Here is a 62,358-nt window from a genome sequence, read left to right as displayed (position 1 = left end):
CTTTAAACATGAAAGAATGAATCATATTTTAGGTATGATATGAGCAAATTACACAATATTTCGGCTAATATTTCAAAACACTATGACTAAATTTCACAAAATTAATTTATATAAACCTTGATTTCTTTCCACTGTCACACAGTGTTGCCTCCATGAGGCATGTGGTTCATTTTATGCAAGAAAAGTGGGTCTGACAACAAATGTCAGCTTATATATATATATATATTTAGTGACAGTGAAGAAATACAGAACGGACAAGAAATAGAAACAATGAATCTTTTCTTTGAGAGCGTAGTTGTCTTTTTCTCCGCTCATCCCTGTCTAAACTCTTCCGCATGAGTGCTTCTACGCTGACAGCCCATCACCACATGGAGAAAGAGATGGAAAAATGGAAATAAAGAAACTGAAAGGTGAAAGAATAAGACATTCAAGAGTGTTTCTCTGAGAAAAAGGTCATTTTGCTTGTCATTGGGCCTTTTGTCAACTCAGGGTGGCATCTTACAACCTCAGTGTATGACTCAAAGAGCAAAGAGAGACCTGGGCATGAGGTTCTTCTGACCCCCTACCGTGACCCACCAAAACCTGTTTAGTTTCATGTGAAGGTGAGCAATAAATAGAATTGACCCGGGTCTCGCAGCAGAACTACAAATGAGTCACTCAGTTCAGGTGATTAACACAAAGAAGAATCCAGATCTTCAGCATTCTTGAGTGACTATGACAGATTCATTCAGATTATCAGAAACTAACGCACCTGTTAAAGCAGTCAGATGAGGTTCTTTAGGGAGGCTGAATGTGAAACAGTGCATCCCATGGGAGTCATTCACTCTCCCAGTTCATCCTATATTACTGGAACTGGAAGCTTGAGAAACGTGGTTGACATACTAAATGCCTCCTGTACATTATTAATGTGTCCATATGCTGATTAGAGCAACAGTCGGCAGCTCATGTGAAAATATAACAGCTTTAACTGGTGCATAGATAGATATAGGCTATACATACAGGTCTGGAACGGCATAAGAGTGAACTATCACTATCTACCTTATTTTTAAAGCAAGATTGGGCACGGCCATTTCAACTTGAATGTGCAAGCCTTCCACTTCCAGTTACTGTACCTGTACAAAATCAGCCCGTTATGGCTATTTTAAAATTATCATAATCCTACACACACAGTTTTACAGTTCACTGCACTTTGTTATTCTTCTGTAATGCACATTCACACAAAATAGCTTATTTCCACGTTGAAAATAATGTGGTTGTGGCATCTTTAAGTAAAAATTGAACAGAGGAGCCCATTACTGTGAAAGTGTGTCCTTGTGTCAAGAGTTTTTACGTGCACATCATGCCAGTTATGCACTGAAGAAAGATCGAGTGTGCAACTGTGAGCCTGTCTGCATGCTTATAAAAAGAGATGTGTTTAATATGAATGCTCTGGTTATTTATTCATGTACGTAATAACCTCTTATGAATGAGAGATGAAGGCATCACACTAAGCACTCAGAGAATCTGTCGGCACGAGATGCTGCAATAGATTACAAACTAGCAACTGTTACCTCCAAAAACGTGTGTATATATATATCTCAATATATATATATATAGTAGCTTTAAATATATATATATATATATATATATATATTTTTTATTTTTTTTAGGGTAGGTAAACAAAAAAAGGAGTTTTAACTATATAGCTTTAAATACGTTTATATATAACAGTTGCTTTTTTTTGTAAATATCTAGTTGCATACATCTCGTGGAGAAGAGTTGCTGAGTTTGTAGTGTGATGCCTTCATCTCTCGTGCCGAATTCATTCATCTCTGATGCTTATATATGATGCCTATCATATATCATATCATTATATATATATATAATATATATTTATCAGACTCCTTTTGCAGACAAATATGTCACTGGATTATTACAATTAATGGCTAAATGAATGTTTGTAAACCTGATATTTCCTACTGTACACACTACAGCAAAAGACAAATAACTGGCTTAAATGTTTTGTTGTTGAAACTACTAAAGGCCTTTGACTTTTGCATAGTACTGTATATAAATTAGAAAAAGAGGCTAGGTTTTTGTGTTAATTTTGCAGAAGCTGGTGTGATGTTAAAGTGTTTCTGATTAGATCATAATCAAAAGCTCGCATAATTGCCAGTTATATTCTTAAGTCTAATTGGATGAAAAATGCCTGTTTGTACCATTTAAAATTAACATTAAACATTTGGAAATAACATATAAAAGCAAAAATGAGATCTAAAAGCATAATGTTTATTTTTTGTCTATATATCACTGACATGTTGATATGTACTCCTGGCATTTCTGTCAATGAAAATCTGTCCAGAGAAATCAGATAAACAAATACTGTGTACCTACTCTTAGGGGAAATGTATGGTTTCATTGTTATTCTTCCTCATAAATTAAGCCTTTGCTCAACCCAAAATAAACCATAATTATATGGTTAATTCGGTTTTATCATTTGCATTTAGCAATGTTTTTCCTTGCTGTCAAAGCACTGTATTGTGACCCATCTATAATTTTGCACGCAAGCATTTAGAAACCACAACAATCAATGGACAAATCACAAACGAAGTTTAAATGCCAGAAAAAAAAAAAAAAAAAAAAAAGGTTTTATTACTTGAAACCTCACAGAGACCTCACAGAGAGTGCAGCCATGGTCTGGCCGAAAAACAGACAGAAAGCTAGAAGTGACAGCGGGCAAAGAAAACAAAACAACTGTGTCTCCCCCCCCACCATTTAAACCACTTGGACTTTGCAAACTTTCCCACTACCTCCATCACATCATAGTTTTAAAAAACACAGACACCAAAAACAACAACCATCTCGGAGCACTACAATACCACATAGGACTGATTCTGGCTAAACCCCGCCCCCCCCCACCCGCCCATCCATCATTCACCAATGGAATATTAACACAGTAACCATCTCCCCTTCTGAAATTAACCGCCCCGGAACTCGTTTGAAGGAACGGACTTTCTCTGGCTGGCAAAATCTATTAGCTTAAACACAAATCTGAGGGTTTTTCCAAAAAGTGGGTCGGCTCAGGACGTTCTCCCTTTAACCCGGTAATACTTCATGCTTAGCAGACATCTCGATCTGTATTCATTTACACAGCGAGTGTGATGATGGTCAGATGAAAACCTTTCCAAGGGTCTAACGGGTTTAAAGTAGCAACACTTTCTGAACACAACGGCGCCATCAAGTGGCACAACCAAGTATTTCTCAAAAAACAAGACACAAACTATGTATAATAATAGCAATAATACTCTCCTCTAGCTTCTGATCATTGGACCAGCCAGTAACCGGATGGATCTGAAACACTTCTTTTTAACAAATTTACAGTTTTAGTTGGCACTGGACTACACTAGCTTCTGTCTGATACTGAAACATGGTCAATACAATACAATAAAGAAAACAAGGAGAGGAAAGTATCCTGTGTTTTCATACTTAGATATTCCCTTGCGAGCTCGTCAACAGTGCAATAGTGCAACGCCGGATAAATAAATAATAATGTAAACAAATGACCGAATTCACAAGCACGGACCAAAACAGGAGCAGAGTCGTCACGCCAATGGGCTGGTGATCCATTTGCCGTATGTGACCAAAAAGGAAGTGGTTGAGGCATGACGTGGTGAAGGGAGGGAAGAGATCTTTCGGTTCCACCAATGAGGTCCCATACGAAGGCACTGATTATCTGTAACTGGTGAATTACACTGCTGGACTGTGTTTGTGGTGCAGTTTGTTTTTTTGTACCAGGAGGAAGAACAGCAATCCACAGGTGAAGCTTCGGTCCATCAAACGAGTCCTTAAAGATCGGGAGTCATCCGATCCTGACATACTGATCCAAGTGAGATAATTTTATCGCATTGTTTCTGGGACGCTTTGTGTTTTTTGGGTTACATTCTTGTCATCTTAGATGGTGACATTCTTGAGTAAAAATCTTCTGATATGGGGTAGAGCACCTGGGACAACGGATCTCACACTTGCCCTGCTTTTCATCCCCCCGAGAGAAAAAAAAAAAAAAAAAAAAAAAACCAACAACAGTAAAATAATCAAGGCCAAAATCCAAAGAATAGGAACAAGAATGGATGCGATCTCTGAATGTACTGAGGAAAGATACTCACTAACTTCTGTGAGGTTTCTAGACAATTACAAGAGAAAAGAAACAGCAGTTTCCTACTCAACGTGTGACGTCCCTTAAAAGTCCTCTTTTTTTGTCTTTTGTTTTTTTTACTACAACAAATACAGTCACACAATACAACATCCTTCTGACCAGGCAAGCTGTAGAAATAGGAGACGAAAAAACAAAAAAGCAATCTGAGCCACAGACATGCCAAAAATGAATCTGGGCCTATGGAGGAAAAAAAAAACAAGCAGAGAAGACCTCGTGTATGTGTATGTGTGTGTGTGTGTGTGTGTGTGTGTGTGTGTGTGTGTGCGCGTGTGTGTGTGCGTGTGTGTGTGTGTGTGCGTGTGTGTGTGTGTGTGTGTGTGTGTGTGTGTGTGTATGAGACAATGAGTGTAGGTCTGTTGTGGTGGGAAACAAGCATTCATTTTTTCAGGGGCTGGTAAACAGATGCGTTGGGGTCCAGTCCTGACGGACTGGTGTCCATGAACTTGGAGGAGTAATGGGGCGTGACTGGGGTCATGCTGCCTGTATCTGCAGAATACACCATGCTGGGCATGACGGCCATGACCTCTGCTATCTTCTGCTTCAGGTCTTTAATCTCCTGGTCTTTCTGCAGAATTTGACCTAAAAAAAAATATCAAGACAGAAACAAGTAAGTGTTTTTCCACATTTAGGGATGTTTTCAGTAAAGACACAAACTACCGTTTAAAATTTTGTGGTTGATTTTAACAGTTTAAAAGTAGTCTCTTCTGCTCAAAAAACAATAATATTATAGAATTTTATTAGTATTTAAAATAACTATTTTCTATTTGAATACATTTTCAAATGTAATTTATTCCTGTGATGGTAAAGCTGAATTTTCAGCATCATTACTCCAGTCTTCAGTGTCACATGATCCTTCAGAATCATTCTAATATACTGATTTACTGCTCAAGAAACATTTCTTGTTATTATCAATGTTAGAAACATTAGTGCAGCTTCATATTTTTGGAAACAGCCATTTTTTTTTCTTCTTTGAGGATTCTTTGATTAATAGAATGTTCAAATAAATGTTGTTATTGTCACTTTTGATCAATTTAATGTCTGCTGAATAAAAGTATTAATTTTATTTTTATTTTAATATTAAGTAAAAAAACATACAAAATTAAAAAACAATTAAGAGACCCTAAATTTTTGAGTTTGGTCTTCTGTAATGTAGTTAAAATTCTTTCAAGCAATTCCAGAAAAAAGTTAGATCTAAATGACAGTGAGTAAATGATGACAGCATTTTTATTTGAACTGTTTTTCAGATACTAAAGAAGTGTGGGTAATCTGGACAAAAGAGTGTGATGGAAGACCTTGTGCGATCTCCAGCTGTCTCTTAGCATCTCCGAGGGCAGAGAAGAGGTCCAGCTTGATTCGGGTCTCAGCGCTGAGGCTGTTTTCCAGGTGCTGGGTTTTATCCTGCATCGCTGACAGCGCTGACATCAGAACCTCTGTGTCCTTCTCATTTTCCTTATATTTATGCAGCTCCTAGAAAAACATGACAGAAGGAGTAGTCAATTGTTATGCTTTTTCTCCATTTACAGAAGAATCAGAAGATTTTGAAAGAGATTCAGAGCTTATATGGCATATGAACGTCTCCTCACTTGAACTTTGAGTTCCAGCTCTCTGATTTGATCTTCTTTCACCTTGATGTCAAGTGTGAGTTTCTTACACTCCGTCTCCAGCTCAGAAATCCTCCTCCTCAGAGACTCTGTGCACTCACCTCTGACAAACACAAATGTCACATGTTAGTTCACTAGGGCTGGTCAGAATACTTTTTTTTGAGCTTCGAAGCTTCAGTAGTAATCAACACTGAAGATGCTTCGGAGGGAGGGACTGAACATATTCTTCTCTCAACACCATGTCTACACTGGATGCCATGCTGCGACAAAATACAATAGAACCTATTATGTTGTCTACACTGGATACGGCACGGCATGGCGCGACAAATTCCCAACAGTTAACTGCCGCTGCGTTCTATTTAGGACGTACTGACACAAATTCTCTGTCGTGTCCAGTGTAGACAGACTTTAGCTCTGGCTGCGTGGCGCGACACGACAACTATCGCATCTGATGTAGACACGGTGTAATAAAGGCAGGAATCTCTGTGTGTCTGTTTGCATTTTTAATTACGAATTAATAAACTTTTAATAAATTACAGAACACACGCTCCTAATTAACAAACTACCAAAAAAATACAAAACTCACATGTGGGTGCAATATGGACACGCAAAACGTTCGGAATTAATAAACTTTTAATAAACTACAGAAAAGCGCGAGCCGGAAGCAAGACGTCTCACGGGGGCAGGGTACTAGTGATACAAAACACAGGTATGTTAAGAGCAATACCTTTAATATAGACAAATTATTATTAGGCTGGGCTACTGTACGTTTTTTTTTTTTTTATGACTGCCGTATTCGCAAGTATTTTCCAAGCAAATGTTTCCTAAGTGCACATTTTTGTTATGTGTAAAATTACTGATTAACATGGCAGATAAAAGCAGTTCATTTTTTTTTTTTTTTTTTTTTAACACCAGCAATATACTATAGGTGTACTACTTACAGAACTCAGTGATTTTTCAAACTTGATGTGCTGTTGTGGTAGGCCAGTTTCAAATCGCATATTTGGCTCACTGCCTTTGTCTTGTCCTCACTCAATTTAAAGTGCTCCCACACAGCTGAGGTCTTCGGCATTTTTGTCTTCTCTTCCAGATGAAATTAATCATGACGTTCATGACTTTCACTCATGGGCGATTCATATTCAAGCGCAAATGAGAACCATTTCATGGGGGATGCCAGGTGTTCGAGAAAAAAAAATATTTGAATCCTAAAATTGAAAATCGAATGCCAACCAACTGAACGAATATTCTAATAAACAAATATTCTGGTCCAGCCCTATAGTTCACATATAAAAAGTGTTACATATCCTGCAGTTGTATGGAAAGAAAACAGACTGAAACAGATCTCATGAAAGGGAAGATATAACTGAGAAGGGAAACAAAGAATCATGTAAGAAACAGACAGAATGGATGATGAAGGCAAAGCTATAAAAAAGCAGCCATAAAAGAAAATTAAAAAGATATTACAAAATAGTATGGCATGCATGTTATGTATGCTTCTGTTCAAAAGTTCAAAACAGTTTTTTTTTCCTACAAGCAATTACTTTTATGTAGCAAGGACACATTAAATTAATTTAAAGTTACAATAAAGACATTTATAAAGTTATAAAAGATTCCATTTCAAATAAATGCTGTTCTTTCAAACTTTATAATCAAAGACTGGAGTATTGGCTGCTGAAAACTGAAAATAAAACCGTTATTTCAATAATATTTCACAATATTACTGTTTTTACTGCATTTTTAATCAAAATGAGTCTTGGTGGGCATGAAAGACCTCTTCCGAAAACACTGAAAAATCTCACTGATCTCAAATGTTTGATCAGTAGTGTGTATTTTGTATATCGTTCCATTTTACCAGGATTCTTTAATAAACAGGCATTTTTGAAGAACAGCGTTTATTTAAAATATATATTTTTTTTGTAATAATGAAAGTCTACACTGTAACTTTTGATCAATTTATGAATCCATGCTGAATGAAAAAGTATTAATTTTTTTTGGGAAAAAAAAACCTTTCAATGGCATAATGAAATGGAAAGGAAGAGAATGGAATGAACAACATGTAATGGAATGGATGTTAGGAAATGAAATGCAATGGAATGATGGGAAGGTGTGTCATTAGCACCTGGTTGCCGCAGCGAGGGCAACTGCACGTGCTGCTGTGGCCTCCTCCAGCTTCTTGCGTTTCTTTTCCTCTGCTAACAGTTTCTCTGCTGCAGCACGAGCCTCCTGTTCTGCCTTCAGACGCTTCTCCAGCTGCCCCACTGTCTGCTTGTCCTTCTGCTTCGCTTGAACGGCGTTATGAAGTCTGAACACACAAACAAGACTTTGCATTACTACAAGTACAGTCCCCTGTCTGCTCTGCGCTGAAGGTGGGATGTCTCACTTGTTTTGCAGTAGTTCGTTCTCCTGCCGCAGCTGTCCGAGCTCAGAGCGTATGCTGCGTTCAGAGCTGCCTAGTGAGCCCAGCTGACTGCGCAGATCCTGTTCGGTCTGTCTGCTAGCCTGCAGGTCTGCCTTCAGCTTCTTAACATCCTGCTCCAGCCTAAAACATGCAAACATTCACTTCAGGTCATAATGAGTCATGATAAACGTGAATCACAGAAAAGTACCTATCTAGACAGCATTTCTGGGGGCATCTAAACTTGCTCAAGGCATGATATAACACCAATTCTGCACAAAAATGCTGTCCAAGCAGAAAGTAGATGATATATATTTTGAGGTAATTGGTGGTTTCTCCCAGATTTGAGGTATTTGGCGGTCTGCAACTTCTGTTTTACAATTGTTATGTTAATGTTTTGAGTAACACTATATTTTAATAATATAATTTAATGTATAGGTGTCTAAAGAAGAACTAACCCCATATCTGAACAGGTCTATTTCCTACTATATAGTAGTGAAAAATAGTATACCAGAAGGGAAGTAAGTCTAAATACAGTTTTTGAAAAACAGTAGAACCTGGAAGACCTAATTTCTCTATGAAGATTTCAAAGTGTACATCTGATGGGCACTTTACTATCCCATGAGCCAACAGGGGGAGGAGTTGTGAATGGTGGGAAAGTGCCTCATGGTCATGACAACATAGATAATATGCCCAGATTGCATCCATACTACACAAATATACACAGACCTTTTTAAGTTCTTCATAATATGTAATATTCTGGCAATTTTACAAAATTTCAGATGCAGCTTTCTGCTGGTCAATGCAACAAATTCACACGACCAACTTGAACCTGATGCGAAATCCATGTGGTGGAAATCTTAAAGGGTTAGTTCAGCCAAAAATTGAAATTATGTCATTAATGACTCACCCTCATGTCGTTCCAAACCCGTAAGACCTCTGTTTCATCTTCGGAACACAGTTTAAGATATTTTAGATTTAGTCCGAGAGCTTCGTCCCTCCATTGAAAATGTATGTACGGTATACTGTCCACGTCCAGAAAGTAATAAAAACATCATCAAAGTAGGCCATGTGACATCAGAGGGTCCGTTAGAATTTATTGAAGCATCGAAAATAAATTTTGTTCCAAAAATAACAAAAATTACGACTTTATTCAGGATTGTCTTCTCTTCCGGGTCTGTTGTGAACGCGACCTGCTGTGACTGTTGACGTACGACGCTGCTGACGTGTTCTCTGTGCGCCCAATAACAAAGAAAAACATCACATCAGCAGCGTCGTACGTCAGCGGGGCGTCACTACAGTGTTGTGAACTCGCTCACAACAGACCCGGAAGAGAAGAAAAAGCGGAATAAAGTCGTAATTTTTTTTATTTTTGGACCAAAATGTATTTTCGATGCTTCTATAAATTCCAACTGACCCTCTTATGTCACATGGACTACTTTGATGATGTTTTTATTACCTTTCTGGATGTGGACAGTATACCATACATACATTTTCAATGGAGGGACTGAAAGCTCTCGGACTAAATCTAAAATATCTTAAACTGTGTTCCGAAGATGAACGGAGGTTTTACAGGTTTGGAACGACATGAGGGTGCGTCATTAATGACATAATTTAAATTTTTGGCTGAACTAACCCTTTAAGCTGTCAAGCGAAAATTCCAGATTGCATGGATTTCAATTAAAATGACTTTCGACCATGAAAATTCGCAGAACAACAGCAAATGGACAACAATTTAAATAAAAAATGCCATTTAAAGCTCAGAGTCAGTGTGAACTCAACAAGAACAGATTTCTTTTTTAATACTAAAAAAGTCAAAGTGTGTTTCTTAATGCTTAATGCTTTCTATTGACAGAAAAAAAAAACAAAAAAAAAAAAATTATCTTATATCTTATAAGTGTATTGCATACATACACCCTTTTGAACACTAGAGCTGTGGTTTTAACATGAAGCCCAGAGAATGATGATGCGTGTGAGTCTAACCTGACGAGGGCTTCGGGTTTGCTCAGCTGATTGTTGGGAATGCAGTTTTCCACAGGGTCTCTGTTTGACGCTGAGTTCTTCCCTCCTCCACACTTCTGTTTCCTGTCCCCCTTACCCGAGGAAGAGGTGGACGATGAAGGCCCGGAGGAAGACGGCAAGCTGCCATTGGCCGTTCCGTTCCCCCGGGGCGAGGAGCTCCCTCCCCCTCCTCCTCCGCTGGCATTTTTGTAATTTTTATTAGAGTTGGAGGAGGATGAAGAGTGTTCCTCTTTCAGCAGGTTCTCAGTGCTGCCCAGCAGGTCTGAGCTGCTCAGTCTCTTACTGTTCACATGGTTCTCCATGTACTCCAACTCCTGAGCTTTACTGTCCGCTGATGGTAAGATGCTGCTGCTGGTGCTGCTGTGATGGTTCTGGTTGTGGTTGTGTTGCTTTTTGGACTCGTTCTTGCCTCGTTCTTTCTCTCTGTATTCCAGCTCTGGTAATGTGTTGGATGAGGGCTTTTTACCGCCCGCCGAACCGTTCTGTGCCACAACTGGAGAGTCTACATCTTGAATGCCTTTAGACGCTGCTGCTGCTGCTGCTGTTTATGAAAGAAAAAGAGAGACTTAAAAAGAATAGTTTATACAAAACAGAAAATATTTGCTCAGCCTCATGTCACATCTGCTATGAACAATTTTTGAAGTATCTTCATGCAGCTCTGTATATACAATGTCGGTTCAAAGCGGCCATGCCCCAAAAAGGACAAAAACACTTTAAAAAAAGCATTTGAAGTAGTCCATCTAACTCGTGCACTATGTTCCAAGTCATACAGAACACACTTAAATGTAGGTTGTGTTTCCCTCCTTTTTGGAGCTTGACAGCTGTGGTCAATAAAGAGCTGTGTAGAAACCAAACACCAGCATATGGTTGAGTGAACTATTCTGTTAGGAGGCACTGTCCAAAGTCCTTACCCTCCTCAGCTTCTCTCTCTTGTCTCTGTATGAGCTGTTGTTCTGGAGGTAGCGCCTGCTGCAGCAGCTGCATGTAAAATTCGTTCTCTTTCTGTACTTCCTTCTGTTTCCGCAAACGCATCTTATAACTTACATAACTCTTAAAACCAAAGCCCAGTGTCACCACCGGGTACCCGATACTGTGAACACAAAAAGAAACCAGACGTCATATGATTAACAATGTTGGAGGAAAAAGCAACACTTATTGTTTTCTGCACAAATGTTGTGGATTATTCCTGTGTACTGCTATACGACTGAACACTTACTAGTAAACATGATAGTTTTGGGTTTGATGGTATTTAGTCTTCTGACTAGTGATGCACCAAAATTTATATTTGATCAAAACTATTAATTTCATTTAGCCCAAAAACTAAAGTTTTTATATTTATAGTTATATTTGGGTTATTAGTTAACTGAACTCTGTATGCTCTTTAGGGTGTCATGTTCAAAGGCAACTGCAATTAGCCGCCTCTTATGGAAATTGTGCATGTTTTACACAATTTTCCATTGTTTTAAATAATTTCTGGTCACAATGAAGTGTCTCCACACTGTTGACATTTTTACCTGTTGTAGTTTATCCACAATGTGTGCAAGAAATACATACAGTAAAAATGCACCGTGAGAGAAGTGCCAACTAATATTTTATCACTACTGCTGATCGTAACAAACACACAGTGCCTGGACAATTACTGATGTAACCTCAGCTCCCAGACGATATGCTTACCTGAAGCAGGTCACATATCGTCATCTACAGTACTAAAAGCATGACTAATGCTCTCTGAAATGGTTTAGACGAAAGCGGACAGATCAAGCTGAAACTTGCTCACAATCAGTGCCAGTGTTTGACTCATCAATGTGAGCGAGGATTGTGAAAAATAACATACCAGTGCGCTGCAAATGGACGACACAAGTCCACGTGGAAGTGTTTCAAATCTTTAAATCTGATAGCTGCCTCGATATAAACAAAAAGTATCCATAACGACACAGTGGGGAGGCAGACCCCTCGTTCTGTGGAGAGACGTGAGAAGAGAACAGTCAGTTCAACATGTGCTTAAAATACATCACCTGACAACAGTGAGGGAATGTCATAATCACAACAGTAACAGCCCAAATGAATCTTAACAAACTCACAACGATTTAAGCGCACACTCTATGGGTGGATCTGAATTAAGCATCAGCGCTAAACAAAGCGAGTGAGTCATTTGAAGCAAATCCTATTGTTGACATCAAAATCCAGAGCTGCTCAGTCACACCGGCAGAAATAACCAAGGTCACAGTGTGTGTATGTTATAAAGAGAGAGTAAAATATGTGATGACAACAAAAGCTCACAGTAGCATGGGAATGATCCTCTCATGCTGGAGTTCCAAGGTGTCAGTTGTACACACACTTTCAAAATATATTTTTAATCCATCATCTTTATACAGAGAATTCGAAGAATGGCGTCACAAGTGCATTAGACCAAACCAGACTGACACTGGGACTGACAAACATATCAGTTTGGGGTTATCTAAACTAGAAAGTGTCAAAGCTGCAAGTCATGAATGTTCAGAATCTACTGACCAATCAGCTGTAAGCTTGAGGTTAGACTTTAGAAATGGTAAAACAAAGAAAACTAGATCAATGATGGAGAATGATGGAGAGGATACGTGGCTCTTACCTGTGTGCCAGACGTACTGTACCCACACATATGTGCTGGCTGCAAAGAAAAGCCACTGCACTGGGATGAACAGCAGACATATAATATCTGATGTGAACGCCACACACACAAAAAACACTGAGAAAGCCTGCAACACACAGAGAGACACATCAGATCACCACATGTGCAAATGGCATGACACTCGTTTCACGCTCCTCAGTTAAATATAACTTCAGCGTCCGGCTGTGAAACATCATATAAAACAACCCTAAACAGTATTTTTATGCCGTTTTCATGATTATTTAAGAGACATAACAGGAGCAGTTCATATAAGAGCAAATAATACTTCAATACTGACGACTGACCTTCTGACCATGAAGAAATCTCTTAATCTCAGATAAGACTAGATAAGAGTATAAACTGCAGTTTAGGTCCCTCACAGGATTATTGATAACATCAAACTATAAATTCATCATACAGTATAAGAGCTACCACATTTTAATGCTTTTGTAAGAAGCCTCTTATAGGCTTGCCAAGGCTGCATTTATTTGCTAGAAAATATAGTAAAAATTGTAATATTGTGAAATATTATTACAATTCAAAATAACTGTTTTCTATTTGAATATATTTTAAAATGTAATTTATTCCTGTGATGGCAAACCTGAACTTCCATCAGACATTACACTAGGCATTTACAATATATAGTATATAAAAATATATATATTATAAAAAGGCAATGTGATTAAAATATATGTAGCAGCTCATTTTAAGAATCAGTTCATCTGAAAATTACGATTCTGACTTCTAGTGTTTTTTGTCTGCTTTGGAGCTTATAAGAAGTATAAATCACAATGCAGTTTTGTTGTATGGAAAACAGAAGCTCAGGCATTTTGATAAAGATTTAATTTTTTGCTGGGATGACATAAGTGTCAGCAATCAATTTCTTTAATTATTAAGTACCATTATCCGGATGAAAAGCTTGTCTCACACACACACACACACTCACCAGGCCCTGGTATCTGAAGGAGTCGTAAACACTGCGAATGAAGAGCCAGAAAGGCCAGAGGTACTCGAAGCGGAACTCCAGCACAAAGTCTGCCAGCAGCACCAGAGCCCAGACCACCAGAAACTTCAGGTACAGGAACGTACTGAGACAAAGAGAAAGAGATGTTAATCTTACCCTACCATTCAATCATCCATTCAAGATTTCATCTCTTTGAATAACATTCCATGTGGCCTTGAGCCAATGAACATTTAGCGACACATACAAGCAACTCCATCATGATATCCAGCATTAAATCCAAACCAATGAAGCATGGGTAGGTGGGGGAGGACGTAATCACTGTTTGACTTTCTCCAATGCTGTGTACTGAATGAAGTGAATTATGCTTTATGTAGGGATAAGAAGAGGCCAAGAGCACATGAGTAGTATGTATTTCCAGATGTACAGTAGCAATGCAGATAAGGTGTACTCAATCCACCAGATAAAAGAAATATTCTTTAATTAGACTATAATTACACCTCTGGGTGATATTAAATATTTTTCATATATTATGCTGTCAATGTGAAATTAAGCAACATTGTGATTATCATTATTTTAATGTTGTTGTTTTTTTTTTGCCATTAAATGGCCCTAAAGACTGTGTCACAGACCGATTTTGTGATCATTCTTTGTTTCACAAAAATAGGAGGTGTAAGACAGCTAACAATAAATTACTTAAAAAAAATTATTTACATACATTTCCATACACATCTTAAAGTGTTTAAAAAAATCACAAAAAACAAAAAAAAGAAAAAAAAAAAAAAAAATAAAAAAACATAAAAAAAAACAAAAAAACAAAAAATAAAACATACAACAGATAAAATAAAAAATAATAATAATAATTATAATAATAATTATTATAATAATAACAACATTTAAAGTATAAAAAATAATAAAAACAAGAAAAAGACATATTTTAACAGAGTTGGTGTTGATAAAATCAATTAATTTCCAGGAATTTTGTCATAAAAGAAAACGCCATTTGGAAGAGAGGTGTAAAAGCATACACTTCAAAACTAACTACTTCCTATTTTGTTGAAATAAGTACAATATTGCTGTTCTTCTGTCTTTAATGATTATCTAATAGCATCTTCTACATAGTTCTCCGCTGCTCATACAGGTGCTGAAGACACTATTAATAGTGTTCTGATGACAGAAATGATTGTGTTAACACAAGGTAAAAAACAAAACAAAAAAAAGGCAGTCACTGGACCGGTAGGTCTGGGCTGATGACATACTTGCTCAGTTCCACCTCACTGAGGAAAGCAATATAACAAATCAGATAACAGGTGTTACAGATGCATCTTCACAGATTATATCATCAAAGTTTACAGTAAATGGATGGATGCATCTAAAACAAAAACCCCATATGCAAAACATATTGCACATGAAAACAGAAGTTAAAATACTCTGATGTAAGATCTGAGAAATGTTTCTTTTGGAACAAAACCAAAAGCATGTAAATAGATTCATATCTGATTTTAAATAAAAGCACTGATCTTCACATAAACATTTGCTTCATATTTGAGTATCACAAGTTTGGACCAAATCTATTACTTAAGACCTCTAAATGAAATCTGCTTTAACAATTTTAGAGTTATTTCCCAGATGCAGACTTGAAATCACATGCAACATTATGTCAACATCTGACATGACTGGATGTAAGCTCTAGAGCCACTACATTAGAGAGTCAAACATGCTGAACATCAAGCAGAATAGCAAATGACTGATAATGGGTGAAGTCTGGCAACCCTCTTTGATAGCAGAAACAAGTTGCCAGTTATTTACCCACTGTGAGCAAATCGTAGTGTTTAACTGTGTCATCCATCTATGATGATAATAACACTTTAAAAGCAGATTTACTAACAAATGCAAGCAGCGGTGTGCAAAATATTGAATATTCATCATGATATAACTGCAATTATTGACCCGGGAATTTGCATTAAAGGTGCTGTATGTAGGATTGACACCGAGTGGTTGAACTAGGTATTGCAGTCCAATTTAAAAATATTGGAGAGGGTTTTTTCACCCGGCCCCTCCTCCTCTGACTTGACGCAGGTTGCCAGATTGACGACACCAACAGGAACGAGCGCACTTGATGATGAATGAAATTAAACACACTGTGTTTTCCTCTAACTGGCAACCCGGGGTGCCGAAATACAATTGGGTAAACTGGCAGTGAGCGGGTTTCACAAACCAAAACAGAGACCGATATTCAGGCCCGGAACGCACATTTTCAAAGGAGAATAACTGACTGTAGCATTGTTTTTCAGATAAACAAGTATGTTAACTTAACATGTTTCTTAAATATCTGCAAATATATTATGGTATTTTTATGCTTTAGTAGCATCAAAAACTTACATACAGCACCTTTAAGATGAGCACATAGTTTCTAAGTTTGATTCACTTTTGTTAATCAGTTCAAACTGTCAATGAATCAATGAAAAACTCAATTCAACAATTTTGTGCAAGTATAAAAATGGTATGTTAGATGTAGGTAAATATTGCTGTTTATTAATGCATTTTTGTGTATTGTACATAGTGCATTATATAAAATATAATTATTATTTGTGCTTGTTTACACAAGGCATTATTTATTTAGTTGTTTATAATTATGTCCTTGTTAGGAAAACATATTTTGATTATTTCTATCTAGCTTGTTACTGTATTTTACTACTTGCATTATGAATTAGCTTGACCTTAATGACTGCTCGGTTGAAATTATGATTTCTCTGACTGAAGAAAATCACTATTTTTGACCATTTCTGTGAAAATATTCACAACGTAAATACCTATAAATTGGTACCATCTATAGGCATCTTTATACAGCTGCTGATTTAAGGCTGCTCTTACGTAATGCAGCATAAAAGCCTGACTAAACTCTGCATCAAAGTATATGGTTATCATTGTTGTATAAATGCATTGATGCCATTTCTGAGTAGCATTAAACAGTCTGTGTAAAGACACCTAAAAGCCACTTCAGGAGCACCTTTGTGCCACCTTTGCAGTGTAAATTTGGTATAGCACACTTCATTGGAATCTTGCTTTAAACATTTGAAATTAAGTCTGTATATGACCACCAGTAAACGTACTATATATACCAAACAATGAACATACCCAAACACTGGCACTCAGACAACAGGTCAGCAATATGACTGGCATCCCAAGTATAGAGCGTAATGCTATTATACGAGAGGTTATACCATCTGCTAAGATATGAAATATGCAATACTGCTGCATAAAACCCCTTCACAACATCACTTTTGATTGATGGGTTAGATGCTCCATGACAAAGCTTACAATACAAAACAAAAACACTGAGACTAAAAAACTACAGCTCTCAATGAAAGAATGAATTGTGCAACAAAAAAAAAGATCCTATACATGAAATACGTAGGTGTAATTAAGAATATTACCCTTCTTTCTTCCGTGAAACACAAAAGGAGATGTTAGTCACTCAGAATGACAGTTTCAGTCATTTGCTTCCATTTTATGCAAAAAAGCAACGAAAGTGAATGGTTACTGATGTTAGAATCTTTTGTGTTTCACATACAAAAAAGTCAGATGGGTTTAGAACAGCTTTTAACAATATTTCAAATAACGATCGTTTTAACCTAAACATTATTCCTGGCAGCAAACAAACAAATACTTACTTACATAGATACACTGTCAATTCTGGCACATTTAAATGCGTCTTACACCATATTTGTAATAGTTCGTGAGTTCTCAAGGAAAACGTAAATAAAAAAAAATATACAACAGCTCTCGGTCTCGCCAACTTGTGAGGAAAAACACAACCAACTTTAGTTATTTGGCGTCTCGGGCATTTAAAACCCACCAGCTGTCTCTTAGAAATCTGTATTTGAATAAACTTAAAGCTAATTAAATTACGGTTATTCTCCTTACGGTCTTGTAAGATGAAATCACAATCGGTCCATCTCTTCGGTGCGGCTTCTGACAGACTAACGGTCCCGTCACGTCAATCATCCTGATGATTGACAGGCACCGACTCTAACCGTCGGGTCTCGAGCCCACAGCGGTGGGTTTCGCGGGTTTCTTTCTTTTAAAGCGCATCGCTGTAATGAGGCCTACGGCAGCTTATTCATTTCTGCGGAGACGACTGTCTACCTTCAGCCAGCTTTGTTGACGGTAGCTTAGCTCGGCTAGATGATTTACAGTCTCTCTATGAGATCTCAGATCATAATAAAAACGAATTCTGGGTCTCTCTTAAAGCTCGTGAATGATAACGGTTCATTCGGAAGGTCTGGATCGTACCTGCCGTAGATCCCCTCGGTGATTCGGTTCCGTTTTAAGGGCCGTCGAAGCTTGCTGCAGTCCGCATTGCGCCGCTTCATCCTCGCCCCCTTAAATCGGGCTTTTTAATACGTACGGCAGTATGGTCCAGGGTTCTCTCTTATTCGGCGGTCCCGCAAAGGAATATACCGCTGTGCTTGTTTTTGTTTTTTTCTCCTGGAAACAAAGAAATAAATAAAAAGACTGAGTGGAAGACCCTCCTCCTTTTTGCGGCGCAGACGCACAGACACGGGCCTAGACAGGTGTGACTGACAGACCGCTAAGCCAATAGGAATCGCGCTTGTCGGTTGTCATTTTGAATGACAAGACAAACAGCCAATAAGATGCGGTCTGTTTTGTCGCGGTACCAAAGAAAGGGAAATGGGGCGGCTGACAGGTTTTCTTCGTCCTACCAATCGCTGTCTTTGTGGACAAATCAGGTAGTGCTCCATGACCAATGGGCTTGATTTGGGCGGGACTCCCTATACGTTTTTTGCGTACGTTGTATGAGAGATGCGTATTCAACATAAACGTAATTTTTGTTGGGACGTTGCGCGTTTCATTGCTAAGCACAAGTTTTTTTACATTGTGTGACTGTCAAACGCTAAAATGGCATAAACAAGTCCCACCAAATAAGGTATAATGTATTATTAATTTAATGATCAATAGCTTAATTGTACTATTAGCGAAATTTAATTCCCCCACATATTTTTAATATACCGGATAAAAATAAAAAAAAAACATTAAAAAAAAAAAAAATTAAATTGCCATGAAAAGCAAGTTGGGATAGTCTAACCAGTTAATTAACCTCATTTCATTTCAATTAAGTTAACAGAAATTAATTTAAAACAATTTCACTACTTTAGTCTTAGGTGGGGAAACAATATAGAATTCAAACGGTGCTGCAGGACAGCAATAAAAACAAACTTAACCACAATTAACACAATTCTTCTTGCACCATTTTCTTTTGACAATGTACCTATTATACAAATAAACTTCATCCAAGATATTACACAAAGGCCATATTGGTTAATTGCACACTTAGGTGGCATTTTTGGGAAACACCTCCTCCATGCCTCTTACATGCACGTGATCCTACATATTTCTCATCTCTGGCGGGTGTAGATTGCAGACATTTAGAGTTTGTCACTTAATAATGGCTCCTCAGTACGCCCCCAGTCTCCGCTCAAGACTTCCTCTCGTGGCCTTCCTGCTGGAAACCATCTTTCTCATACTGTTTGTCTTTTTTGTGAAAATAGAGCAGCAGCATGAGCAGTCTGGCAGAGAGTCTGACAGTAAGCTTTTCATCAGCTCATATGCAGGTTAGTAAGTCTGATTATACTTTAAGGCTGTGTTATGAATTTTTAAGGGCTCAAACTTGCATTCCCTGTTAAACTTATGGTTATTTATGAACAGCATCAAATCACATCATCTTTTTGTAAACCTGCTATGTTCACTTCACATGTTGATATTAATAAATGCAACAAAAGATTGGGTGTCAATCGTATATTCTGCTAAGAAACTAATACCTGGGCTTTTTTTAAGCAACTGTAACATATCAAACCAGCCCCATACAATTACAACAAAAAATGTATATTTTCAAATATATATATTTTCAAATATATGTTGTTGTTTTTTTTTTTTTTTTTTTTTTTTTTTTAAAGGACAAAAATATATATGCTAAAATGTTTCAATATATTCTCGTAAATATATTTTCAATCAATATATATATATGACATTTATGCAGTTTATGTAAAAAGTTGTTAAATAATTCTAAATCTAGTTTTGATCTCTAGTAGGCTATTCCTCCACAGTTTGAAATATATTTTAGTGCATGTAGGTTGAAACTAAATATATTGTCCATTTCAAAAAATATATATTGTTGAGTTTAACTGTTTACAACATCTATAAAATATATGATTTATTTATTTATTTTGGATATGGATAAAGAGTCATGACTCAAAACTCAAATGAGCATGCTGCATACCCAAAATGATTATGACTTTACCGTGGCCATGTTGCTGTTGGGGTGTGGAGACACAACATCTCTGGTTTGGATGATAAGAAGCATTTCTCTACCACACGCAGTATTGAAGACTGACCACCGAGTGTATTGCCAAATGTTTCAAGTTTGTACATGTTATTATAAATGTACACATTGCCAATATTATAAATGTAATCCTTTTTACAGAATTCCAAGATGTTCATGTGATGATATTCATGGGGTTTGGTTTCCTGGCCACGTTCCTTGTACGATATGGTTTCAGTGGATCAGGGTTTAACGTGCTGTTGGCAGCCATGGCCATCCAGTGGGCCGTCTTGATAAATGGCTTCCTGCTGCCACAACGACACCACAGAAGAGAGATCCACATCAGTATGAAGAGGTGAATGCATTACAGCTCTTAGCAGACATGCCTTAACATGTTGATGGCAAAACCAGAATAGGCGATTTTCAGTGACAGATGGAAAACTATTAAAAGAATTGTTCACCCAAAAATGAAATACATCCAAGATGTAGATCAGTTTGTTTCTTCATCAGATGTGGATTAATATAGCATTACACCACTTGCTCACCAATGGATCCTCTGCAGTGAATGGGTGCATCTTTCCACTTCAGAAGACGTTAATTGATGGACTGGAGTGATGTTGATGTTTTTATCAGCTGTTTGGACTCTCATTCTGACAGCACCCATTCACTGCAGAGGATCCATTGCTGAGCAAGTGATGGAATGCTACATTTCTCCAAATCTGTTCCAATGGAGAACAATCTCATCTACATCTTGGATGGCCTGAGGGTGTGTAAATTTTAAACAATTTTTCATTTTTGGGTGAATTATTCTTTTTTTAAGAGGTTTTACAGCATCAGATGATATCAAATGTTATTTGTGCTCCTCATGTAGTGTGATTGAGGCAGAGCTCTGTGCAGCATCCGCTCTGGTTGCCATGGGAGCGGTCCATGGGAAGACAAATCCTGTCCAGCTTTTACTGATGGCTCTGGTTGAGGTCACTGGATTTGTGGTCACTCAGTGGATCCTGCGAACTCTGCTCAATGTAAGAAGCATTACTTTCCCAGATAAGAATGATCATTTTTATCCTATGATCCTCATCTCAAATAAAAAGAATTTCAATGAAGAATGATTCATTCAGTTGAATTAATAATTTAAAGATTCAGCTATAAAGATAGTTATTTGTTTTGTTCCTAAAATCAGTGAGCCCTGCAAACTCTGCTCTGTGTAAGAAAAGTATTAATTTCCAAAATATATAAATCAATTTTCAAAATTTCCCATATTTTCATCTCTAGGTACACTGCAGGCCAGTTTCAGTAGTTTTTTTTTTCCCCATACATTTTTCTGCTTTATCTGGCAAATACAGATGGTAGAAACATTTCCAGACAAACAGCTTTTTCAGTCTTTGATGTTTTTTATTGTAAAACACTAAAAATGTATTATAATACTGTTATACTGTTTAAAGTATCAATGTCAAAAATAGTTCAATTTAATATAATAATAATATTTGCATACATTTTGTATAAGTAGTATATACTTTTTAAATATCAGGAAACTTTCAAAGTAATGAGAATTAAGGCAAAACAATTCTAATATTTCTATAGTTAACAAATGTTGTTCTGTTCTAGTCTAAAATATTTAATTTTCCAGTTGTAATATTTTATATAATTTTGTCATATATAATTCTGAACAGTAAAATCATGTTTGTGAGTTACTATCTGAATACTTGCAAGACATTCCACTTAGTACTGCAAAAACTTAAATAAAACTCAGACAGACTGACACTGTACTAAAGCAGAGCTGATGTATCAGGCAGATCCAGTGTACAGCATCATGCTGCTGCATGTCTTCGGAGCTCTGTTTGGTGTGATGGTGTCATGGGTGCTGCACAGAGAGGGGATCAAACCAGAACATGAGAAAGAGAAAACTGACCGCAGGACTGGCTTATTCGCAATGTTTGGTGAGTACATTAACTAGTTATCTCTCAGACTCAAAAAATACCTCAATACCCCAAACCAGTTCTTTCGTTTCAGACCATATCCATAACGGCATGTCAGAAGATTTCGAAAAAGTCAAGTGAGCTGTATAACCAGTTATATATTTAATCGCACCTCATATTTCATACATTTAAAATATACAGCTTATTTACCTGATTTAAATAACTTAAATCATGCCATTTTAATTTTTTTAATTTAGCAAAAAGCACTGTGAATTTTATAGCGCAATACCACATGAGCAAGAGTGTGTTATGAACGCAGATTATTTATAATGATTGAACTGATGTTTCATAGCCCCAACTGGATAAAATTTTACAATAACAGTACATGAGTAATCATGTAACTAATAAGCTCAACTAAACATAAATCATGTGAATTAAGGTGTGTAAACGTACCCCAAAGTTTTAATTAGTACATAAACTAACACACATGAAGTCAAAGTGGTTGTTATTCACACATGAAAGAATTCACATGACTCATGTAGCTAAGGCTAGTTCATGATTAATGAATGCCTTGACACATCATTAGTTCATATTAAAGTAATAGGATTTAATTCAAGTATTAGTATGATTATTCATGTACCAATATTGTGTTACCCTGTGAGCACAACCACTTAATGAACGTTTTTGAATGAATAGCTTGAAAAATATTTCAGTTACTCATTCATAAAGACAGTAACCAATTTCATTCCTAAATTAATTCATTCATGCAGCATTTTCAACGACTCGGCTGAATGAATCATTCAATAATCCAATCATAAATAGTTATTTGTTCTTGTTCCTGAATAAATTAGCATTTTACATTAATCAGTTGAATAAAAGATTCAGTTATTTACTCATAAAGACAGTTACTTGTTTAGTTTTTGAATTAATCAGCATTTTAAAACAAATCGGTTGAATGAATCATTCAAAGATTCAGTACTAAGTGTTTTTCAACGAATCGTTTGAATGAAAGATTCAGTGATTCACTCAGTTGCTAGTTGCTAAATGAAATGAATCAGCACTTTGAATGAATCAATTCAGTGATCCGGTGACTCACCCAATAAAGGCAGTCACTTCCCGCTACCCACCGGTGAATTGATGTAACCTGCAGAAAGATTCACTGAAAAAATCCCATCACAAACTGAACAAACACATACAACCGAGAAAAAAAAACAAAACAAAAACAAAAACAGGGATATCATCACTCTTGGATTGATGCTTGTCCAGTGAGATTCAAGGACTGAAGTGTAATTATTTTGTGTCTATATTAAGCACAGGAACATCCTCCCTATCTCTCTTCCTCACAGGAACGCTATTCCTGTGGATGTTCTGGCCCAGTTTTAACTCGGCACTGGTGAGAGATCACAAGAGGGAGAGAGGACTAAAGCTTACTGTCATTTATGGGACGTATCTGTCGCTGGCTGTCAGTGTTGTCATGGCGATGTCTGTCTCTATGCTCACTAGCTCTAAAGGAAAGATGAACATGGTGAGCGGCTGTAGGAACAAAATTCTAGCAACTCCCTCACATAGTAGAAAACTATAATGTAATACAATACTTTGTAACATTGTTAAAGTAAAACAGGTTGTGAACACCATTTCATGTTGACTTAGTTGGGATCTAGGAATGTTGAGCAGATGTTCAGATAATGGGCATCATGAGAGGAGTATGTCTGCACAGGTTCACGTCCAGAGCTCTGCTCTGTCTGGTGGTGTTGCCATTGGAGTTGCAATGACAGCAGTCCACCAGCCGTGGATTGCCATGACGATTGGATTCTGTGCTGCTCTCTTATCAGCCTTGGGATACCGGTACATGAAGGTAAAGCCACATCAATCTCTAAATTCTTTTTTTTTTCTAAATTCAAATTCCCGCAGTCTCATCTACTGTGTAGTCGAATTAAGTACTAAGAGCATTAAAGTGTAATATTTATCTTGTTTCGGTCAGAGTTATTATCTTAAACTAAAACTAAAACCATAAAAAAAGTTTATTCATTACTTGAAATAAAGCAAACATTAACCATTAACTGCAATTTCTATAAATAAAATTTCTATAATTTATTTTTCAACTAATTGCCAAGGTACCATTTCTAATTTTTAAGTTCCTTTTTAATCAAATATATAAATAATCAATATAAACCATATATATTAATGCTGTCAAACGATTAATCGCATCCAAAATAAACATTTTTGTTTACATAATATATATATGTGTAATGTGTACACTCATATAATTAAGTAAACAAAAACTTTTATTTTGGATGTGATTAATCGCGATTAATCTATATATAGCGATAATATATATATATATATATATATATAGATATATATATATATATATATATATATAAAGTATAATAAACTAAAATAACTAAAACCTATATAGACATAAAACAAAAATAAAAAATTACTAAAACATTAAAATTACTAAAATTTGAAATGAAAGCAAAAACAGAAAATATTTTTAAAAATATAATTAAAATTATTATTAATAACTAGAATAGTATAGACCTTATGTAGCCACGCCCCTTTTTAGCACTCGTTGTCTTCTGTCTTCCGATTTGTATTTCCACAGCATGAAGCTAAGAGCTTAAAAATTTATGAATGAACCTCTTGTTTTAAAATCTTCCCGGTCTACTGATATTCATGACATCTGCTTCAAACATTACAATGCACATGATAACTTTCATTAACTCTACAATAAATCCACTTCACCAGTGATGCCATAGAAATATACAGTGCTAAAGATGGCTGCGTGCTTGTTTCTCTGGTGAGTAAGATCTATATCAAACACTGGTTTGGCTGTCAAGACGGATTTTGTGTTGGAGCCTCTGGTAAGGTTAAATTGTTTTGAATAACATAAAAAAATCAGTGTTTCAGCGAAAATCAAAACCCAAGAGGCCAAAGGAGAAAGCCTTTCTCCCTTTATAATAATAAACAAAACTCAACTTAACTTTCAAACCACACTCTTAAAGTATAGTCTCTCAATAGTGACAATCATTCCATTAACATTATTTACCTTCACTATTTCCACTGAAAGCTAAATACTTAGTGCTTTTAAAGGCTCTCAGTAACAGGTATTACCTGATTTCACTAATTAGCCAAACCCAAATCAATTAGCTAATTTCAAACAGAACTAGACAAGGTTGTCAGAGAGAAAAGAGTGCTTTAAAAAATAAAACATAAACCCATGCTGCTCAAGCTGACATGATAAATGTTTAATGCTTTAATTTTTATTTTTTTTCAAAGGTTTAAATCTCAGGTTTTTATTGTGTGAGATGTGTATACTTTATATTACAGAAACTGTCAGGAATGATTTTCAGTTTTTTTTTTTTCGTTCATTCAGAATCACATGCTGTTTGCTTTCGAGTGTCATGACACCTGCGGCGTCCTCAGTGTGCATGCCATACCGGGAATTCTGGGATGGTTTGCTCATTTATTTCTACGGCTGGCCAGCAGTGAGAGCACAATGTAAAATATTTTTCCATAAAATGGCACTAAAGCATATGGTCCTTTTATGTTGACTGTGTTGTATCGGTGTTCTCAGAGCGGTGCAGTTCGCTGTCTATCACATCTGTGTTCTCCTCATAACGGCGTGCATGAGTCTGGTGATGGGCACAGCTACAGGTACACCACCACCAATGCATTCACACTAAAGATCATGAGAACAGACCATTTGCTTGTGCTTCTCATGTTTTGAATAAACCATCAAAAGATCAGCATTTCACACTGTAAAAAAAAAAATAAAAAATCAAGATTGTAAATAAAAAAGGTTGCTGGAGTAAATTTTAGTTAAAAAAAGGATCAAATTTGCAGGACTTTTTCTTAAATGGAGTATCTGGAGACCCCAGCAGGACAGGAAGTGCTTTGATGACCAGGCATTCTGGGAGGTGAACGGATTTGTTCATTTGCATCAGTTCAAATAGATCATTCCTTAATCTCAACGTTTGCATTTATCTTTATCATTTAAAAGTAGAATTAATTGCATTAAACCTAATTAAATATTAAATCTGATAGGGTTTCAAGCATGTTTATGATTGCTAATTATGTATTTGTTTGTCTTGTAGTTTCCAAATTTGGTGGTACACAAATGAAGAACTTGTGGACACATTAATAAGAGGACTCCAGTTTTGCATGAATGTATTTGTGTGTGTGTGTGTTTGAGAGGTTAGACATTGCTTAAGTAAACAATTTACAAGATAAAATGTCCTTGAATGGAAAGCATTGTGCTTTCTAAGAGACAGATCATACAAAACAACCTAACCAAAGAAATTTCCAATCCCCTGGAAATTAAGGCCGGATTAAATTACTTTCATGGAAGCAAGAAAAACAGAGAAGAGTTTGTTCAGTCTGACAATGACAAACTGATACACCACACCACCACCTAATGCAATATATAAAAATAACCTTATAGTGACTTTAATCTACAATCCCATGTTATTCATCTGCTTTTGAATGTAATAAAAGATTGCACTTTCTAAAAGAATAAAAAAAAAACACTGGCTCTGTACATATTTACAATAATTTTATTCATTTAAACCCACAGTTGAATGAAGTTCAGCTACTTTTTGTCAGAAAGAGAGACATGGATTACATTAAAATGTTACATTCTTTTAGCATGTAGAAATCAGAAGAATCTCTAACTTGTTAGTTGACAGACGAGTCAAATTATGACTCGCATCTCATCTTATTCTCCCATAACCACTGAAATTATAAGAAATTGTGCTTTTTAAAAACATTAACATTTCTATACATCTCCCACATACCCAAATATACACAGAGTGAACCTAAAGCTACAAAACCTACAAAATATATAACCAGGCTTCCCACAGTCAAGAAAAACTCAAAGAAATAGGCTGTTTGGTTTTACTAGTTGCACAGAAATAAAAATATTGACAATGAATATACATATTTCTAGTTATGCTCAGCAATAAAAAACTGCTTGTGCTCAGTGCAATCGGTTTAATAGTTTCAAATTAAACAACTGAATGACTGGGAAAAGCGTGGGAACCCATATAAAGCAATATAAAAAATCTTACAAAAGTAAGCCGTAAAATAAAGCGCTTGCTGTAGTGATATCAGCTTACTGAAGCTTGAGCCGTGAGCATGACAGGAGTATGTTCTCAAATCTGCACATTGCACAAAATTTCAAAAGATTATAAATGAAAGTTTTCTGAAAGATACAATTTCGGTAGCTATCGCAAAAAAGAAAATACTTTTTTTTTTTTTTTAAATGATGAAACATTAAAAACAGAAACACAGTGAGGCTGAAAAGCCAGTCACACTCATTTTGGTTATTGAAGATTCGTCTCAAAAACTCCCTGCTGCCGTTGCACAATAAACACGTAACTATTTTGTGAATCAATAATGTTTCTGATAGACCGAATTTGATTTGCATTTCTCTCACTGTGGCCACACAGGAAACGAGACAAAGAAAGGAAGAAGGAACATATTTAAGAACGGGAGTCAGCTGAGGAGTTGAAAAGGGGAGGGAAAGAAATAGAGAGTGCAAATAAGCAGCAATAAGTACAGAGGGTTTGTGTGTTGATGGACTGTGGGATTTGATTGAAGGAAAGGGATCTTTACTGCCAGAGGTCCTCGGTTCGGCCAAACTTGAACACCAGACCACTGCAACAGAGAAGGAGAATTTGCCAAGTTATTTATTATAAATGACATGAATACTCAAAATCTCAGACCACTAATGCAGATAATTAGAGACTGGGCAATAGTTGTATATCCATGATACATTCAAAATACATTTTAATAAGCTTTCTGAAAAGTATTTTGATGGTCATTCAAAGTCTCATCAGTGGAAGTGGTTTGATAGCATCAGTAGCAAACATTAAGTAAAAAATGGAAGCAAAACTTCAGCAAACATACACAGAGAATGAACTTAAAGCTACAACATATACAACCAGGTTTCCCACAGTCAAGAAAAACTCATTTGGTTTTACTAGTTGCACAGAAATGAAAAATATTGACAGTGTATATACATGTTTCTAGTTATGATCAGCTATAAGAAACTGCTTGTGCTCGGTGCAATCTGTGTAAAATAATTTTACACAGACAAAAATAGTCTCTTTTTCATTTGTCCATTCATTTTGATTTAAATGACTTCTTTTTAAACAAATTGTTCATTTCGGATTTTTAAAGAAACAAAAATTTTGTCTAGCAAGGGCACATTAAATTGATTAAAGGTGACAGCAAAGACATTTATAACGTTACAAATAAATATTTCAAACAAAGAAAAAAAATGTATTACAGTTTAACAAAACTATGAAGCAGCTCAACTGTTTTCAACATTAATAATAAGCAGAAATGTTTCTTGAGCTGAAAATCAGAATATTAGAATGATTTCTGAAGATCATGTGAGACTGAAGACTGGAGTAATGATGCTGAAAATTCAGCTTTTCATCTCAGGAATAAATTACATTTTAGAATAAGTAGAAAACACTTCTTTTAAATTGTAATAATATTTCACAATATTACTGTTTTTCCTGTATTTACAAACTTACCCAAAGAAGATGAAAGCATTTTGAAAGAAAACCGCAATACCAGGATACACTGACAAATCCTTGTGGTCTGTTCAATCATAAAGAAAAAAAATGGAAAAACATAATCAGCAACTGTAAACAAATAGAAACCTGAATCATCTTATTCTATAAGGGCCAAATCAGTCTTATTCTCTCACCAGTCACAACAAAACCACCAAACAGGATCCACATAGAGGCGATGAGAGACCCGAACGCCAACATGAACCCGATGAAGAGCCAAACTCTGGCACCTACACACATTCAAAGCACATTTCAGTCATGTAGTATTTCGATATCTACAAGAAATGCATGAAGTTGATGCTGTCTCTTTGTGTATGCAGGACGTACCTGTCTGTCCCATGCAGCCCTCGCTGTAGCTGTCGCCCCTCACCTGGCCATTTGACACCGCATTGATCCTGCACACATAGTCATCATATTAAACAAAAAAAAATAAACAAAAACAAATCAACTCAAATCAATAAACTTTTTATTATTATTCCTTTTCACATTAAAAATTTAACTGAACAAAGCCACAATAATAGTTTCATTGTTTTGAGCTTAATGAACTTGCTTCTTTTAAATCAGATGCACTTAAGATTTAACTGAACCTGGCTGCAATTTCTATTTCCCAGCATGCTTTGCCATGGCATTCGAAAGGTAGAGTAAAAACTAAAGTGTTACATTGTTTTTTTTTTGTTTTGGTTTTTGCTAGATTAATGTAAAATAATTGGGAGGATTAGTATTGTTTTGCTATGCTAATTTAGGCTACGTTTACATGACGACAATGCAGTCAAAAACTGAAACGTTTTTCCCTTGCGTTTTTAAGGAGTTCCACATATACAAAACAACGTTTTCAAAACGATTCGTGTTTACACATATCCACGAAAACAGCCAAAAACACTGTATTACGTATGCCAGGCCAGTAGTTGGCACTGTCACCTTGTTAGTAAACAGTACCTGTAGGGAAGTGACGATTATATGTTGTATATGATGCATCTCTGCTGTTGGTTGGAATATTGGTGAAGTAAATCCACACTTTGCTGAAGAAGTGTTAGCAAACTCTTGAGCAGCAACAACACTACCATGTACTCCACCATTGTTGTGTATGTTTAAAATCGCCACATACTGCACATGTCTACATACCTAACACGTACTACACACGTACATGACGTCACCATTTTCAAAGATTGACGTTTTGAGTGCCATTTTCAAAAACTTGCACTTTGAAACCGTTTTCAGAAATATGCATTTTCAGTCCCCAAAACACTGTTGTTGTGCAAATGAACAGGCAAAATGCATAAAAAGTTTCCCATTTTTGGCTGAAAACATTGTCATGTAAACGGCCCCTTAGGAGAGTTTTGTGTTATGTTGGGTTTCTCATTGTGACGAGTGGAGCATGAGCTTGGTTTCAGAACAGAATATGTGAAATGTTCCCTACCGCCTTCCTCATTCAGCAATTACTATGCTTATCAAAGCACTGTGTTGTCAATTAGCAAGTTAGCATTTACTGAATTAGCTAGCATGATAATTTTAAGTTAGCTTACTCAAATATTTCAAATTAGGAGAAATTACATGATAATTTTAAGTTAGCTTACTCAAATATTTCAAATTAGGAGAAATTCAAATAAAATAAAATTGGCCTGTTCTGCTTGCTTAAACTTTGAATTTCCTAACTTAAACCTTTTTATGTAAATTAAGTAAAGAAATTTGAAACTTAGGTTTTTTTTTTTTTTTAGTTTTCCGCCAACTTTGTTATTTTTTAAACTATTTTTGTTTCTTTTAATTTTTATTTTTAATTTTTTATTTAAATTTTTATTTTTGTTGTGTTTTTGTAACTTTTATTATTTCTTTTTAATAGTATTTATACATTTTTATTTCAATTTTAGTTCTTTTAATACATCAAATTAAACTAAATGATAAATGTAGCAAAACATACTTTGTAATAAGTTGTAAGTTACGGTTAGATATAAGTTATGGTTTAGTTTTACTTAACTATAATATCCCTGATTCACATCCATAGATAGAGAAACTCCACAGGCGGTTTATCAATGCAGTCATTGTACAGTAGTCACGGCACAACCCTGTAGTTAAATCAGTGCTTAGCAACAGGAAGTGAGATCTGGGACAGATCAAATGATGTCACAGCATTAGTCTGGCCAGACACATTGAGAACAAAGACTTAGTTCTCTTCATTAGAGGGAGTGCCAGCGAGCATCTGTACAGGTGTAACTCACATGAGGAAGGCTATAGTTGCTATAACCCCACAGGTATGATATGCGTGGTGGAACTGTTCCTCTTTAGGGTACATTATCGCAGCATCGATGATGATCCACCAGCCTGTGAAAAACTGCACGTGTGTACAGTGCAAGAAGAAAGACGGTTAGTTTGGGAATCACTGGATATTTTAAAGAACACAGGATTTATTGACGTACCAGAACTCCGGCTGCGATGGAGGCGATGGTGTTTCTCTTCTCACCCCAGTCCACATTACACTCGCAATCGCCACATCTGATCCCGTCCAGAAACCCTGACATGCTTCTGTTCTGACCTGACCCCAGAGAAATATGTTACTCTTGAGATGTTCTGCTGGTTTCCAGAATAAAAAAGACTTATTCACATTGCGTGATGATGTGAATTATCATACAGTGACAAATCTGGGCAGAGAAATGGATATTTCATTTCAAACATTTAATTTAAAAACACCTTCCCCATCTATCTATCTATCTATCTATCTATCTGTGCTGTCAAACAATTAATCACGATTAATCACATCCAAAATAAAAGTTTTCGTTTACATAATGTGTGTGTAATGTGTATATTTATATACAAATACACACATACAATATGCATTTTGAAAATATTTACATATATTTACATGTATATATATTATATATAAATATATTTAATATATTAACATATTTTCTTAAATATATGCATGCATGTATGTGTACTTAAATATGCTTAATAATATACACAACACACACACACACACACATATATATATATTCTGTAAATAAAAACTTATTTTGGATGTTTTTTAATCGTCTGACAGCACTATCTATCTATCTATCTATATAACTTATCTATCTATGCATTAAATTGATCAAAAGTGTCAGTAAAGTCACTTATAATGTTACAGAATAGTTCTATTTCGAATGAATGCTGTTCTTTTTTTAATTTTTGTCATTAAAGAATCTTGAAAAAGTGACGTGGAAAAATGAGTGTTCGTCAACTCGTTTTAGTTTTTATTTAGAAGGTATTAAATCCAACTGTTCCTGCGCAGGAGCGGCGCATCCTCACTGACTGCGCACACGCAGCGGACACATGATCATCCTGAACCAAACACAAATAACACACAAAGGATTTCCTTCTGTCATGTTTGCGACCAATATCTGAATATTAACATACGCGATCTTTAACATCATAGTTCAAAACTACGTTTCCGCGCAATATCGGGCGAAACCGTCGAGTGTTAATGCTGTAAACATGTTTGATCTCTCATGTCCGAATGATTTCTAAACCAATTTTGCTACATCACTGTTTCTATAAAGCATGACGGATAAATAAAAGCACAATAACGGTGAATATCTAATGAATGATTGCTACGAATCTTTATAGCACAGTGAATTCTTACCTGCACTTTTCTTGAGTTTTTCTTGTGGCGCGATACACTCCGCAGTCTTCCGTCTCAAACAGTGCTCTGAGTCGCACATGCGCAGTGCGCTCTGCATCACTCCATTGCCTGAGCACATCCTAGCAACCAAAATGTGCACTTATTAAAGGTTTAACACATAAATAAATTTAACAGCACGTATGCTGTATGGTAAAATTACTATTTACGATAGTAATTAGTGCTACTAAGGTGGTTTACGCAGCATAAACATAAAAGTACATCTAAAAAGCAAGCAAACCAAAAATATAGAACAGTAGACCTTGATATTTCATGCTTTTACTACAAATGAAACCAAACTATAGTTACTATAGTTAAGCCATGTTAACTACAAATTAACCATAGGTTTGCTACACTAGCCATAGTTTAACCATGACATTTTTTAGTAAAACTGTGGTTATACAAAAGGTAATCAATACAACAAAACTAACAAAACAAAAAAAAAGTTATTAAACTTTTACTATAATAAAACCATCGTTAATTTTAGTAAGGGATGTCTCAGTCTAGCACATAGGCACACATATTTTGCAATGTCTTGAGACAATGTTAAGATAACATAGAAGCTTCTGTACAGGCTACTGTATTTTGTCATTCCTATAAAGAAATAATTTTCAAACCTGGAAAAACTGAACTCCTAAAACTGCTAAGTCTATATGGTCTTAAAAAGACTATAAAGATGCCTAGGCTTTTCAAACTAAAGTAAATGCTTTATAATAGTTTCAGTTTATTAGTGGTATTTGCGATAATATTTATCATACTTAGTGTTTTGATGAAACCCCTAAATATTAAACTTGTCAACATAGCTTGTACCACACTGCTTGATGTATGAAATCCGAATGCTATTCTATTCCACCAGACTTTCTCAGATGTTTATCTAAAACAAAAAAAAAACTCAATACAGGTTTGGAATAACATGAATAAATAAATTAAGACAAAATTTGAATTTTTGTGTAAACTATCTCATTAAGGAAAGACCCATATTGAAAGATAAGAATTTCAGTGTAACCCCACAACACCATAGCATCATAATAATGCCCCAAGGTCGGTTTATAAATGATTTAACACTCCAGTTGTCCTAAAGCCCTGCCATATGCCCTTTTAAAATATTATCTGGGAGATCAGAATCATGTAATTAAAGACCTTTAATCTCCTTTAAAGGCATGACAGTGATTTCAGAAATGACTAAAATGAGTATAACTTATGCAGGACTACAATATTTTCTTGCAGTTTGAAGCACTCGGCACCCACACATGGTTTGATTGAATCTTACACAGACATTTTATTATTCATTTGTCTGAATTTAATGAAATAACATAGGGTGACTACATCCTAATCAGATCAGCACAGTATCTGAAATGCTGCCGGTCACAATTTTGCACCTGAAGTGCTCAGTACAGAAGATGGTCCTCAAACAGAAATGACACTAGCTTGACTTAAACCTAGGTCATCTGAACATAAACACTACTCTGCAATGATTATATGGTCACCCTAATTGAAATGGAAGGAAAGCTGTGTAAAGAATGTGTATAAAAGCCTAACAAGTCAGTTAGATTTGATGAAATAGTTCATAAAAGCTTCCGGATGGAGCACTGTAATTAAAACAAGAGAGTAAAAAAGTGAAAAAATAATCACTGACAACTACATTAAGTGCCGAGTATTGGTTTTAAGTGGTATTTTCGCAGTGGTGTTTCCATAAAAGCACTCAAAGCAGTTTGAGAGCAACAGAGATGGAAAGCAGAATGACTCCAAACAGTTTGATATATCCATATGCACCACACAGGTTCTAAAACGACAACTTTAACAGTATCTTGAAAATGTGTACGGCATTTAAAAAAAAAAAATGCATAAATATACTTTGTTTTGAAAGCACACAATATAATCCACAAACATACATGTGTCATTTAAATCTATAATTATATGCAAAATAAATGCAATCCTTTTTGCATTTGCACTCTTATTCAGAAATAGATGTGAATGTGCTTTTGCATCTGAGAACAATCTAAAAATTGCTACAGGTTTCTCTATGTGCATTTTTAAGACTTACCACCAGTGTAGTAACCCCAGGCATATAACTTGCTCATAACCCAGATGACTCCTAATACAGAGGCAGCAATCCGATATTGGAAATAAAAAATGCAAGATAAACAAAGGTGGACTGGGTGAAAGTACATATGGTTGAAGGAGAGCACATGAAAAGATAATGAATTAACATATTTAACAAGAGATTTATAGAACACGCATTATAAGGAAACATCCCTCTGCTAAATGATCAAGGTCAACCAATTTGATCAAAGGAATAATGATTTAATTTAATATGAACCGTTGTAAACAACATTACTGTTACTGGCCCAACACTTCAGTGTGATAATTGCTTGTGTCACATTTCTAAATATATTAGAAATTTCTAGTTGTCACTAAATATGATGGAAGATGGTACAAATTAAGGTACAGCAATGCACAGGAGAGGTTATATAAGGAGGGGGTGAAGCTTGGCAGAACTGGCTCCATTTCAAATCATAAGCTGCAATTGCCTACGTCCACATTAAACTGGAATTTGAATTGGAACAGCAGGTAGAAGAGTTTGCTGAATTGCATTTAAAATACATTTTATAAACTCACAAACACAAATCTTTCTACAAAACATGATTGGTTTACACCAAGTCTTGACAAAATGCTGACCACAATATTTTGAGTATTCCAGGGCATTCTATATTCCATTTACAGCAGTTACATGAGTTCTCACTATTCCAGAATTGAAGGCAAGTATTAAAGAAATAACTTTTTTACTGTTTACTGTTGAGATGTTAGCTGTCTTACAGTGGGTAGAACAAAATAAAATTGTCAAGGTTGTGATATGACCATATACATAAAAAACAATAAAAAAACAAAAGTCATAATCATCTTGTAACAGACCCGATATTGTTTATGAAATATATGAAACTTTGTTCAGACAACATCATATAAAAATAGAAGTCAGATTTATGTGGGTTCCAGCTCCTAGGAGGACCGAGGGGAATGAAGCTGCAGACACGTTGGCTAAGCAAGCTTTGAAAACATGAATTATGGAAGCAACATTTAGTAAAGCTGGAAAATAAGGAATAATATTATGAAGGCTTGGCAGAAACAATGGGATGAAGGGAATAGAGGATGTCATTTATACAATTTTAAACAAGAAGTATAGGGAGAATGAAATCAACAGGAAGAGATACAAGAGAAAATGATTATTTCAAGGTTGAGGTTATACTGGGTTAAATAAAAGCATCCATCAGGTATGTGTGAGTGTGGACTGGAAGAAGAATCAGCGGAACATGTGATTATTCAATGTGTCAAATACGAAATTCAAAGGATAAAATTAAAAGATGAATTAAAGAAATATGGAGTGAACATAATAAATCTTAAAAATCTATTTAAAGTTGGAGATCGGATAAATAAAGCTTTGACACAAACATAAAACACAAACAGAATACAAAGAAAAATATGCATACAAAATTTGTTCTAAGCACAAAGAAAGAGTGGGGTCAGTGTTATCAATTATAAATCTAGTCAAATCTTTTCAAAATATTTTAATATAATAGCAATGCCTCATATTACAAAAACAACAATTCAAATTAGACAAATTCAAAGAAAATTATTTACTGGGTAATACCTATGTATAATTTTAAAAGGTACTTCCTTGACTTTGTTTACCAATAGGTATTTGTTTGGCAAGGTCCAGATGGCCTTTAACTAATATGTTCCAATAAATTACACAGTTTGGAGAAGAAACAATATCTTTCTGAAGTAAGGAACGAACAGTTTTGTTAACATTCATATTTCTATAAGTAACATTTCTATGAGTAACATGCCTTCTTGATTTAATAATTCACTAACTCTTATCATGCCTGCTGCAAACCAATTTAAAAAAAAAAAACGACCTATTTTTATATAATATATTGTAATTGTTCCAAAATAAGGTACCTATGGGGAGAAAAGTTATGTTTATCTAATAGAAACCAAGCCAGCAACATTTGTTTATGAAAGCAGGATAAGCGTAAAGGAATTTTGTAACTGCAAATCAAGAGAAATCTAAGACCACCTAATCTGGAAAAAAACAAAATTAGGTATAAAATTCCATAAAGAATTTGGAATTTAGAGTGAAATGTCTGATCCAGTTAAGAATTTTCTAGAACCCGCCCTCCCCCACCGGGTGACGTCATTGGGTTTCGGTTCAGTAGAAAAACAAGCTGCACACGAGCCACTTCACGCTGAAGAATCCAACCGCTCGCGAGAAAACGACGACGTTTGCAGTAGATAGGCGCTGATTGCTCACAAAAAGGTTTTGTTTCGATAATTTGCCCTCAATTTTGACGTTATTTTGGAACAAACATACATTTGTTCGACAGTTGTTGAATTTCAGACAGTTTCTGTTTTGAATTCGCTCGAGGAGTATCGAGTGATACAACGCGGTTTCCTCAGAGTCGGTTATCTGGTGGATCAAGTCCATTTTGACGGTAAGTTACAGTTAAATGCTGTTTATAGCTAATGTTTATATATTCAATGTTGTTTTAAGTAAGCATTTTAACGTTGTTATATAAGTTACTTACAATCCTCGCTAGATTAGCAACATTAATCTAACGTTAATTAGCGATACTAACAAAATACAGGAAGGCGAACAACACTTCCATTAGTCATACAGACAGAATAGATTTATTACTCTGTGGACGGTGACATTAGGATTTTGTTACAGTGATGTTATGGTAACGATGGTTATTTATTGTAGTGTTTCCTGCGGAATGTTCTAGATCCGAGTCTGTTGTGTAATTTCGACAGGAGGGGCGGGCCTTTGTTACAAAACGTCACCTGACCTACTTTTGGTTCCAGAACGTTCTCCTTTATTGTCGCCCATTACTGCCATCTTTAGTGTTGTTATTGTAATTTTTCATTTAAAATACGTCTCCTATTATTAATTTAAAAGAAAGTAAATCTTCAAACAATAAATTAATGTCCATATAAAAAAAATAAAAAATAAACTTTCACAAATATATCAACATACTCGGTGTATTCATCATTCATCAGTACCTTAAGACAATTGTTTTGTAATACAAATTATCTCAAATGTTGATTAAATACACAAATATTTATATAAAAAATGTACAAAGTTGAATAAATTTCCAAAACCGAAATCTGAACTTTGGTTAAAGCCAGTATCAAAAATCTGACATGTTTAGAATTTTGTTTTAATTTTTTATTTTTTTATATATATAACTCCATTAAGCAGGAATTAGTCAACAGCCAAGAAAAAAAATGACAGTGGTTTTAGGAATAAAAATGTTTTATATATATATATATATATATATATATATATATATATATATATATATATATATATATATATATATATGTGTATATGTATATATACACACAAGACCTGCAGTATATAGATATTAAATAATCAAATCTCTTGATTGATTAAACTGTTAGTTCACAAGTAATGTCGGATGCTTTGTGCTTGAAGGTTTGATCATGAAGAAGGAGGCCAGCCCTGGGCATCTCAGTGAGGGTGTGAAGCTCATCTTTGATCAGAAGGCTCCATCCGGTCGCAGGTCCTCTCGCTCCAGCAGCAGCAGCAGCAGTGACAGCTCGTTCTCCAGCAGCAGGGGGAGCCGCTCCTCCCGCAGGTCACGGAGCTCATCACGGAGCTCATCCTCCGACAGCAGCTCTTCCTCAAGCTCTCGCTCACGTTCCCGCTCCCATCCACGCTGCTCAGGCCGCTCACGCTGCCGTCACAGGCACCATTCTCCACCTCGCCGCTACCGGGCTCGCTCCCGCTCTTACAGCCCTTCTCCTGAGCGTTCCTCCCACCGCAGGCGCTACTATCGCCGCAGTCGCTCTCCATCCCCCTACAGCTACTCTAGACGCTACAGGCGTTCTCCATCCCGATCCCGCTCTCGCAGTCGCTCCCCGGTCTACTGGAGGGGAAGCAGGTTTGTGGGGAGGTACCGGTGCCGTTTCTCCCGCTCACCCAGGAGCTCCAGAGATTACAGAAGCCGGTCTCGCAGCCGTGAACGCTCTGCGGTCCGCCTCAGCCTTGAGGGTAAGATCAGTTTCACTTTAATTATGCTACATGAAAGACAAAAGGAGATGTGTGTGTATATATATATATATATATAAATATATATGTTAATGGTGACCACATCCCCCAAAAAAAACAAAATCATTACCACACACGCAAATAATCACAACATCCCCCACACATATGTTAATGGTGACCACAGCTGTTAATAATCACAATTTCAGTTTGTTCCACGCATCTCAGGGTATCATTTAGCTATAGAAGATTTTTAATAAACTGCATGAGTAGTATGGATTACTTTTTATGGATTGATGCTTTATTTCTGTCATCTTTGCACTTCTTGTGTTCTGTGCAAAAAAATAACAGAAATACATTTTTTCTCACTAGATTTTATGATTGTAAGTTACAAAAAAAACCTCTTCTTTCTCAGATTTTGATGCTTGTAAGTAAAAAAGTTATTTGCAGGAGTTGTAATAAGAAAATTTGATAAACTACAAAAAAAGGAAAGTTTAAAAGAATTTAAATGTAATTTTACAAATAGATTTATATTATTTAACAATGTAATTATTTAAAATATTTAGTGCATGCAACTTAAATTACAACAATATGAATTATCTTTATTTTTAACCAATACATAATTGTTGTAATTATATATTTATCTATTAATATATTTTCTAATAAAATAAGATGCATATTGTAGTTCTTCTGAATGCTTTCTAAATGACTTAAATACTTTTTTTTTTTTATTGTTATTAATATTATTGGGTGACTAGTTGATAATGCTGACTATGAAGGTAAATGACAGAATTTTAATCTAAACTTTGAAATCTTCCACAGAGAAGAAGTATCTGTTAAATGTGGCCAAAGCAAATGCTGCCAGGATTCTGGGAGTGCAGAACTTAGAGCTGCCAGCTAGCCTGAAGGAGCAGGAGGAGGAGGAGAAGAGGAGATCTTCATCAGATAAAGAGGAAAGGGTGAGCGCAGAACGGGGACCACAGAAGACACCAGCACAGGTGAGCCTCACACACATGCATACAGACGTGCCACTAACACACACGCAGTATTAGATTGACTTCTGTAATGTTGCATGAACGTCCTGAGTGTTTGACATTTGACAATTATATCTGTGATCTCGGGACATTGACTAATCCGTTGAAACACGTCTATTTAAAATGTGATTGCGCGCTGTACTTACCCAACCTGGGTCACCATGTAATCTGTCTCCTCAGACGTGAATGATTTTACCTGATGGATTTAATGGAATGATGAACAGCACTTGTCCGGATTAGGTAATGGTACATGTTATGTGTGTAGTAGAAATAACTGTATCAAGGAGTGTCATTTAGCGTGTGTGTGTGTGTGTGAGAGAGAATGAGCACATGGCTATTATTCCTCTCACTGTATTGAGGAGTGGCATTTAGCTTCAATTGCTTTGTTTTTTTTTTTTGTATCATTTCTGTTCCTGTAGAGCTGAAACTCCTCCACCCTTTGGACAAAGAGGGAGAGAGGGGGAGGTCACATGACTTGAATGACACCAGCTTTAAGTCTTATGTGCACAACTGGGAAGGTTAAGTAATTGTGTACGATGTCAGTGGTAGCCTTGTGTCGAACAAAAACAGATCACATGCATTTGTGTGATTCACATCACACTCAACACTGAGCCACCACACAACAGCACATATGCGGAAAAGTTTGGGGTCAGTAGAATTTCAGGGTTTTTTTAAAAAAAAAAATTACAAAATCAATACTTTCAGCAAGCATGCATTGAAAATAACTATTGTAACTATAAAAGTTATTATTAATAATAAAAATAAATGCTGTTGTTTTGAACTCTCTATTTAAATAATCCTAAAAAAAAAATCACGGTTTCCACAAAAATATTAAGCAGCACACTGTTTTCAAAACTGATCAGAAATGTTTCTTGAGCAGCAAATCAGCACACTAGAATGATTTCTGAAGGATCCTGTGACACTGAAGACTGGAGTAATGATGCATAAATAAATTAAAATGTAAAATTTAACTAGAAATTGTCATCGTTTTTATTTTTAATTTATTTATCAAATAAACAAAAAAATTAAACTATAATATACTATTCAAAAACTTTATAAAAAATAAAAATATAATAAACAAAAAAAATAAAATCATACATAAAACCGACCATTAAATTATAACAGGCAGTGTCTCTTTACATCTGTTAGAACTACAAAAATGACTTCTGTTTGCTGATGGTTGAACTGGGTTGCATTGTCATTTACCAGAGTCTTCCTCTATTCATCGTGTGTGAAGACCAGAGAGAGCTCGCTCTACAGTGACTGATGGGGTTTGGAAAAAATATAGTCTCATCAATTAGTCTTTGTTTGTTTGTTTGCTTTTTGGGGGGCTTTGTTCATACAAGCAGCAAATCTTTTTTTTTTTTTTTTTTGCATTTAATTATTTTGGGCCATTTCAGAGCTGTTTAGTATGGAAGCCTGTTTCTGCCGCATAATTAAAAGTAAATAAAGGTAATTTTGACTTGTTCACAATTGTTTTTACCTGACAATTCAAAATTACAAGATGCAAACGAACAATATTGATATCTTGCAAAATCACATTACTTTGAAATCTAGTTAAAATGTAATTTTTTTTTTTTAGACACTGCATTTCCATTTATTTTTTTATTTTTTTTTTTTTTGGGTTCTCATTTGGATTCATTCATATAAAGTGTAAACCATTGCAGACACTGCATATGCATAAATTTGTAAATAGCAACACCTCAGGAGTTGATTTAAAAAAAAGACTAGACATTTGAAAAACAAATTGGAAATATGTTACAGTGTGAACAAAGCCTTTTTAATTTTTGCTTGTAAAAGAACTGCTTTTTGTACTATCAGTAGTAAATGAGTATAACCCAAATGGTGTTTTTGATGTCAGACTGATTCAAAGAGCAGCACTGGCATTACACAGGTCAGAGTCCCTTCAATTCGCCTCTTTTGCATTTCTTAAACACTGAACTGAGGGCATCCTCACTTAGAAATGAAAATCATGTGGTACTGAAGTTTCTAGGTTTACATCAAACAAACAGCGATTTCATTATCCTATTCCCCTTTTCTCTGTCTTTAGGTAAACGTTGTTGCCAATGATGATGGTGAGGCAGGGGCTTCTCCGACGTCTCCCAAGAGAAATCCAATTAACTTCAGCATTAACGTAAGTTCATTAAAGCTTATTCACATATAATGACTGTACCAGTATATTGAAATATTAAAGTTGATTTTACCCTTTTATATTGACAGAATACCATCGTCAGACCATCAAACAGCCCAACCGTCCATGACAGTAAGGTAACATCAAGAGCCGACAGCGTAGCAGACAGGAAGCCATATGGACAGTGGGTCCCCATCAGCAGATCTTCTTCTAAAAAATAAACACTGAGATTCAACAGTGACGTAAAAAGAGTGTATATAGTGTAAATAGTTTGTGTAGTGATCACTTAGGGTAGGGTGGGTGGTTAGGGGACACCTGAATTCATCATAAATGTTTTCTTTCAGATATAAAGTGGGTTTTGTGGAAGAAGGCAAGAGGATGTCAGACAGGTGGGAAATGTAGTGTACATTGTGTTTTTTTTGTGTGTGTTGTACAGTGTATGTTTCTAAATAAAAATGCAAAAAAAAAAAAAAAAATCCGGTGTACTTTTTTTTTTTTTTTTTTTTTTTTTTTTTTTTTTTCCAGAAATTGTACAATTTTAAATTCTTAAGGTGATGATCTTTAGTTGAAACTTTAAAAAAAACTAACCGGAATCCTCCTGAAGTTTACAGTGATGAAGATGCATTTCACCAGAAAATAAACCAGTAGATTAATATCACCTACAGAATTTGTAGAATTACTTTTTTCCTTTTGCATAAAGTTGTTTGATAATTAGTTAAAATCTTTTATGGTAAGCAATAAGGCTATGTGAGTTAATGGCACAAAACTTGCCAAGAACGTGTCAGAGCCATATTTACACCCACACATGTACACAATTTATAAAGACATGGAGGATGTATATACATTTGATTCTGGGATGAAATGTGACCTGTACACGTTTTTAGTGAAATTAAATCTAAAGCTATTCAGCTATTTCTCTGAATTAAAGAAAAATATTTAATTTGATCATTTTAAACAAGTATTTTTTATTAAAAACATAATGTTTGCAGAATGACGAGGGGGTTTGCTGGACGAGAATCCATGAGAACACCCTGCTCTTCATGTTCAGGACTCTGGGTGGCGCTGTTGCACTGTGCACAGTAGTTGTTGAGTCTGGCGCATATCAAAACACAAGCTTTCCAAGGAAAATATTTTACAGTAGTTATTACAAACCCGATTAACCTTCCATAATCGCTGTTGATATCAGAGTAACTGATCGGTAGCCAATAATGATAGCTACACATGCATAACAGAAGGACTATTCTCTCTCAAATAGTTAACCCTGGTCAAACACAGGTAATTGGTTTACGTTTCAAAATTTTACTGTTGTTCTTAAAAAAAAAAAAAAAAAAAAACATTAAGTAGACAAAAACTTTATAAAACAGTTTTGAAAGTCGTGATATAGCACCTTTATACACAGTGCCATTCTAAAGACTACATCAATTCCCCACAGCCTCATTTTCAACGGTGTTAAATCCAATATGGCGTCTAACCTGATTAATTTCTATTAGCATCATTCCACACTGCACTTTTGGCACTGCAGTGGAGTGTCAACGCTGTAAAGATGCAGGTGCTAATCCTGCATTTAAATTGCATGTGTGAAAATGCACCTTTACCTGGGGGCAAAGCAGGGTTTAGACTGATGATAACCTGGAGTGAACAGTCCTCTAGAGTTGTACATCCCAACACAACAGCAACTTTTGACAAAATGAAAACAGTCACCGCTTGGTGACACTAGTAGCACAGAAAACAGTGGCCTCTTGTTTTTATTCTTAAACTGACAAATCAAGTCATTCAATCAAAATGTCATTCACTGGCACGAATGGAGCAGCATTTGATGTGCGCCGACATGTTGTCTCGAGACTGAGCAATAGTCCTTCTCTACATAATGAGCTGGAATCTTTTCTCGCTTATTCCCACCCGCACGATTCCCTCAGGTGATTGGTGGTTTTAATTAATGATTTTAGTCTGATAAATGATTGTGTAATAAGACTTCTGTACATGATCCACTAGTTGTATTCAGCATGAAGGCTGGTTTGGCACGGGCGCAAGTCAAAGTTTGTTTCTCCCCCGCCGTCTCTCTATGTGTGTTTTAAGCCTATATTTGAAGAACTTGTGCCAAAACGCCTGTGTTGTGCTGCTCTTTTCAACATGTTCGCTCTTGACTCCACCTGGCACAGAAGAGCTGATGATTTTTGTGCAATTGTCATAGCTTGGAAGAAAAATGGAGAATTGGAAATATCACACCTTTTATCTAGTGCCTAAAGAGAAGCATCAACAATGTGTTGATGATAGAGGTTACACATTAGCCCACCTACAAGTCTCTTCTGTAGCTGTGACCAGTTTATATGATCATGACTGTTTACTCTCCACCCTTAATGAAGAGAATCTAAAATATTTCATAAACTCGCTGCCGGGGATTATGTGACATTTGTTTGTGCACGAATAAAGCGAAATCAGTGTTGTGCAACTCACCGCAGAATCTGATGAAGCTTGTTGTGGAGAACAGGAAGAGACATTATCGTTCTGAAGAATCTGTGTCTTTTGTTTTTGCTGCTTGTTGATAAGATCGGAATGAAGCATCTCTCAGACATTCACTATTACACGGCGTTCCACAGGTGTCTAGCCTATATATATGCAAATAACAGAAAACAGACCGCTTGGGAATAGTTGAATCTTTGCAAGAAGATTTAGGGCCATTTGGGAACCATTTAGAGTCAACATAAAAGTGCATTTAACTTTTTAAATGCATTTCACCAAACACAATTAACCAAAACAACTTATCCTCAACTAAACATTACATCTCTCTCAATCAACCACCTGAATTCATTCTGATGAATAAAATACCTTACCTAAACAATCAAATCCCAATCATTTCAGTCATTTCATTTTTTTTTCTTCAAACGCCGTTTCGCTGGAAAACACATTGTAGCACAGATGTAAAGTGTTTTGTGAACTCATTTCAGACTGAATACATTAGTTTTAAACTAAAATAGGCCTAAAATTTAGAGATGCACATATATCTTTTTCTTTGGCCAATATTAGAAATTGTTTTGAATTCATTGTACTGGTTTGTACTGGATATATAATTGAACGTGCACTATTTTAACATTTAGATTATCTTCTAAATATCATCTAACACAGTTTGTGGTCGGTAAGATTTTTTATTTTTGTCGGTAAGATTTTGTTTTGTTTTGTGTCTTATGCTCACCAAGAGCTGCATTTGTTCAATAATACAGTAACGACAGTAATATTATAAAATATTATTACAATTTAAAATAACTATTGTCTATTAAAAATTTGACGCAAAGCTGAATTTTCAGCATCATTACTCCAGTATTCAGAATCATATGATCCTTTAGAAATCAATATGCTGATTTGCTGCTCAATAAGCATTTGATATTGAAAATAGTTGCTAAAATCTTTCTGTGGAAACATTTTTAGGATTCTTTGATGAATGGAGATAAAAAACAACATTTATTTAAAATCAAAACCTTTTGTAAGATTATAAATGTCTGTTCAGTCACTTTTCATCAGTTGAATGCATCCTTACTGGATAAAAATATTAATTTCTTTACTGACCCCAAACATCTGAACATGTGTTATAAATCCATATATAGGCTAATAGTGAATTTAAAAACACTTCAATAACACTCTTAAAATGATATTGTCATATCCATAAGGTTTTTGTCTTTTATGAGTAATTTTATTTTTTAGTATTTTATTTTTAATTATTGTGACATAATACAATTTCAGTATCAGCCGTTTATTGGTTATTCAGCCATAACTTGAAATTAAGTGTCGCTGGATATCGGTATTGCTAGGTTGACAACTATTTAGTTAGTGCTAACTACAGTGCTTACTGCATTTACATTTATGCATTTAACAAACACTTTTATCCAAAGTGACTTACAGTGCATTCAGGCTATACATTTTTTTTTTTTTTTTTAACAGTATGTGTGTTCCCTGGGAATTTAACCCACAACCTTTTGTGCTGCTAACACAATGCTTCGAAGGCATTATAGGAAGACCTTTATGACATTTTATAGTGTGATGTATTTCTTCTATGTATTACAATCCCCAATATGATGTGTTTCTGAGTGATAAGGTATGGAGGGTGAGAACTGATTGAATCAGGAATTGATTGGCTTATGCAAAGTGTCTCTTGTCAATGAGGTCTGCAGTACCTTACGATCAAACAGACTGATCAGTGTGTTGATAGCACCACAGTGTTTGTGGGAATCACATCTACAGTCTACAAATGGCTTATTTATAGCTGTCAATGTATATTAGACTGTCATAGAAGAAAGTATTTTAACATCAAACCAATTACACACTTTAACATCAAACTTAATCAGATTTTCAAAGCAGAATTGGCATTTGCCAGATGATGTAATCTAGGATAAGGTTTATTCACCTCAGTACTGTCAGCTGTGCCGATGATCCTACAGCTGTTCCTGATCACAGATCAGATGTCCCGGCCTCAGGGATGGATACGGTCATTTTGGATATGGATCACTTTATAAGAGATGCACTAATATCAAAGGTGCGCGTGCACGCACGCACACACACACACACACTTTCAGATCAAGGTCTGTATCTCTTTTCTATTCACACATGTTCTGCTATTCCTCACTTCATGCTGATGTGCACTTGCAGTTTGCCAAAGGGAAACACCACAGGCCTCTGGAAGTCTGGAAAGCCCTGGCAAAGCCACAGAGGAATCCTGATGAACACAGAGAAATAAAGTTGGGGGAAAAAAGTGTATAAAGATGCAGATAAAGAAAGCCATTGTTCGCCACACACAAGATGCCTTTGAGTTTGAGAAAATGGTACATGTTAGCCCTCACAGGCAAACGGTATTTGATGTTTAATTCGCTTTCTGTGATGCCACAGATGCCAGGCGGTTATTTGTCCTCATCACATGAGTGTAATCTCACGGTGCCTATGCCCGGATTCTCTCTCAAAACATCTATCTCTATCACAGAAGTCTGCATATGAAACTCATTCAATAGGCTATCCATTGAGCACAGACAGGTCTGAAAACTACTGAAATAATTGCATCTGTCTCATCTGCATTTCGCTTAAAAGAATCATTTGATTTATGCTTTTATGAAACTGGAATGGCACTATAAAAGAAGTGCAACCAAGAAGGACTATGCAGTCTATAATACCTGGAGAATTACAGAGCGGGAATTTGTGAACCAATCACGTGAGCTGTAAAGGTAATATGACTAGTAGTCTCAAACCTACAGAGAATAGTCTCAAACCTACAGAGCCCGCAATACTTATGTTAGACATTGCAAAGTTTATTGGGAGAATGCAATACGTTTGAGAGAAAAGCAATACTTTCGTGAGAAAATGCAAAGTTTCCCAGGAGATCGCAATACTTTTGTGAGAGAATGCAAAGCTTTTTGATAGAATGCAGTACTTTTGCAAAAGAATGCAAAGTTTCACTGGAGAATGCAACAGCTTACTTTTGCAAGAGAATGCAAAGTTTATTTGGAGAATGCAATACTTTTCTGAAAGAATGGAAAGTTTCCCAGGAGAATGTTTCCCAGGAGAATACTTTTGCAAAAGAACACAAAGTTTCTCGGGAGATCACAATACTTTTGCAAAAGAATGCAAAGTTTCTCGGGACAACGCAATACTTATGTGAGAGAATGGAACGTTTCTTGGGAGATCACAATACTTTTGCAAAAGAACTCAAAGTTTCTCGGGAGATCGCAATACTTTTACAAAAGAATGCAATGCATCTCGGGAGATCGCAATACTTTTACAAAAGAATGCAAAGTTTTGCAGGAGAATGCAATACTTTTGCAAGAGATCACAAAGTTTATTGGGAGAATGCAATACCTTTCGCAAAAGAATGCAAAGTTTTTTGGGAGATCGCAATACTTTTGTGAGAGAATGCAAAGCTTTTTGAGAGAATGCAGTACTTTTGCAAAAGAATGTAAAGTTTCACTGGAGAATGCAATAGCTTACTTTTGCAAGAGAATGCAAAGTTTATTGGGAGAATGCAATACTTTTCTGAAAGAATGGAAAGTTTCCCAGGAGAATGCAATACTTTTACAAAAGAACACAAAGTTTCTCGGGAGAACGCAATACTTTTGCAAAGGAATGCAAAGTTTCTCGGGAGAATGCAATACTTATGTCAAGTCACCTTTATTTATATAGCGCTTTAAACAAAAAGATTGCGTCAAAGCATCTGAACAACATTAATTAGGAAAACAGTGTGTCAATAATGCAAAATGACAGTTAAAGGCAGTTCATCATTGAATTCAGTGATGTCATCATGCAGCTCAGTTCAATTTAAATTGTATCTGTGCAATAATTAGCAATCAAGTCAAATTTGCATTTGCAATCATTTAAAATCTATACGACGCTGTAAATGAAGTGTCCCCAACTAAGCAAAGCCAGAGGCGACAGCGGCAAGGAACCAAAACTCCATCTGTGACAGAATGGAGAAAAAACCTTGGGAGAAACCAGGCTCAGTCGGGGGGCCAGTTCTCCTCTGATCAGACTAAACCAGCAATTCAATTCCAGGCTGCAGCAAAGTCAGATTGTGCAGAAGAATCATCTGTTTCCTGTGTTCTTGTCCCGGTGGTCGTCTGAGACAAGGTCTTTACAGGGGATCTGTCTCTGGTGCTCTAGTTGTCCTGGTCTCCGCTGTCTTTCAGGGCTGTAGAGGTCCTTTCTAGGTGCTAATCCACCATCTGGGCTGGATACATACTGGATCCGGGTGACCGCAGTGACCCTCTGACTTGGATACAGACTGGATCTGGTGGCTATGGTGACCTCGGAATAAGAGAGAAACAGACTAATATTAGCGTAGATGCCATTCTTCTAGTGATGTAGCAAGTACATCGGGTGTTATGGGAAGTGTTCCCGGTTCCGGTTTACCTAAATAATGCAGCCTAAAAATCCTTTAACAGATTTGGATATTAGAAGCAAATTAGTGTGTTATGTGTAAGCCAGGTTAAAGAGATGGGTCTTTAATCTTAATTTAAACTGCAAGCGTGTGTCTGCCTCCCGAATAATGTTAGGTAGGTTATTCCAGAATTTGGGCGCTAAATAGGAAAAGGATCTGCCGCCCGCAGTTGACTTTGATATTCTAGGTATTATCAAATTGCCAGAGTTTTGAGAACAGAGCGGACATGGAGGACTATAATGTAACAAGAGCTCGTTCAAATACTGAGGTGCTAAACCATTCAGGGCTTTATAAGTAATAAGCAAGATTTTAAAATCTATATGATGTTTGATAGGGAGCCAGTGCAGTGTTGACAGAACCGGGCTAATATGATCATACTTCCTGGTTCTAGTAAGAACTAGCTGCTGCATTTTGGACTAACTGGAGTTTGTTTACAAAGCGTGCAGAACAACCACCCAATAAAGCATTACAATAATCTAACCTTGAGGTCATAAACGCATGGATTAACATTTCTGCATTTGACATTGAGAGCATAGGCCGTAATTTAGATATATTTTTGAGATGGAAAAATGCGGTTTTACAAATGCTAGAAACGTGGCTTTCTAAGGAAAGGTTGCTATCAAATAGCACACCTAGGTTCCTAACTGATGACGAAGAATTGACAGAGCAGCCATCAAGTTTTAGACAGCGTTCTAGGTCATTACATGCAGAGCTTTTAGGTCCTATAATTAACACCTCTGTTTTTTTCGAATTTAGCAGAGAGAATGGAACGTTTTCCAGGAGAACGCAATACTTTTGTGAGAAAATGGAACGTTTCTCGGGAGATCGCAATACTTTTGCAAAAGAACACAAAGTTTCTTGGGAGATTGCAATACTTTCACAAAGAATGCAAAGTTTTACAGGAGAATGCAATACTTTTGCAAGAGATCACAAAGTTTACTGGGAGAATACAATACCTTTCGCAAAAGAACGCAAAGTTTTGCAGGAGACTGCAACACTTTTGCAAGAGATCATGAAGTTTATTGGGAGAATGCAATACCTTTCGCAAAAGAATTCAAAGTTTCTTGGGAGGTTGCAATACTTTTGCAAAAGAACACAAAGTTTCTCAGGAGATCACAATACTTTTGCAAAAGAATGCAAAGTTTCATGGTAGATTGCAATACTTTTACAAAAGAACGCAAAGTTTCTCGGGAGATTGCAATCCTTTTACAAAAGAACGCAAAGTTTTGCAGGAGAATGCAAAACTTTTGCAAGAGATCGCAAAGTTTATTGGCAGAATGCAATACCTTTTGCAAAAGAATGCAAAGTTTCTTGGGAGATCGCAATACTTTTACAAAGGAACGCAAAGTTTTGCGGGAGAATGCAATACTTTTGCAAGAGATCATGAAGTTTATTGGGAGAATGCAATACCTTTCACAAAAGAACGCAAATTTTCTTGGGAGATCGCAATACTTTTGCAAAAGAATGCAAAGTTTTTCGGGAGAATGCAATACTTTAGCGAGAGAATGCAAAGTTACTCAGAAGATCACAATATTTTTGCAAGAGAATGCAAAGTTTCTCGAGAGAACACAATACTTATGCAAAAGAACGCAAAGTTTTTCAGGAGATCATAATACTTTTGCAAAGTTTTTTCAGAAGAAAGCAAAACTTTTGCAAGAGAAACTTTTCTGAGAGAACTATATATTATTAGGTATAACGCAATACTTTTGCACAAGAACACAAAGTTTCTTAGGAAAATGCAATACTTTTGTGAGAGAATGCAACATTTCTTAGGAGACCTCAATACTTTGGGGGAATGCAATATTTTTGCGAGAGAACACAAAGTTTCTCAGGAGAACGCATTATTTTTTGCAAAAGAACGCAAAGTTTTGCAGGAGAATGCAATACTTTTGCAAGAGATCACAAAGTTTATGGGAGAATGCAATACTTTTTGCAAAAGAATGCAAAGTTTTTCAGAAGATCACAATACCTTTGCAAGAGAATGCAAAGTTTCTCGAGAGAAGACGATACTTTTGCAAACGAACACAAAGTTTTACAGGAGATCATAATCCTTTTGCAAAGTTTCTCAGAAGAAAGCAATACTTTTGCAAGAGAAACTTTTCTGAGAGAACGCAATACTTCTTAAGTATAACGCAATACTTTTGCACAAGAACACAAAGTTTCTCCGAAAAATGCAATACTTTTCTGAGATAATGCAACAATCCTTAGGAGACCTCAATACTTTGGGGGGAATGTAATATTTTTGAGAGAGAACACAAAGTTTCTTAGGAGAGCAATATCTTTTTGAGAGAATAAAAAGTTTCCCAGGAGAATGCAATACTTTTGCTAGAGAATGCAATGTTTCATGACGAGAATGCAGTACTTAAGCAAGAGAATGCAAAGATTCTCTGGAAAACAATACTTTCATTAGGAGTATGCAGCGTTTCTTAGAAGAACAATACTTCTGCGGGCACATAATACTTTTGCAAGAGAAAGCAAAGTTTCTAATGAGAACAATACTTCTGCAAGAAAACAGAGTTTCTTGGGTGAACATAATATTTTTGGAGAGGATACAAATGTTTCGCAAGTGAGTGCAAAGTCTCTCAAGATAACGCAATACTTTTGCAAGCGAATGAAAATGTTTTCAACACTGATAAGATAATAATAAATGTGTATTGAGCAGCAAATCAGAATATTAGAATGATTTCTGAAAGATAATTAGGATTACATTTTCAAAACAGGTTTTAGCTAAATCAAAACAGTTCTTTTAATTGTAATCATTTTTCACAATAATACTGTTTTTGATCAAACAAATGCAGCCTTGATGAGCAGAAGACACTTTTTTCAAAAACATACAAAATCTTACTGATGCAATACATTTAAACAGTAGTGCATCTTCATAAATATTGCATATCACAGATATTGTATAAGCAGTATGCTAAATATACGTGTTTCTAATTATATTTGGCTTCATATCCAAGATAAGCAAACAGAGAGACAGAAAAGCCTAAGGTTAAGCAACACAATTCTTCATGAATACTCATCTGCTATACAGATCAAGAAGTCCTTCTAGTGATTTAAATAGCCAATGGGATCATAAGCAGGCACCAGTCAGACATGACAGATGTTTGTCACTCTGAGGTAACCAGTAAAAACACTCCAGCAGTGTTTCATTCATGACTGTGGCTCTAGTGGATTGTGGCGCGTGGATTTGAGGAGAAACTGTTGAATGGCATTCTTCAGCTCTCAATGGAGGCATTATTTCTCCATATTTGAAAAAAGGGCTTTATGTGAAGTCAAAGTTTCCCAATGAGCAGCTCAGATATCAAAGGGTTTGATTTGTGTGGCCCCCTCTGTCTAATCACCCGCAGCCAATACTGCCACTGAGAACAAAAGCAGGAAATCATAAACACCGCATGGCTCTAATTCTCAACACACCGAGCTTTGAAAGCAGCCGCCCAAAGCCAATTACCCCTGCTCCCCCCACCAGGATAATTCATAACATATTCATTTATGCAGATGCTAGAGATCTCTGATACACGTTCAGTCCTATACAGGCCTCTATACTGTAGAAGCTTGTTTCTAGAATGGGATTTTCTTGCAGTTCTGATAAAACAGGTCAGAAATGTGAGAGATATACTAAAAAATAAAAAAAAAAAAAACAGAACAAGAATTGAAAAAAAAAGAAAAATTGCAGGTGCCTTTTTAATTTTGTATTTTGTGGTGGCAACAAGAGACAGAATTGCGAGAGGTAAACAGAATTCAGAGTAAAACGGCAGAATTCCAAAAAAAAGAACAAACTATTTTCTATTTATATCTGTAGAATTGTGAGACAGTCTGCATTGTGGGATAAAAACTCACAATTAACTTTATTAAAATTGTACTTTTATTATTTTTTATTGCATGGCGGAAATGGGCTTCTGTAGTCCTTTTAGAAGATGATATTAGCTTGTAGATTTATACAGGGTCTCGTTTATGAGGTCTTTTGCACATCTGATGAACTATTTTGTTTAGATTATTTACATTTATGCATTTGGCAGACACTTTTAATCAAAGCAACTTACACTGCACTCAAGATATACATTTCCCTGGAAATCGAACCCATGATATGGGCGTAGCCACAGGAATGCTCAAACAGCAGAATAAATCATACTAGAAAGTGCAGCAAATTTTTTTACAGGAAAAGACGAATTGTGGGAGTCTGGGAAGATTTCTGATTCACTTTGAAGTTGGTTCAGGTCACAAGCCTTTTCTCTTTACTCCTGATGCTTGAGGGCAATGAGGCCTGACAGCAGACGATGGAGATAACACATTAATTGAGTCTTTTGACACTTTGATGTTGCAGGAGTCTTCATGCAAAAGATAAATGATCACATTGAGTTCTCACACTCACTGATACAGTCGCTTAATCATGCATCATCTTCTCAATATATGCTATAAAAAGGTGGTACATGTGCCCATTACACCTCAGGTGTTCAGTTATATTCCAGCAATGCTGAATAAAACTGTCTGGAGTCAATTACTTTCAATTCATACATAGCCGACACATGAATGTGCTCATTTTTAACACAAATTTCCACCTGTAAAATTCACAGTAGAATTAGCCAACATAACTATTTCAGAAAGATGATGTCACAGTGTTTTTTTGTTTTCTGGTATTACTTGTAAGCTATTATAGTATTTCTTAATACTATAAAATGTAAGCTTTTACATTTTCTGTTTTCAATTTAGGTAATAATTACATTTTTAGTAATAGTGTTTTTATGTGCTTTAGTTTTGTTTTATTAGTGTTTTTAGTATTATTTATTTATTTGCATTTATCTATATTGCTTAAATTTTTGTTTCACTTACATAGTAATTTGAGTATCTTAATCATTTCTAATTTCATGTTTTTCCATCTACTTCAACATTTCAGTTAATTTAATGCTACTAGTCATTTCTTTGTTATTATTTGTGAAATGTATTTGTCAGTACCACACCATTACAGTTTACAGTATTTTTTTTTTTTTATTTAAGCTTTATTTCCATTATTAAAAACAGTTTTTAATAGTTTTGGTGAACATTAAAAACAGCGGGATGGCGAAGTACCTATGGTAAGTATCTGAACTCTAATGCCTTCAAGTCTACTTAAATAAACTATTGTCTACTATTACTACTAACTAAATAACATACAGTATATACTGTATACTGCCAAGTACTGTGATTACAACTGTAACCAATAAGTTAAACTGTGAGGCATTGTTTCATCACTAGATACCATCTTGGAAATAATTTTTTATTTTTATTTTAAATTTGATTTTGCATTTAACAACAACAAAACACTTTCCAGTCACATCTGTTAACAAACCAGAATCAACAATTCACCAATGCTGTGGAATAATCTTGCTTCGACTACATCATGAGGCACCATGAAGTCTTCTGTTTTTCATATCAGTTTTTTTTTTTATTAAAGTTGATATCAACTGCTGAGGAAATACACAGTAATTTACACAGTAAAACATTGACACTGCAGGCAAATATTTTTGCCTGAAATAAAAAGATTAAATTTGTAAGGAATAAAATGATAATAATTCACAAGACCATGACAGAGAAGAAGAATCTCAAAGTATTCGTACATGATTTCCGGTTGCTTGGCGAATGGGGGGGATCCATAGTAACAGTCTCCATAGTTACACGGCTGTTCCTCTCTCCAGGTTCTGTTTGATCTCTGCAGTGTATTTGCCGTAGAAACGTTCAGCCTTCTTGTTGAATTTAGCATTTCTTTCGTTGATATAATCGATGTCAGCATCATCGTTGTAGGCCCTGCGTCGACTGTATTTTGAGCGCTTTTCAATCCTAAACACACAAGGAGATATTTATGGAGATTACACATGCAAGAAAGAATGTTTAATTCAAGAAATAAAACACAGTAAAACCTAGTTTTCCACTAAATGAAAAAAAAAAAAAAAATTTTGCAACCAAAATAAAGTAGATTAAAGCTATATTTATTTTTTATAGAATTTATTTTTATTTAATTTTATTTAAATAAAAAACAAAGCTAATACAATGACAAACTAAAAAAAAATATTGAAACTAAAATTAAAAATATAAAAGTTATTTCAAATAATTCATAAATATGATAAATGACACTTAAATGACACTGACTTTAGGAAACTTAATGGTCAAAAACAGCTCATTAAAATCATCCCATCACTGAAAACACTGCCAGCAAAATCATCACGCAAACACCGCACATCAGCTATATAACCCAGCTGTACTCCTCGGCCATTCATTTCCCAGTTTGATGCTTCAACAGACAATGTCAGTTTTCAAAGTCCTCAAAGAGACTCACATGCCCCCCACATACACACAGACGGTTCTTCAAAAATCTTCAAAGCGTGTTTGTGCGTCACGATCTGGCAGCCGTAGCCCTGTCTAATGTCTCTCAGAAGCTAAAAGCAGCTCCTCCAAAATAGAAGAATGCCGTCTCGCGCATAAACAAACCCTCGCCGGCGCACACATCCATGTGCGACAGGCACGCAACGGCACAAACACATCTGGAGCGAGGAACAAACACAGGAGGCCATGCTCTCAGAGCGCTCTAAAATTGGCTGCAACATCACATTCAAAAGAGCCGCTCTCTGCACGAACTCTGATGGAGAGACGCTGAGGCGTGCTCACCAGGTGATTCTGCAGAGTGTAAGATCTGAAATCTAACAGATTCCCTGCAGCGTGCCATGAACACAAACACAGATCCTTACTGTTTCTCCACGCCGTCCACCATGCGGTCGATGCTCTCCTTAGACGGGACGTGAGTGCCGTGAATCAAACTGTTGGAGGTGGGGTGGAAATCTTCTCCACTAGGAGCAAAAGAGACACGTGCAAATCATCAGGGTTTCATTTCTTTATCATTACACAAGTAGAACAGCAATAAAATTGGACGTTTGCACTTCATTTAGGCTTTATTTCTTATCATAATCCTAAAAATACTGATTTGTGAAGCAAATAGTTTTTCCTGTTACAGCACTTTGTTATTTTTCTAGCAGCAATTTTACACAATCACAGAAAATATCTTAAAAGCTCAAAAGCTTGTTGTTAACATTTGTTACTATTGTTGTTTCTATTTCAAATTAATGGTGTTTTTTTTTTTTTTTTTTCTATTTATCAGAGAATCCTGAAAAAAAAGTATCAAGGTTTCCACAAATATTTTCAAAATTGATAATAATATGAAATGTTTCTGAATGAATTTGAATTTAAATTGAAACAGCAAGCAGGATGCAGAATTCCTGTTCTAATGTGAATTTTGAATGAACTTCATCTGTCATTTTAAACCTTTAAAGCTTGAAGTTTAAGTAAAAAAAAGTATTATTTTTTTTTTTTTTTTTTTTGAGTGGGAAGCTTTATATGTCTTACAGACTGATGGATAAATTTTGTTACATTTTGTGTATTTTATGTACACTATTGTTCCAAATTTTAGGTTCAGTAGGATTTTAATTCATTTAAGTCATTAATACTTTTATTCATCAAGGATGAATTAGATGAATTTGATCAAAAGTCACAAAAGAATTTCAAATAAATGCTGTTCTTTTGAACTTTCTATTCTTCAAAGAATCCCGAAAAAATAAAAAATTAAAAATAAAACAAAAAAACTAAACAGCTCAAAACATTTAAAAATATAAAACAATAATAAAAATTTCTCGAGCAGCAAATCAGCATATTAGAATGATTTCTGAAGATCATGTGACACTGAAGACTGCAGTAATGATGCTGAAAATTCAGTTTTGATTACAGGTATAAATGATAGATTAAGTTATTTTAAATTATAATAATATTTCACAATATTACAGTTTTTTCAAAGAAATGTAGCCTTGGTAAACAAGAGATTTTTTTTTTTCATTTTAAAGATCACAAACTTTGTAACCGAAAACCTGTACAAGAAAAAAAAACTAGGAAATGAAACGAACGCTTGTTTTACACAATATTTGTTCAAACATCGTCTCAGATTCAAAAATTATCACTGGGGACCAAAACTAGTCTCTATTTTAATTTTCCCCTTGAATATCTATCTTCACTAGGAATGTTATAATCGCCATTTATACTCTCTATCAGACAGAAAATCTTCATATGACAGAATAAGTCATTGCTCAGGCAGGAACTACTGTTAGTGGCTGTTTCCATTATCAACCCATAGTCTTGTATTAAAAACAGCCAGCTCTTTCTGAAGTAGAATGATTATAAATAAAGTCTCACCACTCCTCTCTCTGTTTCTCATAGTTGTCCATATCTGGCTTGATCTGCTTCGTCAGTCTCTGGTACTGTCTCAGCTGGGCCTCAGCGTACACAAAAAAAAAAAAAAAAAAAAAAAAAAAAAAAAAAAAAAAAAAAAATAACACACACACACACACACACACACAGATGAATACAAACACACATCCAGCTGTGGGGGTCTGAGAGGGGGAAAGGGCTCTTCTGATAATAATTACCAGAACCAATGATAACCAGGCGTGAAACACAAGCTCTGCATGTTTTCATTTTCACATGTTTAGCATCACACATGGCAGCCACATTCCCTCTCACTCTCAGCCAATCAGCGAGGCTCCTCATTAACCTGACAAGCATTTCATACCTGAGAATCCTGGATCTGGGTTTTTCTTCTTTTTCTTTCTCTCCCATCTCTCTGCATCTTCAGCGCTGATCTCAAGGAGCTTTACACGGTCGTAGTCCTCACCTTGCTCCGCACACTCCTGACAAACAAACACAACTAACAGCTTTACAGACTCGTCCTCACACGCCACATTATCAGAGTGCTTGACTGATACGGGCCTTTTAATGATACTGGCACATAGAGAGCAGAGAGGACAAATGACAGCAAATACACTACAGTTTAAAGGGCTGGGCTCAGTAAGGTTTTTTAATTCAAATTAATACTTTTATTAAGCAAAAATGCAATAAATTGATCAAAAGCGACAGACATTTATAATTTTAGAAATAGTAACTATTTCAAATAAATGCTGTTCTTTTGAGCTTTCTATTTATCAAAGAATCCTGAAAAAAAAAGGTTTCCAAAAATACAAGCAGCACGACTGTTTTAATAACAAATAATGCTGAAAACTCAGCTTTGCATCACAGGAATAAATTACATTGTAAAATATATTCAAATATAAAACAGTTGTTCTAGCTGACGACTTCTGACACCAAACATTTGAACAGTTGTGTATGTACAGAAAAAAACTAAACAAATGTAAACATATTATCTCTCATTTCACTCAAAATTCACTTACTCAGATTCAAAAGTTTTTTAACTGGTTTGCATGTGTGTTGCAACTTGTTTTTTGATACTTGAAATGACCAGACAATCAAAAAACATCTACTTTAGGATCTTTGGGGACTGGATTTAGATTCTTTACATAGTTCAACATAACTATAATATCAGAAAGTGCTTACAGATTATTATTTTTTTGGCTCAGATAGAGCATATCATTTATCAGCTTGTTCATCTTAAAACATCAGAAAACATGTAGATCTAATACAAAACAGGACTTTTAAAAACTTTGTCTTAACCAGCTTTGTGAGTCTGGTCACTATGTGTGACCATTCACAAGCAGCACGTAGTGTTTGTGTCATCATTATTTTTGCAACTCTGTACCTTCTTCTTTTGGTCCACCATGAGTTCATACTCCAGACGGGCTTTCTTGGCCTCCCAGTTTGACGGCAGCTTCAGCCTCTTGTCCTCCTCCACCACCTCCTGATGATTCAGCTTACGAGCCTCATTCTATCAACAGAACGCAATAAGATTTCATACACATATTAATAGAGCAGATTCTGTTGTGCTGTGTGTCAATGGCTTGCAATGTCATGTTTAAGTCTACACCAGCTACACTAAAGCTCCTTTCACATGACGTACGTCAAGAATTCAACACATGGCTCACTACAAGTGTCATGTCTTCCTCTTAAGGCTAGACACTACAGGGGACTAGGGTAAAGCAACACAGCCCAAAATCTCAAATCTGAGCAGTGTACGACTAATAATAGTAAAAAATGTCTGCAAATGTCTTTGAGGGAGATGAGATGGATGATCTCAAGGGGCAATCCTTTTAATAAATTAAAAAAAACAATGGTTTGCTTGTACAGTCTTGTCTTAAAATCCAAACACGAGTGGCCACAGGAGATGAATGTTGCTACCAGGTGGAAAAGCTGATCTCATCTTACCATTCGTGATACATCCTCATTTTCCCACTGATATGTCCTGGCCAGGTTTTCTAAATCACCTGAAATGTCTGGGCTTTGGCTCTGTTTTCCTATTGTTTTCATTTTTGCTGAAGGTAATGACTTAAGAGTAATCTGACCAATAGCATGCTTCATTGTACATAACCAACCAATGGTGGTGATTGTGGGAGAGTGGGATCTACAGAGTACAGTGAAAGCAATGTAAATACAAATGCATATAATATATGAGGACCGTAGAGAGCATGTCCATATGAAAACAAAGCCAAAACCAGGACATCTGGACAAATCACATCGCTTAGAATATATGTTAATATCAGGACATTAATAAACTGGGTATTAGTTTCAGTAAATGTGACCCTGGAGCACAGAACCAGTCATAAGGGTCAATGTTTTCAAGCTTTCCATTGATGTATGGTTTGTTAGGATTGGACAATATCTGGCTGAGATACAACTATTTGAAACTATTTGAAAATCTGGAATCTGAGGGTGCAAAAAATCTAAATATTGAGAAAATCGCCTTTAAAGTCGTCCAAATGAAGTTCTTAGCAATGCATATTACTAATAAAAAAATAAGTTTAGATATATTTACATTAGGAAATGTACAAAATATCCTCATGGAACATGATCTTTACTTAATATCCTAATGATTTTTGGCATAAAAGAAAAGTGGATAATTTTGACCCGTACAATGTACTTTTGGCTATTGCTACAAATATACCTGTGCAACCTTAGACTGGTTTTGTGCTCCAGGGTCACAAACAGTCTGGGCTTATGGGTTCCACTGATGTGAGGTAAACTTCGCCGTAGTTACCCTCTTGAAATGAAGCTCTCTGAACTTCCTGAGTCTCTCTTCTCTCTTCTGAGCTGCTGGAGTCTCTGTGGATTCCTCTTCAGTGCTGGGAGCAACAACCTGCACAGCGAATGTACCGCATACAAGACTTAATAATGTCCTTTCAGTGATAGCTAAAACATAATCAGTACACTGAAATCTCGCATGCTACCTTTAGCAAACCAAATCAACAACATTACTCACACAGAGACTGATGTTAGCATCTTTAGCTAGGACTATAAGAACAGCGTTCTGAAAATCGACACGCTTAAACGAGTATGTTAACGATTGCTTATCAAAAATAATATACAATATATAAACAATAAAGACACATGTTAGGGTAAATCTTAAAGAATGTTGAACTGGTGTTTTTGTTTACCTCTGCGCTAGACGCCATTGCTTCTTTCAAAGAGGAAGTGCGTCACGCATTTCAGTTCGACTGAGAGCTAATGACCTAATATGTAGTTCCGCTTTCTTAAGACAGCAAATAATAATAACTAGCAATAATAAACATGTGATTAAAAAAAAACAGTTTTTAATGATTCCGTTGATGAGTTCTAGTTTGCTTTCATCTGCTTATCAATATTTCTGTTTAATTATATTATTAACTCTTTGTTTTTCAATTTATTATTAAATTATATATATATATATAATATATATATATATATATATATATAATATATATATATATATATATAATACACACATATTACACACACACAACATGCACACACACGCAAATTGTTATTATATGTATTAATAAAATTACATATATAATTGTATTTATTTAATTTATTCATTTATTTTGCTTGTCTGCCCTTTTGTTTGTGTGTGGGCCACGTTTTTCCTCTTTGTGAAATTTTCTGTAGATACTCTTTAATGCTGTCCTGAAAATGTTATAATTTCTGTTTTTAATAATAATAATAATAATAATAATAATAATAATAATAATAATAATAATAATAATAATGAAAAAAGTAAATAAAAAAGTTTAAAAAGAAGACGAAAATAAAACAGGTATACAGTTTTGAATAAAGTATACTAATAACCCTCTTATATGTTTTTTTATTTTATTTATATATTGATATAATAATTCTTGCTGACCTGGTGAATGAAGTTGCAGTGGTTCAAACACGATGGCTCTCCTCTCACCTCATCTGCTATGTGTCATTAACATGAACCCTGCTGCTCCTCTGGTCTGATTATTATAATTAAGTTCTCTTTAAGAGGATGTAATTAACCAGAGTTTACAGTTTCAGATTAAAGCAGCCTCTAGATCAGAAGCCACACTAATGAACTGATGTGCTTGTTCTGCAATCCAGATGGAACAAAAACCAAACCACCCTCAAACACACAAGACCTAACAGCTAGAGAGTGCTTTTTATGATATTTAAATTGCCATAACAATTTCATTTAGTAAAAACTTATATAGTAAATATTTTCTGGAAATCTATGAATATTAAAAATAGATAACATTTAATGAGAATTAAGAACCCACCAATCTCAACAAATTAGAATATGGTGACATGCCAATCAGCTAATCAACTCAAAACACCTGCAGAGGTTTCCTGAGCCTTCAAAATGGTCTCTCAGTTTGGTTCACTAGGCTACACAATCATGGGGATGACTGCTGATCTGACAGTAGTCCAGAAGACAATCATTGACACCCTTCACAATGAGGGTAAGCCACAAACATTCATTGCTGTATCCAAGCATGTTAACAGAACAGAAAGTTGAGTGGAAGGAAAAAGTGTACCTCCTGAACCACAGACAACACCAGAGGCGTCTTACCTGGGCTTAGGAGAAGAAGAACTGGACTGTTGCCCAGTGGTCCAAAGTCCTCATTTCAGATGAGAGAAATTTTTGTATTTCATTTGGAAACCAAGGTCCTAGAGTCTGGAGGAAGGGTGGAGAAGCTCATAGCCCAAGTTGCTTGAAGTCCAGTGTTAAGTTTCCACAGTCTGTAATGATTTGGGGTGCAATGTCATCTGCTGGTGTTGGTCCATTGTGTTTTTTGAAAACCAAAGTCACTGCACCCATTTACCAAGAAATTTTGGAGCACTTCAAGCTTCCTTATGCTGACCAGCTTTTTGAAGATGCTGATTTCATTTTCCAGCAGGATTTGGCACCTGCCCACACTGCCAAAAGCACCAAAAGTTGGTTAAATGACCATGGTGTTGGTGTGCTTGACTGGTCAGCAAACTCACCAGACCTGAACCCCAGAGAGAATCTATGGGGTATTGCTTCCATACCACCTCAGCAGTGCCACAAACTGATCACCTCCATGCCACGCCGAATTGAGGCAGTAATTAAAGCAAAAGGAGCCCCTACCAAGTATTGAGTACATGTACAGTAAAGGAACATTCCAGAAGGCCAACAATTCACTAAAAATGTTTTTTTTTTTAATTGGTCTTATGAAGTATTCTAATTTGTTGAGATAGTGAATTGGTGGGTTTTTGTTAAATGTGAGCCAAAATCCTCACAATTAAAAGAACCAAAGACTTAAACTATTTCAGTCTGTGTGCACTGAATTCATTTAATACAAGAGTTTCACAATTTGAGTTGAATTACTGAAATAAATGATCTTTTCCTCGACATTCTAATTGATTGAGATGCACCTGTGTATATATATGTGTGTGTGTGTGTGTGTATATATATATATATATACACATACATACATAAAAACAGTAGATATGTTTAAACAATTAATTGTCATCCAATGTTTGTGCGAATATATATAGTGATCATTTTTTATTGTATTATAGTAGATATGTAACCACTCTTAATTGTGCTTTTTTCATTATATTTGTATGTATTAATAAATCATTTGGCAGCCAATGGAGAAAGATTCTCTTTGCAGTCATGTGGTGTAGTTCCAGCATTTACCAG

The 62,358-nt window shown here is 35.7% G+C and overlaps 5 protein-coding genes across 12 annotated transcripts; 2 read left to right on the top strand and 3 right to left on the bottom strand.

The window, feature by feature from the left end:
* Positions 1-2,247: 2,247 nt before the first annotated feature.
* LOC109098247 (macoilin-2) lies at positions 2,248-18,397 on the bottom strand. Of its 3 annotated transcripts, XR_006156339.1 has the most exons (12): positions 18,115-18,397; positions 13,804-13,945; positions 12,819-12,945; positions 12,045-12,168; positions 11,122-11,300; positions 10,172-10,754; positions 8,174-8,332; positions 7,913-8,095; positions 5,776-5,896; positions 5,485-5,659; positions 4,503-4,771; positions 2,248-4,420 (listed from the first exon to the last, which is right to left on the bottom strand). XR_006156339.1 is itself a non-coding variant. In XM_042737501.1 (11 exons), the coding sequence occupies exons 1-11, from the start codon at positions 18,192-18,194 to the stop codon at positions 4,569-4,571; spliced, it is 2,076 nt and encodes a 691-aa protein (XP_042593435.1). In that variant the 5' UTR covers positions 18,195-18,397; the 3' UTR covers positions 2,248-4,568. The 3 variants fall into 3 exon arrangements, 2 of the variants coding, with proteins under 2 accessions (XP_042593435.1, XP_042593436.1); XM_042737501.1 differs by having other exon boundaries at positions 2,248-4,771; XM_042737502.1 differs by having other exon boundaries at positions 2,248-4,771; positions 10,172-10,751; positions 18,115-18,396.
* Positions 18,398-19,233: 836 nt separating this feature from the next.
* Positions 19,234-26,620, top strand: LOC109098415 (ammonium transporter Rh type A-like). Of its 2 annotated transcripts, none has more exons than XR_002019283.2 (10): positions 19,234-19,454; positions 20,324-20,516; positions 21,033-21,183; positions 21,951-22,098; positions 23,424-23,602; positions 23,795-23,932; positions 25,457-25,568; positions 25,658-25,737; positions 25,927-26,000; positions 26,178-26,620. XR_002019283.2 is itself a non-coding variant. In XM_019111988.2 (10 exons), exons 1-10 carry the CDS (start codon positions 19,289-19,291, stop codon positions 26,202-26,204), a joined length of 1,281 nt encoding a protein of 426 aa, XP_018967533.2. In that variant the 5' UTR covers positions 19,235-19,288; the 3' UTR covers positions 26,205-26,620. The 2 variants fall into 2 exon arrangements, 1 of the variants encoding a protein (XP_018967533.2); XM_019111988.2 differs by having other exon boundaries at positions 19,235-19,454; positions 25,457-25,581.
* LOC109073477 (transmembrane protein 50A) lies at positions 26,621-34,401 on the bottom strand. The gene is made up of 8 exons (XM_042737503.1): positions 34,358-34,401; positions 32,278-32,396; positions 31,076-31,197; positions 30,878-30,990; positions 28,992-29,059; positions 28,802-28,894; positions 28,626-28,692; positions 26,621-27,738 (listed from the first exon to the last, which is right to left on the bottom strand). The coding sequence occupies exons 2-8, from the start codon at positions 32,393-32,395 to the stop codon at positions 27,693-27,695; spliced, it is 627 nt and encodes a 208-aa protein (XP_042593437.1). The 5' UTR covers position 32,396; positions 34,358-34,401; the 3' UTR covers positions 26,621-27,692.
* Positions 34,402-36,507: 2,106 nt separating this feature from the next.
* LOC109083292 (arginine/serine-rich protein 1-like) lies at positions 36,508-42,021 on the top strand. 5 transcript variants are annotated; one of them, XR_006156338.1, is made up of 5 exons: positions 36,508-36,803; positions 37,808-38,386; positions 39,203-39,378; positions 39,595-39,654; positions 41,465-41,548. XR_006156338.1 is itself a non-coding variant. In XM_042737499.1 (5 exons), exons 2-5 carry the CDS (start codon positions 37,816-37,818, stop codon positions 41,764-41,766), a joined length of 963 nt encoding a protein of 320 aa, XP_042593433.1. In that variant the 5' UTR covers positions 36,508-36,803; positions 37,808-37,815; the 3' UTR covers positions 41,767-42,021. The 5 variants fall into 5 exon arrangements, 1 of the variants encoding a protein (XP_042593433.1); XR_006156337.1 differs by lacking the exon at positions 41,465-41,548 and adding an exon at positions 39,834-40,083; XM_042737499.1 differs by lacking the exon at positions 39,595-39,654 and adding an exon at positions 41,635-42,021.
* Positions 42,022-54,046: 12,025 nt separating this feature from the next.
* Positions 54,047-59,946, bottom strand: LOC109078563 (pre-mRNA-splicing factor syf2-like). Its single transcript, XM_042737498.1, has 7 exons — positions 59,849-59,946; positions 59,452-59,550; positions 58,060-58,185; positions 57,039-57,157; positions 56,664-56,753; positions 55,175-55,273; positions 54,047-54,269 (listed from the first exon to the last, which is right to left on the bottom strand). Exons 1-7 carry the CDS (start codon positions 59,864-59,866, stop codon positions 54,104-54,106), a joined length of 717 nt encoding a protein of 238 aa, XP_042593432.1. The 5' UTR covers positions 59,867-59,946; the 3' UTR covers positions 54,047-54,103.
* Between the last annotated feature and the right edge of the window lie 2,412 nt (positions 59,947-62,358).

The sequence above is a fragment of the Cyprinus carpio genome, chromosome B13, assembly GCF_018340385.1.
Source record: "Cyprinus carpio isolate SPL01 chromosome B13, ASM1834038v1, whole genome shotgun sequence".
Taxonomy (NCBI): domain Eukaryota; kingdom Metazoa; phylum Chordata; class Actinopteri; order Cypriniformes; family Cyprinidae; genus Cyprinus; species Cyprinus carpio.
This window is presented reverse-complemented; position numbering and strand designations above follow the sequence as displayed.

Excerpts from the sequence above, each read along its gene's own strand:
- LOC109098247 (XM_042737501.1), bottom strand. The coding sequence starts at position 18,194 with ATGAAGCGGCGCAATGCGGACTGCAGCAAGCTTCGACGGCCCTTAAAA. Across the intron at positions 12,169-12,818 it reads ACAGTACGTCTGGCACACAG|AACGAGGGGTCTGCCTCCCC; the intron begins GTAAGAGCCACG and ends GTCTCTCCACAG. Across the intron at positions 4,772-5,484 it reads ACAGCTGGAGATCGCACAAG|GTCAAATTCTGCAGAAAGAC; the intron begins GTCTTCCATCAC and ends ATTTTTTTTTAG.
- LOC109073477 (XM_042737503.1), bottom strand. The coding sequence starts at position 32,395 with ATGTGCTCAGGCAATGGAGTGATGCAGAGCGCACTGCGCATGTGCGAC. Across the intron at positions 29,060-30,877 it reads GCAACTATAGCCTTCCTCAT|GATCAATGCGGTGTCAAATG; the intron begins GTGAGTTACACC and ends CTATGTGTGCAG. Across the intron at positions 28,693-28,801 it reads TGGTGGTTTTGTTGTGACTG|ACCACAAGGATTTGTCAGTG; the intron begins GTGAGAGAATAA and ends ATGATTGAACAG.
- LOC109083292 (XM_042737499.1), top strand. The coding sequence starts at position 37,816 with ATGAAGAAGGAGGCCAGCCCTGGGCATCTCAGTGAGGGTGTGAAGCTC. Across the intron at positions 38,387-39,202 it reads GGTCCGCCTCAGCCTTGAGG|AGAAGAAGTATCTGTTAAAT; the intron begins GTAAGATCAGTT and ends AATCTTCCACAG. Across the intron at positions 41,549-41,634 it reads CAATTAACTTCAGCATTAAC|AATACCATCGTCAGACCATC; the intron begins GTAAGTTCATTA and ends TTATATTGACAG.
- LOC109098415 (XM_019111988.2), top strand. The coding sequence starts at position 19,289 with ATGGCTCCTCAGTACGCCCCCAGTCTCCGCTCAAGACTTCCTCTCGTG. Across the intron at positions 21,184-21,950 it reads TCCTGCGAACTCTGCTCAAT|GCAGATCCAGTGTACAGCAT; the intron begins GTAAGAAGCATT and ends CTGATGTATCAG. Across the intron at positions 26,001-26,177 it reads ATGACCAGGCATTCTGGGAG|TTTCCAAATTTGGTGGTACA; the intron begins GTGAACGGATTT and ends TTTGTCTTGTAG.
- LOC109078563 (XM_042737498.1), bottom strand. Across the intron at positions 56,754-57,038 it reads CCAGATCCAGGATTCTCAGG|GTACGCTGAGGCCCAGCTGA; the intron begins TATGAAATGCTT and ends TTTTTTTTTTGT. Across the intron at positions 54,270-55,174 it reads GTGGACGGCGTGGAGAAACA|GATTGAAAAGCGCTCAAAAT; the intron begins GTAAGGATCTGT and ends TTGTGTGTTTAG.